Raw genomic sequence first — 72089 nt, 5'->3', positions numbered from 1 at the left:
TATTCGATAAGAAGTTCATGTTATGAAGATCTTCCACTTGATGACTTGTAAATCCATGACTACTACCCATATGAGCTAGCGAAAAGTTTGAAGAAGGATTCCATCGATGAGAATCACTTTGTGATGAATTATTTACCAAACCCGACATATGTGAATGATCCGAAGATGATCCAATGTAACCGCTCCCCGCCCTTCGATCTTGATCAAGCTCATCGCGTTTTGATGTTGTTCCTAATAATTCTCCGTCTTTATGATCATCATCCTTACATTTCCCATACCATTGAGGAAGTACTCCCACTTGATCTTCGCTCCAATCTAAACCACCGTGATCTTTGTTCAATTCATGATTAGTAGAACTTTCCATTAATTGATAAAAGTTTTGGCCCAAGCTTCCGGGTGGAAATTGAAGTGGAGGGAGTTCGTCGATTTCATGCTTGGCTTCATTGAGTAACCAATCTACTACCTTGCTAGGTTGATTAAACCCTAGTCTTTCTTGTAGATCGTATAGTTGGATCGCTGTCGGAACAGAAAGCCTTACTCTTCTGTCACGCAATCCTCTCACGGTTGTAACTTTGCTATGTCTATCTTTACCACCAAAAGCACGACAAACACGAACGATTCTCGGATCCTTTAGTTTTGGCCATGAACTCGATACAGACGAAGTTTTAACTATCTTTCCTTTGTTACTCGTACCCTTATCGCCTTCTTTGGCTTCAAAATCCGCTTCTCTTGAACTTGAAATCATCTCATCTCATGTCTTAGTGATGGAATTAACCCTGGTTGGTGATTCATGAAAACACAAGCAAAATCAAGGTAAATCCCACAAACCCTAAAATTAATGAAACTTTGCTAGCTAGCTATATATTTTCAACTAAAAAAACAAAAGCTACTAGATTACCTTAAAATGAAGCTTGAACTGAGCAGATGGAAAGATGTTTTAATGGAGAAGAAAGGGTAAGAGATCTTCAAGTGATATATTTATAACTTCAATCAATCTTTATCGAAACAAGGCAGAAGTTTCAGGTTTCATGGCAGAAAAGAATAAGCTGATGGAGGAAGAATCTCTTGTGCATATTGAGAAAGAAGGGAAAGATTGAACTCATCTAAAATTAATCCCTTCTAAGGGAAGAAATTAATAATAAAGAAGGGAACAAAAAGCAATGGCATGTACTTTGCCACGTGTCTTTCCCTCGCATCTGTCAAACGAAATGTGCCCGTCAAAATCTTATCATTTTCTTGCCACGCTTGTTGACCTAAAACTTTAATGTTATGATAAATATTGGAAGAATTTGTGACCAATATATATTATACATGAATTACATGAGCTTATAAGCCTAGCATAATTTACTTTTGGGACCATTATTTAATTTCGAATACATTTTGTTTTTATTCTTGAAAAAATTGAGCCATTTGATTAATTATTTGTGACATAAATAGAGTAAGTTATTGTTAAGTTGCTCCACTAGTCTACTTTAAAAAAATAAAAGTGTCAGAGATATTTTGGTTGATCTAAAGTGAACACGAATTTAATTATGGAAAAATTAAACTAATGTAGGGCTAAATTCAGTTTAATTTGTCACAACTTTAGACAAAGGGAAAATGACATTGGATTGAGCCTCCAATGTTGAGGACATCTGTTAATAGTCGTGCTTTTGTTGTTTGTTGGTGAGTATTTTGTTTCCGGTGGTGTGACTTTTCTCATTGATTATCTATCGTTTTGTTTCAGGTGTGAATGAAATTACTTTGAACCACTTGTTTTGTAATTCTTACAAAAAAAAAAAAAAAAAATAAAAAAAATCACATTTTCTAAATCAAAGTCATTATCAATACTAAAAAAATGCCAACCATGGCCATAATGAGATCAAAAGCCAAACCAAAAAATCTAGACGATTCTTAATTCCCATACTCCAAAATATGTTACAATATTGTCCAACCCACAAAAATGAAGACATTCTTACCAGAGATGAAATATTCTTGATATAATATTTGGTTGAAGAGTCTTCATGTAGAATGATTGTTGATATTTTCCTAACAAGATAAGAGATATCATTAGATTGACAAACTAGGGTTTCACATAAATAGAGAAAAATGAAATGTAGTTGAGATAATTGGCATGAGATAATAGAAAAAGTGATGGTGTGGGGGCAATCGGTACTAGATCTGTCTGTGAGCTAGAGTCTTCTTGTTTGTGTGTGTGTGAGAGAGAGAGAGAGGATTGCCATAATATCAATATGACGTGTTTGATAGCAACTTTGGAGTTCAAAAGGCTAGTGTTATTGGTGAGGGACCAACTCCTATCTTCTTTAAAGCAGTGCCCAACTGACCACGAGAGTAGGGAGAGGACCACCCACAAACCGCCCCTCTCTTGTAGATTTTTGCATGGACATGTCCTTTTGACGGTCTGCTAAATTCAACATCATTTCATAAATATCATCTCAAATCTAATTTACATCACTTAAACCTAGTTAGTTTGACGTTGATTTCTATTTTTCTTAATGAGATCTTATTTTTTTTAAACAATTAATCTAGTAACTCAATTCATTATTCAAAATATCTTTTATTCTATTTTATAAAATTTAAATTCCTAATTCTAGACATGTCCTTTTTTTTGTTTTGTGAGATATTCCAAATGGTATATATATCAAATGAATTGTTTTGGATAACTTCACAATCCCAAAGTTTTAAAACAACCCCACAAAGTAATTTGTTTTCTCTTTAGACAATCTTCAATGTGTTGGATCTCTTGTCTGGCTTTTTAAAAATAATACATCTTAACATATTTTGGAATTTGGACTTTCAAAATTGAAACTCTTGTACTTTATGATTAGATAATCTCATACTTACATATATATGATAAATAATGAACATTTTTAACACTTTATTTCAACATATATTGTGTGCGACAATAAACAACGAGGCCGGTAAAAGAAGGAGAAGACGCGTTACAACAAGAGAACAACAATCAATTTATTTATATGCATTCCATGTCTCGGGATTTGCGCTAATAAATTTTTTTGGTGGGTTTTATTTAGACAGCTCATTCATTCTCAATCTTAACTCCTTTAAAGGATTGGCCTATTAGGTCAAATATCTCATATATTTAATCACATTTAATTTTAAGTTCTTGTCCTGTCTTGCATAATTCATTTTCTATTTCCTTTTTGAATTCGCTCTAGTTAGTTTAGTCTAGTTTGGACCGTGAGACCAGAAGTTTTTCCCCTTTAGTCCAAACTAAATTAAATTCAATCACAGCCATTGGGATTTATTAGTGTGTTTGTCCCAAATTCAATTGTTCTTCCAATCTTTATCATTCATAGGAAATCTAATTCCAATTTTCTTTTATAGTGTTACAAATATTTCTATTCTATGTGATTCATTATAATTAAGTTACTATTTTTATGTTTTTCGTCAATAACTAATATTTAATCGTAGAAAGATCGGGAGCATCTTCTATTAATAACACATCATTATACCCGATAAGACAAAATATTATTCAATCTAACCTTGATCTTTTTGTTGAAAATGTCTTTAATTATTTAGACGGTTCATTGGATAGATACTTAGAAACCCAATCTAATTAATTTTTTTAATTTATTCCATAAGAATCGAATACTAGCTCCCTTTTCTTAGCTAGTTTAGAAAAATATTCCTTATATTTGACATTGGTATAAAGATATAATACTATTAAGGGGTTTGGAGTATATTTTAAATAAAGTTGTGAATTGTATGCTGAGTACTTCAAGTGTCTATTTGTATTTCACTTGTAAACAATCATCACCTTATAAATGGTCATCTCTAACAAGCATATATAGTGATATAGTGTGAAAACACATTATTCATCTACTTAACAACATAAACAAATTAGATGAAGATACAACAATATAGTTGCAATGCGACGAGGACGATGACATAAATTATATGTAATGTCTAAATTATTTTCATTATAGTAATCATAACTTGAACCCACGTACTTATTCATTTTTTATTTGAAACTAATCTATATATATAATGATGCTTAATTTTTAAAGTGTCCGGATTGCCGGGTCGAGAGCTGTGGTTAATTTGGATATATATATGTGAGAGTAAATGGATACTTGGGTCGGATTGTAGGTTGACCCGCTCATAAATTTAAAACTGTTAAAAATAAAATTAAAAATGCTATATATATTTTTACCGTAATATTTTTTTCACAGTTTTTTATATTATTACTCGTGCAAATGCACGGGATAAATGCTAATTTACAAGAATGGTGCCTATTTTATAGTTTTGTTGACTGAAATTTATAGATATAAAGTATAAAAATAATAAAATGTGTGACACGTGCCCTAATAATGTAATGTCATCATATAATTTTCATACTTTGTTTTATATAGTGGATTTGCTAAACAACATTTTATTTTCATAATGACATAACCAAATGATAAACATTAATTTCTTCATTTGATACATTTTTTTACCCACATGTGTAGTTGGTTGCTCGTCTTGGTTTATGTGTGGGCGTTCTTGAATCTATCAGGAAATGAATTTTAAAAGTATAAAAGTTTTTTATTTTGTCTTGCAATTGGTCCCTAAAAGTATAAAAGTGAATGAAAATTTTAAACCGTTAGGTTGTGGTGACAATGCTCTTCTAATGTCATTGTAGGGAAATGAATTTGATGCCTATGCTATAATTTTTACTTGTTTCCCAATATTAAAATTATTTTCAAATCTATAATGCATGTATTTGTTTTGAGATATATATTAGGACTTTCATAGTATCTAGTTTTTATTTTAAAGTTTTTTCTAACCTATAGGCTAATTAGGAATTAGCCACGGTTTTTAATTACCCATAGTTTGTAGACCGGAAATAAAATGGGAATTGAAGCAATAGTGGCATGTCTAAATATTGTCGCTACGGAAAATTGGCAATATCAATGATCTATGTTTTCCATTTGTATTGCCCTATTCTATTAATATTTTGTTTGTTTTTGGTTGAGACAGTTGAATGGTCGCTAATTTCCAAACACATGTTAGCCAACTATTCTAGGGGATCACTTGCTTATTTTTATTCGAGTAGGAAGATTTCGGTTTTTCTTTGGATTAGGGAACATTATGATCGGAGAAAGGGAAAGCCAATGCACTATTTTCTTCTCCTTCTTTTGGAAAGGATTTGTTCTTAAAGGATGATTAATTTGATGATATATAGAGTTTGCTCTCAAGTTCAATATCACTCATTTACTCGTGGTCCGATAGTCTTTTTCTTATGATGACAAAGCGATCGATGATTTTGGTGTTGGTCGCGCTAGAGGAAATAGGCTAGACAAACTGCAACAACCAAATAGTGAGATGAGAAATGAGTTTGAGAGCAATAGAAGATTAGATTGGACAAACCCAACCTAATAAAATCTAATTATAAATATTTTCCTAAGAAATATAATTCATCACACCCCATTAAAAATGCACCTAGTTCTTCCGATTATAACACATTCTTTTAGTCGATAATGACTGAACATTGTTTGTCACTTCAAAATGGAGCTAGCAATAATCACTCTTCGTCCCTTTTTACAAATAATACATCCGATTTGAAACCATCCATTTAGGGAATCAATCGGGTTTCAACACTATGTTGATATTGAAATCTAACAAAAATTTATTTTTTTTTTATAACTTTTGATTGTGCTCATTCATTATTGTTATGAATACTTGTAATTGAGTAACTATTTTCATTTTATTATTAGTATTTTGTTTCTATTCAATAAGTTATAAAAAAAATTAAAACTTATCCAAAAGTAGAGAGAGCAAATTCAAGACGGAATGCCTAAGCATATATCAATGAAGATCAATATTATTCAAGCATGAGAATAATAGCTTTTATTCATGAAAACGAGAGGTGTTAGTTCTGAATTTCGAAGACATCATCTTCATTTTGAAGTCTTAATAATTATCCTTGAAAATCTCAATCAAACAGGACCCCGCACTTTTTACTTCTTCTTATCCATCTATTTTAATTTACACATAGTTCAAAAATTAATATATACTTACATAATAATTTTTTTAAAAATATAAATAAGAATTGATTAAACTTAACAATAAAATGAATGGTCTAATATTTAAAGTATTCATATTTTATATGTTTGAGTTCAAATTCTAAGACAATCATAGTACATGTTAATGTGAAGGGTTATATATGTATATATATAAACTAGGATTTAAAACCCCAACTATTATGAATTTTGTAGATTTATAAAAAACTAAACAAGTTCAATGGTTGTATATATGGCTAATTTCTTTTTATAAACTGAAAAGTCAAAATAGAAATTAATATTATATGTATATCGTGTTATAATGTTAAATAATTTTATTTTTTTTATTTTTAAAAACAAGTTGACCGATATTTTTAATCTTTTATTTTAAAATTTTGTAAATGACTAATATTCGATCGCGACAATTTTCATAATGTTAACTTCTTCTCGTTATATTATTGATGTATTTTTATCTTTTAACCTTACAATAATTTATACTATTAATTTTATAATTTATGTTTGTATATAAATACGTTTAGGTTAGATGAGTACCAACTTGTTTGGAATTTAATTACAACAATTTATTTTTTTGTTATCTCTGCATTATTTTGTTATTCAAAATATTAACCTATTTTTGCAATACATCATACTATTTTTTGTATTACTCCATTTACAACGAGTTTAAATAATTTCATATTATTTGTTACAGGAAAATTCATCATAAAATCATTAATAGCCTGAATGTTGATGGTCCCATGGTTCAGATTGCTCAGTTACAAAAGCCTGGTAGGAAAGTTTTTTTTGGTCACGTGAGCATTTATTTATTATTTGTAAAATGTAATCCCTTATGTGAACATATGGGAAAAATAAATAAATAAATAAATAAATAAAAGTTGGGACAACTATAAATGAAATTCAAAGACTTTAAGGTACACTAAGTTAGGCAGAATAAAAAATCACATTTCTATCTTCATCGTGCCCAACCCTATCTAATATATTGTTTAAAAAAAAACTAAATAAAACAGGCTTTGGTCCTAGATTGCGGATGATAAATTTGTAAGTTTAAGCGACAGGTCAGGGAGTTTGTCCTACATCATTTTCGTAAGACTTGAATACAAATATTGAGAATAAGTTGATTTAAGTCAAAGAGAGTTTCAAATATGTAAATGCAAGGACTAATAGGATATTAGGGTTAGATACGATGTACTCCAGAATAAATGAATTAACGGTTAAAAAGTATATTTATATATCGACAAGTTGATAGTTGAAATGTCCCCGATTTGAAAGCATAAACCTAGGTTTAGAAGATTGTCCTTGGCCTTAATAAGGTCTTAGCTTTATGTAAATAATTACATTGAATGAAATCCATCATGTGTCACCAAGCACTAGAAAATTGTAACTCCTAAAATTTCTTTCTAGAAACAAAAAAGAATGAAATGGATTTTTTTAAAAGTATTTTATTGCACTAGATGAATTCAATCATTCTTATTTCAGATTATAAATAGAAACCAAGATATAATATATAGAAAATCATTATTTTAGGATATTGTATACCATCGATGAAAAGATATAACATTAGTATATTCATTTCATTGCATATAATTTGGATAACAAGTAATTTCTTTGGCTAACATTCATGAACCAAATGAAATTTGATTTTTCTATGAGTGGTTTTGCACGAAAGATTAGGTCAACACAATCTTATTCTGATTTAGTTATCGAAAGAAGCATCAACTTGTTGTTTGCCTTATTGTGTGGTGAAAGATTGATTTGTTAATTTGTGATTATAATGCCAAGTGACAAAAAAAAGAAGGGTCCGTGAAGATGGGCTGGCTGGGCTGACGAAAATGTCATTGTCTTGATCTGAAGTTGCAGATAAGGAAACAAGCAGTGAATTTAACACTATGCATTATGCATGGAGATGGAGGGATGCTTTTATGATCTCCACTGTAATTGCTTACTTAAATGGCATGGACCCAACACCAATAGCAGGCACCAAACACCTTTTTCTCTTCAGACTTATTAACTTCTCTAATTCACCAAACCAAAAGGCAAAAACCAATTTTCTTCCTATTCACCATCACCATTTCTTATACCTTTATTTTCACATTTTCAATTCTCTCTAATAATCCTGTATGTGTTTTTTGTGGGACTCGGGTTTATTTTCGTGTAACTAACATGACCTTCAATATATCGTCACGATTCCTTTGATTAATCAGACGTTCATTACACACATAACCAATGTAGACTTTTCTATTAGGCAAACTCAAGTGGCAAATGACAAGAAACGTGTATAAGAGGTCACATATTTGATTAATAATAAGAATGTATTGAGTTTAAATGGAGGTACATGATGGATGGTAAAGATCGTGCTTATGTATTATCATAGGGTTACTTGAGCCACTAAATTTATAAATAAGATAATTAATTAATTAAACTAAATTATTTATTTCTTTTTGTGAATTTTAATGTTTAAATATTATATATCTCTATATTATTTTTAAAATTCGTTAAAAACAAATAAAATTGCATAGTTCCTACCGTTATCCTATCCTGAGATCAACCTAAGTGTGATATTGTGTTTTTTTTTTATTAGTGGTTGTATTTTAAATTAAATTTGTGACTATTTTTTTTTTGTTACAAGTGTTATCATTTATTTTATTGTTTCATGATTCATTGGATTTTAATAAAAGAAAATTTCTTCTAAAATAAAAAATAAAAGTTAAAAAGAGAAAGGGGACAAAAGAAAATATAAATGAAGAGAGAGGTGATGGGCTTTAATATTTGTCTCCTCCATCTTGGGCCTCGTTCCATTTGCTTTTTAGTTAAAATCTTATTCAATTCTTACAATATTCTAAATTTTTAATCAATTAAATATTTAATTAGTTAGTTTTCATGAGCTTAAAATTACAATTCTACTAATTTATAAATCATTTTAATTTTATAAATTTATACTTCAAAATTAAAATTAAGTTTTAACATTTTAATAAGAAATGTATTTTATTTGATGCCATTGCATATATATATATATATATATATATATATATATATATATATATATATATATATATATATATATATATATATATATATATATATATATATATAATGATAAGGGGAGAAAAAAATTATAACAAATGGGTGAGTGGTGTGACATTATATATGTCACCTTAAAAATTGGATACATATCAATTTCTCTCTTTGATTTTAAATTTTATATGTTATTAAACCTGACATTTAATAATTTCTCTCTCTTAATATAAATTATTTAATATTTTTCATCTCTTTAACTTATTATAAAATTATTTTAAATAAAAAAAAATTTCAACACAAAATACAAATTACTCATATTCATAACAAATATATAAATATAATTCAAATTAGTAATCTTCACATTTGTATAAAAAAGAAAGTTATAATATTATGTACAAATTGAATTTTTAATATATATTTTATAAAAAAATAAAAAAATAAAATAAAATAGACTTTTAAGAAAAATAAGAATAATAAATTTAAAGAAGAAATAATAATTTAATAAATTACATATTTATATATATATATATATATATATATTTATTTATAATTTAATATATATTTTAAAAATATACTTACGCTTTATATATTTTTATTAATTTGATTTATTCATTCTCTTTATTATTATTAATACTAAAAACACATAAATAAAGTAATTAACTATTAATCGCAAAAAATTAATAGATTAAAAAAATAATAATTAAATTAAAAAAAATTAATCATATGCATATTTAACTTCTTATTATTATTCTATATATATTAATTTTATAATTAATAGAGAAAAAGAGAAAAAAAATATAAATGAAGAGAAGAGAGATAAATTAATAATGAAAAGAGGAGAGATAAATACATTTTTTGAATTAAGCTCATCAATTCTAATTCTAATCCTAATCTTTCTCCACTTTATTTGTTACACGGTAGCACATTTTCTCTATCATTGAAAATTAGTAATTTGAATTATATATATTGAAGATTAGTAATTAAATTATATTTATTATGAATATGATTAGTTTGTATTTTGGGTTGCAAATTATCTCTATTAAGCGAATATTTAAAATAATTTTATAATAAGTCAAAGAGAGGAAACCTATAAAATAATTTATTTAAATAATAAAAAAATTAAAAGAATTATTAAATGCCGGTTTAGTGACATTTACAAATTTTTCTCCCCTAAAGATATGAGGTAGTTAAATATGTGAATAAGATGGTTGGTTAACTGAAATAATGACTTATGTATAAAGTGTTCAAAATGGAGTCACAAAATTAGTGATTAGAGTTTTATTGGGAAATAAGGACATATGTGGTGGTTAAATATGATAATGAGAGAAATGGTTGGTTGACCGAAATTATTGAAATATATCAGTAATGAAGATGTTTGAATACAAAATGTTCAGATTGAGGTCACAAAATTAAATACTGAAAGATCGATTGAGAAACAAGAGATAAGATGGTTGGTTGACCGAAATGATGATAAAATGGTTGTGTACAAAATTCTTGGAGTGAGGCCACGAGACTAAATATCGAAAGATTGATTGAGGAACAAGAGATGATTGTTGGTTTTCGAAGTAAAGAAAAGTGAGTAATATGATGAGATAGTTGTGCATAAAATGCTCAAAATTAGCTCACGAGATTAATTGTGAGAGGTGAATTGAGGAGGAAGAAATTATTGATTGATCGAAGTGAGAAAATATTAATAATATGAGGATATAGTTGGATGTAAAATGCTCATTAAAAATGATATTTAAAAGACATATTATTTGATATTTTTTTATGTCAAAAATATAATGTTTGATATTTTTGTTTATATGCACATAATTAAAGGAATTCCCAGTAGATAGAAGGGTTATCGATATTAACCCAAAAAAATCTCAACAATAATTACAAGTCCTTTATTTATTTGATCAAACTTTTATATTCAAATGTAGACAATTAATAAAATTTGGATAAATATATCATTGAGGTGTTTTTATTTTAAATAACTTCTTAACTTAGTCAAAATAACACACCTGGTTATACCATTTCATTTCCACTTCAAATACACTAAAATTAAAAAGCCGGAAACCTAATCTCGAATGAATCAAAGATATGTCATTCCTTCAAATACTTCACCACATTCTGGGCTGGAAAAGATATAATAAATCCTTTGACCTGAGCAATTCCATTTATAGGTGAGCATATTATGGGTTGACTCATTTTCTAACTCTAACCCAAAATATTAATTTGGGTTGGATTAAATTTGGGTTAGGTTAAGGTTACCCAAATTACCCCAATTATATAAATTTAATTTAATTCTCTCTTATTAATTTAATATAAATTAATCATTTTCCAACTTCAATCTATTTTCTTGATTTTTACTACGTTGATCTTTATTACAATCGAACACGTTTTTCACATTATTAACACATTCAACACATTTTTCACATGTTTAACACGTTTTTGTCACGTTTAACACGTTTTTGACATGTTTTCACACTTATAACACGTTTTTTACGTTTTCGGATTTTTAACACGTTTTACACACGTTTAACACTTTTTCACACGTTTAACATATTTTTCATATTTTGGCATGTTTTTCACATTTTTGGCATGTTTAACATGTTTTGAAATGTTTAACATGTTTAACATGTTTTGACAAGTTTAACACGTTTTTGACACATTTAACACATTTTTAGCACACTCTCTTCAAGCAGACTTAGCTTCCTGAAGTTTTCAAGTGCATCCATTTTTGTTTCATTGAGTTGTTCATCACTATCATCCCTTAATAACCTTTTCTGAACTTCTTCTAGTTCTTCTCTAGCAACCAGAACTATATTGGAGATATTCCTAAACTTCTTCTTGTCAAAGCTTTGAAGATGATTCTTCAGGAGCTTAAGCTTCTTAGAAACCCTATACATGTTGGATCCCCTGACATATGTAGACCATACGCTTTCGAGAATATCTTTGAATTTGTCGTTTTCCATCTAGAAATTGAAAATTTTAAAGGGCCTTTTGAACATTTCTTCATTTTTCTAAAACAATTTAATCGGGCAGTGATCAGATGTACCCGGATTCAAAACATGAAGTTGACTTCTCGGAAATTGGTTAATCTAGTTCTCATTTATTAGTCATCTATCAATTCTATTTCTTCTAATTTGCTCAATCCCTCTCGTAGAAGACCAAGTGAAGAAATTTCCAGAATTGGTAGGCTCGATACAACCCATATATTTGATGCAGTCATTAAAGTCAATCATATCCCGGGTTATTTCAGATTCTGGGCTACGATCAGATTCGTTTCTAGTTACGTTGTAATCACCGAGGACAGCCCAAGATTTATCACTACCGATGCAGTTTTTAAGACAATTTCAGAGGAGTCTTCTGTTAGTGCTTGAGTTGCTAGCATAGAAAATAGCAAGATTAAACACGATTCCTGTGATTCTGTCTTTGATCTCCACCAGGATTGTTTGATCATTCAAAAAGAGAGCCCTGACCTCAACAACTTTGTTATCCCAGATAACCCAGATTTTGTCTGTTTTGTCATTTGAGTTGTGAATGATTTCCTAGCTGATATCAATACACAGCTTGCTAACCTTCTCAACGTTCCGACTTTTGACTTTTGTCTCAAGAATACCCATAATAGTGATCTTCTGATTCTCAATGATCCTCTTGATTTCTTTGCATTTCAGAGGGTCATTGAGTCCCCTTATGTTCCATGTCACTATATTCATGAATGTATATAAGTGTTGGGTTCCTGACTTTCCAAACTGTCCTAGACCTCTTCATCAGAGAAATCGTAAGCATCACTTGTCTCGCTATCCTCAATGGCTACAACTTAATTACATGGAATACTATTCATATTGAGTGGGGGTTGCCTCACATAGATATCATCTTCTCCCGTTATAGAGTCAGTGGCTTTTGGATTTAGGATTTTTTGGCTTTGTAGAGTCAGTGGCTTTTGGATCTAGGATCTTTTGGCTTTGTCTTCAATTTTTAGCTTGTTCTTCTTTAGTAGGTCTTTTCTAACTTTGAACCTCTTCACTATTAGATTCATGTCTGTTATCGATTTTAATTCGCCCTACTTCAGAACCAAGGCTCACTGCCTTATTCAAGACCAAATTATCTTCTTTTGCTCTTGATCTTTTGATTTCACAAAACCCAAGATTTCCTAGTTCATTCTCAAGAGATTCATTATTGCTTGTTAGTTTTTCAATGTTTTTTTGTCTAGGATTCTCCTGTTCATTATCTTTAAAGGTGGCTCTAAGCCCATGGATCAGGTCATTTCGAATTCTGATGACATTGCTTTTTCGGTTCATGCTTGCATTCTTAGAATTGTGAAAACTGGACTCACGACCTATTGGAGTGCCATCAGACCCAACTTTTCTTGTTTTATACGAGCCAAGTATTCCCTGTCCCATAAATATTTGAATTCTAGAAACTTTAGAACCTGTACCTATAGTTGCATCAAGACCAGTTCTTTGATCAGTATTGGGACCAGTGGAGTTAAGACCAACAATAGTATCATCCACAATAATAGGACTTGTGCTAGTATTAAGACCAATATAGTCGGGACCAACAATGGTTGCACATTTTTCATCAGGACCGGTAGTAGCAAGTCCGGTAGCTTGAGTAGTATCCGGAACAGCAAGTCCAGGACCAGGCTTAACATTGTCAATATAGCTAGGTACGGTAGCATTATGAGAAGCTCTAGGACCGGTGTGACTATGTCCAGCTTTATTAGGACCGATACCCTGACCAAGTCTGACGTTTTGAACATGACCTATTCTTGAGAAAACAGAATCCCTAGGACCGGTGCCCTAAACATGACCGATATGATCAACGTTCGTAGGGCCAACTTGTACCCTTACCCACTTCATTCTTTTTCCTATCTTCTTCCTTACCCTTATCTGTTCTTACTTTTGTTTGCCCATCCTATCATTATCAGTGCATTCATTGCAATTAAATTCAGACCTGTTCACATTTCTATCAACTTGGGCTTGGTTAGAGTCATTGATATCGCCTTCCTGAGTGTTGTTATTAGTTTTCGATTTTAGATTATTATTGACTAAACATTTATTCGTAGCGTGTATGAAAGTGCTACACCATGTACATCGATTTGGTTTCCATTTGTATTGTACTCCAATGTCAAATAAATTTCATAGGCTATCTTTAAGTTCAAGCTTAATTGGAAGAGAGCTACTTGGATGTATTTCAACACTAACTCTGGCCACAGATGCACGCTCGTAGCCTTTCATTGCTGGGTCAAACATAAGTGATTTGCATATAATGCTTGAATTATAGGCCATGCTCATTGGGCTATACAGGTGTGGTGGAACATTCTTGAGATTCACCCAGATTTGTTCAAATTCAGGTGGTCTATGATTAGTATTAAGTTCCTCGCTCCATGTGTACAGCTTGAATCTTTTTCCTTTGATAAAGGTATATTCGCTCTCTATGATCGGCTTTATTTTGCTTCCATTCATGGAGGATAGAAAGTAGAATCCGTGATCATTGATTGTATACACCATAAAGGCTTTATTTCTCCAGACTAGAGGATTCCCACTAACCCATCAATGTTCTTTTAACCTAAAAAAATGGTGCCTTCATGTTGCCCATAAAGTGACCAACTATGACAAACTCTCATGCCTTTTCCTTTTTTTGGATCGTTTATGGTATTTCCATTCCACACATTTCCTTCTTGCCAGGTTTTGTTTGGGTTGCTCATGATTGTATACATCTTTGTTTTATTATATTTCTAAATTTCCTTCATGGCGTCAACCGTCCACTTGATCACTTCATCATATTGATCTTTGTTGAAGAGATTCCAATTCTTTAGATAGTGACTGTTGAACTGAACATTCAACTGATAACTTCTTTCTTGGAGCATTGTAATATCTTGTTTATTAACTTAGAAAAATAGCTTCTTCATCTGGTTTCTCAGTCCTACTAAATTTGCTATTTCGTTTTTCCTTATTGACCACGTTGGACCAGCAGTAGGATCCTTATTATCAGCCTGAGTATTTTCTTTATCAGGAATTGCAGCAGTTGGAGGAGCTGAGGAGATGACTGTTTCAGGGTTGCTATCTTTCCTGACTTGTTTGTTCTTTTTGGCCCATATAACCCTTGTATTTCCCACAAAATTGTTGTCTTCAATTGTTCCAATTTTCTTTAGAATATCCCTTCAGTGCTCTTCTCTTGTGTGCCAGTTTTTCTCTTTTGAATATTATTAATTGGAATTTAGGATCCAGATTAACGAGTGGAGAAAACGCACCCATGTTCAATATCTTAGGGTTAGCCTCGGGTGTCACGGTTTCCTTGGGATTTACTTTAGCATTCTTCTTGGAACTTGAGTTATTTGCCTTTATGTTTTTCCTTTTTTTGATTTTCGATCCATTCTTCTTACCCTTCTTAGCTGTTTTAGAATTATTCGATACTGTTACTTGACCAATCCTTTCAATTTCAGCACTTGTTTTGGAAGAACTATTCCCCTTTGCTTTTGGTTTGATCTTTGCTGCTGACATCTTCTTAATGGACTTATGATATTCAAGATCACATATTATTGTCTCATCATAGTCACTACTATATTCTGATTCCAAATCAACATACATGCTTTGGTTCTTTTGATTAGACTGTTTTGTTACGTTTAACACGTTTTTCACGTTTCTGCCACGTTTACCACATTTTTGACACTTTAACACGTTTAACATATTTTTCCACATTTAACATGTTTTTGACATATTTAACACATTTTAATAAGTTTTGACACGTTTAATAATTTTTTGCAAAATAAACATGTTTTGGCACGTTTGACACATTTTGGCACGTTTAACTCGTTTTTCACGTTTAACACATTTTTCACGTTTTTGACATGTTTAACACATTTTAAAGTTTTTTACATGTTTAACACGTTTTGGCATGTTTAACACGTTTTGGCACAAGTCATATCCACTTTCTTCATCAGATTTTGACCTAGAAAGTCTCCATGGAGGAAAGTCGTCAGATGATTGAAGTAGTCAGTAAGGAAGAAATTAAACAGGATTTATTCAATATGAGTGGGGATAAGAGTCCAGGACCCGATGGATTCAATCCGAGGTTTTTAAAGGAAAATTAGGGTGTGATCGGGCATGAGGTTAGTGAAGGCGTTCTTGAATTCTTTCAGAATAGGAGGATGCTTAAGCAATGGAATGTTACAGTTCTCAATTTGATCCCGAAGTGACTTGTACCCAAGGGAATTCGTGACTTTAGACCTATTTCGTGCTGTAACGTCGTTTACAAGATTATTTAAAAAATTATTTCTAAATGAATTAAAACAGTTATGCTTAATCTCGTTAATTTAGGTCAATCTACTTTTATATCGGGTAGAAATATATCGCATACTATCCTTCTTATGTAGGCGATTTTATAGAACTGTGGTAGGAAATCCATCTCTCCTCGGGTAATTTTTAAAGTTGATATTCAGAATGCCTTTGACTCAATTAAATGGCCTATTATTCATGATTTTCTGAGTGCTTCAGGTTTTCTAGTTATTGTTATTAATTAGACTAGTATGAAACCCTACGTTGTACGGGAAAAATATAAACGAAATTTTTATAAAATATTTAATTTAATAAAAGAGAATATATTTATATGAAGAGAAAATATATAATATATATATATATATAATTAGAGAAAAAATAGAAAAAATAATTATTATTAATTGTTTCATAATATAAGTAAATTGTATAAAAATAAATAATAAACAAATAATATATAAATAATTGTGGAAAAATTATGTAAGGAAAAATATATTTATATAAAATTAATTATGAAATATATACATGATGTGAGAAAAAAGAATGATTGATTAAAACTGAAAATAATAATAATACAATACAAACCAAAAGGCTTGATTTAATTTAAACTATTGAAAGCAAAATAAAAATTTAAGTTAACACAATATTAAACAAACATTCATAAAAATAAATAAATATATAACTCTGGTATAATTTAAGATATTCTATATTATAATAATAGTTAATAATGTATACTAATAAAAAAACAACTTCCATAAAATGAAATTAAAAAATTGTAAAATAAAAAATAAAAACTAAATTTTTTGTCTTTTTTGTCCTATCTCTTCAACAACTTTGTCTGTTGTTCCTCCCTAATAAAATTTAATTAACATATAAAACATATTTCAAAAACTTAAACAAGACATTAAAATAGATAATAAAAAAACAATTTATTTGATCACAAAAAATTGAAAAAGTACCTCTTTAACAGCTTTGTTTGAAATTGATGATCATCCCTAATAAAATTTAATCAAATATATATAAACTTTTCAAATATCTAAATAAGACATTAAAATAGATTAAAAAAACAATTTATTTAATAAAAAAATTGAAAAAATACCTCTTTAATAATTTTTCTGAAATTGATGCTCCTCCCTTAACAAAATTTAATTTAATATATAAAACACGTTTCAAAGTTGAGCATAAAGTTATCCAAAATATGTTTACCTGTTGAGTAATGAGTGATTGACTTGGATCAAACACTTTTATAATTGTAAAATTGTGTGATTTTTTCTTGAGGTTGTAATCAGTAATTTTAACTTGGAACACAAGTTTTCGCGATGACATTGATGATAACGGCAATGGTAAATTTTTGTCACAACTCGGATGTAATTGTAACAAATCTGAAACAGTTAGATTAACTAACTTATTTACAACTCTATCAAAAAGCACAAATAGTGCAGCTCCTGACTCGTCATCAACCTCAATCTCTAATTTATATCTAAAATAGATACAAAATAATTAATGAAAAAACAAAATAGTTTTAATTAAATATATGAATATAGTTTGTTAATGATCAAAGAGACAAAAATAAACACCTTGGAGTATGATTTTTTGTAACTTTAACACATGAGTTGCAAAAAAAAAACATCGCCCTCGAGCGTTACTTTTCTGCGACAATCATCACAAGAGTAGTAAAACCAACCATTGTAGTTGCATACATTATTGATTGTCGCTTCAACGGTACGTATACATTCCTGTTAACCAATAAACCAGTAAGATAACTATAAAAATATTGAAATACCAATTTTACCAACCTTGCTTTCCTCATTTGACAATAGGTTGTATAATTCCTCAATTGTGTGCCGATCTTTCATCATCTCATCTTGTAAAGACATCGAACTTTCAACAGTATCATCCAACAAACATACTTGAGATGGATGGACAGCAAATCTACAATTAGTTGAGTAAAGGTGGCACAAAAATAATAGTCATTAAAACAACAAATATTTAAACAAAGAGTATTGTTTAAAGAAAGACAATATCAACCTTTCTCGCATAGTCACCACCTCTGGAATCATTAGATTTTGAAAAACTTGTGTGTCCGTTGTTGAAGAAAGGACATGATGACCTATTGAAAGCACATAAAAATGGTTAACACAAACATATTAAGACATAAACATATTTTTTTTTACAATTCATACCTTGGTATAACTTGACAAGAAAGCTGGTCACAACTATTACGATAGGATCTTGGTTGTTAGATCCTTCAACAAACTCAAATTTTTCGGCTATGTTTCCCCATAAAGTTAGATTAATATCTTCTCCACTATAAAATAACACATAGAAAAGGTAAAAATTAAAATATTTAATAAATTAAAATATTTAATAGAGTAAAAAAACAAAAGAACTCATTTAACTTATAGATTTATAAATGACCAACCTATCAAATTGAAGGTTTAAACCACGTTTTGCAACTGTGTTATATCCAGTTTTGCTAAAAGTCTTAGAACCCAAACTGATAAGACGAGCTATAATAACTATAACATAAAAAAGGAAAATGTAAGTTAAAAATTAAATGAAAGACAATAGTTAATCAAAACACTACCTGTTAGTTGTGAGCAATTGTCACTTCTAGAAATAACCTCCTTTTAATCAGAAAAATTAAATTTATATCTCGGAATATTTAGAATCTCAGAAAGTAGCTAAACAAAATTTTCAAAGAGTTTGGAACTGGTTTGTACTGAGCGTTTGACTTGACAACTCGAATATTTTGAAATATGTACATGTTACCCTCCTTTAATAAGTTTCGATGTCTTGGAACAAATTGACGATCGATGCTGACGTGAATAACCACACCCTATAAATTAGTGTTAGTTTGCACTAACATACATTAATATATAACAAAATATTAAACACACTTACCTCCTTGTCTATTAATAAGAAATCAACACTTAGCAATTCATTATTTTTTTTTTAGTATTTATTGCATCCCACATGTACATAACTCTTGCAACTAAATGTTTGTAGTTGCCATCCGTAGTCAAATCTAGAATTCCAATCCAATGGAGGCTTGTGTGTCCATTTTCTGATATTTTGATATGAATTGACATTATAATAGTTAGTATAAAATATAAACATAAAAATAAAATTTAAAATAAAAAAAGTAAAAATAAAAAAACTTTAAAAATATTTATATTAAAAATATTTATATGTAAATATAGATTGAATAATAATAAAAAATTAAATAATATAATATATTAAATATGAGAATAAAGACAAATATTATAAAATAATGAGAAATAATAAATATAATATATTTAAAAAAATTCTTTTATGATTAAAAATAAATATCGTGTATTAGCTTTTAATAGATTCACCATCTTCTGTAAAAATAGTTATTTATTTTTATGAAAATTTAATATATTATGCAAAACATTTTTTATATAAAAACATTAAGAATATTTAAGTGAATAATTGGATTGTTATAATTAACGAAAATATATGTGAAAAAATGACCAAATATTTAAAAATTAGATGTTATGGACATAACAAACACATTTATTATAAAAAAAAGTATTTATATATCATATGTTAATAATAATAATAAATTATTAATATAATATGAATATATTAAAAATGAGAATAAAGATAAATATTGAAAAATAATGGGAAATAATAAATAATTAATTGAATGTTATAATAATATTTCAAAAAAAAATTATTTATTTCTTTTGTGATTAAAAATAAATATTATTAAATACATTAAATAGTGAAATTGTTTGGAATAATAAAAAAAATCATATACTCAAAAGATAGAGATCATCTTTTTTCAACTAATAAAACTATATGTATTTAAAAAAATTAAATATATTTAACTTAAAAAATTATTTTTATTTTATTAAATCATAAAATATAGTCATTACTCCTACTTTGACTCAAAAGAAGGATGAATATTATATTGGATAACTTCAATTAAAGTAATTTTAAAAATATTTAGATTGAATAATAATAAAAAGATTATTAATAATATAAATATATTAAATATGACAAATATTATAAAATAATATGAATAATAAATTAATTAATTAAACGTTATAATAAGTAATAATAATATTTTAAAAAAAAATTGAAGAATAGAAAAAAAAATATTAGGCTAAGAATAAAGAGATTATATGTATTTAAATTTTTTATTTTATTAATTAGTCATAAAATTTAATCAAAAGATAGGACGTTGTTGCATTGTTGCAGCGGCATGAAATGATCAAATTCCTGCAAAAAAAACAATGAACAATAGATTTGTGAAACATAACATATTACCAATTTAATTATTGAATGAAATAATGATGTTGATAGAGAAATTGATGTTAATATAATTTAATTATTACTCACTTTAACCAAGATGGAATTCAAAAGATAGGACGTTGTTGTAGCGGCCTGAAATGATCAAATTCCTGGAAAAAAAACAATGAACAATAGATTGGTGAAACATAACATATTACTAATTTAATTATTGAATGAAATAATGATGTTGATAGAGAAATTAATGTTAATATAATTTAATTATTACTCACTTTAACCAAGATGGAGTTCAAAAGATATAATGTTGTTGTAGTTGCCTAAAATGATAAAATTCCTGATAAAAAAAGCCGCAAAAGGAGACCGAATAGGCAGAATATCACTCTTCTCTCTTAAATTGAACCTTGTTGATGTAAAATTATTTATAGGAAAACAAATATTTACATGGAAAAGAAGATGAAAAGTTGGGTTGATTTATTATATTTATTTAATTGCAGTTACTCTGTTTATGTTTTTCATAATTATTGTTTTTGTGTTAAATTTTATAATTATTATAATATGATAACTGAAAGTTAAGTTTTATATTATAATTAATATAATATCATAACTGAAAGTTAAATTTTATAATTAATATAATATATAATTAAAATTCTTATTGTAGGTTTTAATGTTTTATAATTAGTATTTAATGCTAAACATGATAACTACATTTTTTTTCTATTTTATAATTAATATAATGGGATAACGGAAAGTTACATTTTATAATTAATATAATATATATTTGAAATTCTTGATTGTATTGCAGGTTAAGTTTTATATTATAATTAATATAATATGATAATTGAAAGTTAAATTTTATAATTAATATAATATATAATTGAAATTATTAATTTTATTGTAGGTTTTAATATTTTGTAGTTAGTATTTAATGTTAAACATGATAACTTTTTATTATTATTTTATAATTAATATAATGGAATAACTGAAAGTTACATTTTGTAATGTAATATAATATATATTTGAAATTCTTGATTTTATTGCAGGTTTTAATGTTTTATAATTAGTATTTAATGCTAAACTCAATTAATATAGATAAATATTTGGTTTAATGTGTATATGTAAGATATTAAATTTTAATATATTTTAATAATAATTATAACATTAATATATATATATACAAATTAAAATTAATTAATATATTTACAGCGAGGAAAAGAAAAACAATTCATAAATGAAGAGAGAGAAATATGAAAAATTACCTTGTGATATGAGAATTATTTTAGAGAGAGCGTGAAGTACACCCTCAACATTTCAAATTAAGCGTTATTAGATATATATAGATTTGATAGTGTATCTCAACTCCTCATTTAATTGTAAGCGTTAACGGAGTTCATGATGGATATTTCAAGGGTAAAAACAGAGTAAGACAAGGAGATTCTCTCTCTTATTATCTTTCGTTCTCATGATGGGGATCTTTGAGAGCGATTTTATAATGCTCCGAAAGAATCTTCCGTACATCCACCATCCACAATGTAGGGAGGAAGATATTACACACATTTGCTTTGCGAATGACCTCTTTATTATGGCACACATTGATGTTGATTCTATTAAAACTATTAAGGAAGCATTAACAATCTTTTCTAGTGTTACAGGTTTGGTTATTAATGAAGGAAAAAGTTTGGCATTCTACGGTGGTGTGAAGGAGGAAACAAAAACTAGTATTTTTGATATTATGGGGATTCAAGAGGGAAATTTACCAGTTCGTTACTTGGGGATACCATTATCAGCTAAGTAGCTACATATTTCACATTATAGGCCGCTTATCGAGAAAGTCAAGAATTCAATGAATGGTTGGACAACAAAAAGACTATCATACGCAGGTCGAATTGAGTTGGTTACGAAAGTCATCATAGGAATCATAAGGTATTGGGCACAACAAATCATTCTCTTGAAGAAGGTAATGAAGAATCTTCACTGTCTTATGAGAAACTTTATTTGGGGGAATCAAGGAAGAGGCGGAAAGAGAGTGAAGTGGGTTGATGTGTGTAAGCCGAAAGAAGAAGGAGGGATAGGGATAAAAAATCGCATTGAATGGAACAAGGTTCTTACTATAAGGCATTTTTGGGCGTTAGAAAAGAATCTAGACTCATTGTGGGTTATGTAGGTGTATTCAAGGTTTATGAAGAATGAAAAGAGTGTTTGGCCTGGTCACTAAAGAAGATTCTCAAGCTTAAAGACAACGCTATATCTTTCTTTGATATCCGATTAGGAAATGGTCGGGAACCTTGTTTTGGTATGACCAATGGTTTGAAAATCCGCCTATCGTTCTTAAGGCAGAATTTGGTGGGGTGCGTATTTGAAGGGACTGTCTTAATTCATCAGTTCGTTACATTCGGAATGGAGATTATTATACTCTTCGAAGGCGTATTCCAGAAGGTGTTACAATTTTTAGTTTCATGCAAACAATACAATTTAATGACAATATTGACTCACAGGTTTGGAAGGTGGAAAGAGATGGAAAATTCAATTATAATCTAGCTTGGGAGTCTATTCATGAGAGGGGGAAGATGTGGGTTGGACTCATGTTGTATGGTCCTCCAAAATTATTCTAAGACAACAATTTGTGTTATGGTTGTTGTTTAGGAAGAGACTTTCAACTAGGGATCGACTTAAGCGGTTTATGGATATCCCGGATTCTAAATGCCTACTTTGTGATGACAATGAAGAGACGATGGATCATTTATTTGGTGGTTGCCCGTTTACACTCGAGTTACAGAGTTAGATTTTTTCCCCTCGGATTGGATTGATATCAAGGAGATGTCCATCTTGAAAGCTAAATGTAATCCTTTTCATTCAAATATGTTTAAATGTGGTTTTGCTTCTATTGTTTACCATATTTGGATGGAAAGAAATTCAAGAGTATTCACGAGGGTGAGAGGTGATGTTGATGATGTTTGGAAATTGGAATGACATGAAGTTTGATTGCAATTCCCTTGTTCGGACTTGGAGGCGAATTCCCAAAAATGAGCAAAATTAGTGTTTATGTCAAAATTGGGGCATTAACTACTATGAAGTCACTCAATCTAGCAACTTCAAAGCGAGATCATAAAACTATTATTGTTTGTTTGTTTGAAAAGTTGTAATTCATTTTGTGTTTACTCATTTGGTTTGTAATTCCGGTTTTTTAAAATTAAAGCAAAGGTTTATTTTTCTTTAATTCATGAACTCATGTAGTTTTTCCCCCCTTTTGAGGCTTTTTAATGAATGACTATGTCATTTTCTCAAAAAAAAATTATTTCCAACATTTATTCTCTAATTTATTCACATGCTATATAAATAATTAATGAATCAAAATAATCTGAAAAATGGCTCAGCTAAATTCTATAATTTGTTTCCAACAAACACAATCACCAATATATATATTATAACACGAACATGTTTTTCCGATGCAATCCTTAATGATAAGAAAAAACTACTAACATCAAAGAAAACAAAAACTTTGAATTTATTAAGCTATATGTCAAATAAATGCTTAAATATTTTTCAATTTGGACTGCAATATGTAACTTATGTTTGCATCTTTCTCTAAATTGGAAAAAACCTTTTGCAACACTAAAAATCATAGGATCAAATTCTACCTCCTTTATGAAAAATAGTCTATGTAAGAAAATAGGTGTCAACATAATTTTAATACCAAAACAGTAATAGTAAAGTCAATAAAGTAACTTCAATGCTTAAACTAACAAATGCTTTTCCCAGATTTCACGGCACGATCGGCATGAACGACACGATCGGCACGATCATCACAAACAGAGAACAACACGATCGACATGGTATCAAGGTCACGGTTTCGCTTGCTCTAGTCGCGATTGTTAGTCGCTCAAAGTTGCTTGTCAATTCAAGAACGTGCTCACAATTGGCATGATCGACACAATCGACACGATCGGCACAATTGACACTATCAGCACGATCGACACAATCGGCACGAATGACACGGCATCGACTCTAATAACTAGGTCGTTTATTCATTTGCAAAGCTTGGTTGAAAGGTTAGGGTTTCTAGTTTACCCTGTTCTGTAATAGTTAGGGTTTCTAGTGTACCATATTTTATTATTGCTCTGTTTTGTTGTTGTGTTATTCTATTAATCAAAATGGGAAGAAAGAAAAGAAATAAGAATAAGGAAGTCAGAGAATTTGTGATGGAAGGTTTAAGGGAGGTAGCTGAAAAAGAAATTGATAGGATTGTTGAAAAAATTATCCATGAAAAACAGGAATGCATCAAAGGTAAAGAACCAATCACTGATATAAATTCTGAAGAAAATGCAGCATGAAAACAGAGGGGAAAATGAAGAAATATGGAAGGTTGGGTATAATGAAAGAGCAAACCTCTTTGGACTTAAAAATTAAATCACAAAGCTACTGATGCATGCAAAGAAAGGAGAGACTGTGCTCAACAAAGAAAAAATACAGCAAACAACCGTCCAATTAAATATACATTATCTTCAAGATTGGAACCTACTGAAGAAGGAATAATACTAAAATATAGTAAACTGGTCAGTGAAAAATAATGAGGGAGTTAATGAAGTCCCCAAAATCAAAGACCTATACTATCAGGAGCAATTCTAACTGGAAGGTAAATAAAGTCTGGAAAAAGAATGCTAAAAAGAAAGCAGAAGATCATTCATACAAAGGTCAAATATACTTGGGTGAGTTTAAAACAAAAGTTGAGATTTTCAACTCTCTTTTTGAATTTAAACTGTCCACTGAAGTAGAGGAAAATGTGTCAAAGAATGAGAAAATGTAGTTGTTGGGAACTACATAGGAAAGAACCGTGTATATTTTTCCAACACTAAATAATCACTAATGAAACAATGAGAGAAGAAGGGTCTAGAGATGGTTTTTGCAAACATCCATGATCTCTATTTTCTACAATTCAAAAAGGGAACGAACTTGATGATATTCTGAAAATTGGGCATACTTATATTGGATCCAACTTTATGAAGTTGGATAGATGGTCTGAAGAATTGAGCCTTCTAAGCAAGCCAAAGGAAACAACCCAAATATGGTTCAAACTTAGGAACATCTCAACACACATGTATAATGAAGAAGCTCTAAGTCATTTTGCTAGTCTATTAGGAAAACCATTATACATAGACCCAATTACAGAGGGAGGAGAGCACCTTACTTTTGCTAGAATAAGCATTGAAGTTCATCCTCAAAGTACATTGCCAAAGAACATGATAATTGTTGATAGGAATGGAAAGCCCACAGTCATGGAAATCTCATATGAATGGACGACAAATAGGTGTGATTTCTGTAATACTTTCCAATATGTTAGTACTAAATGTGCAAAAGCAATTGAGGAAGAACATAAAATAATGAAAGCCCAAGAAACAAAAAAAGCAGGAAAATGAAACGGAATAATCAAGAATGGAAAAGCATATTGAGGAAGTTAAGGATAGTGATAAAAAAGACAAAAATGAGGAAAATGCAGAGGAAGAAAGCAAGAAGGATTTTGAGAAAAAGGAAAACGGCGAAAGAAAGAAAGTAAAGAGAATCAAGGTGAAGAGGAAAAAAAAAATTTCTGTAATGCAAAGGATTATGATGAAAATGAAAGATGAACATCAAGTTGTTGAGGAAACTCAAGAGGAAAACACCCAGAATTTCAAAGTTGAAATAGAGAATTCTAAAGTCGACAAAAAAAATTCCAAAACCGATGTGGAGGTTGAAGCTGGAGATGAAGATAATGAAGACAATAATACATAAATTCAAGTTGAAGATAATAAAGGTAAAAGCCTGAAATTCTCAAAAATAATTTTTTCTATCAAATCAGAACGGACTCGTACAAAGAGAAAATTCAAAATGAGAAGCAACAATACTCATCATCCTCTTCAATACAATCTCATTTTATCGTTAGAAGAAGAGGAAAAGTAAGAGGAAGGGGAAAGGGAAGAATGCATTTCAATGAAAATAGATGGCATGCGAAAATCCCAAGCTGGGATGGTTAAGTTTGAATATAATTTTTTTTGTTTGTAATCTCTATTTTTTAGAATGTATGAATGCTACTAATCAGTTTTTTTAGAGTCTTTTGATTATAATCCTTAATCATAGCTAGAGTTTGTCTAGACCCTCACACTTTTGGGATTTTAATGAAATAGTTTTAATCGTTTTCCCCCAAAAAAAAGTCAATATAGTTAAACTATTGTTAATACATCAGCACTAAATATAGAGCAACTCAACACAAACAAATGTAATTTAATTGAATCCAAAAATATCTATTTGTTGTAATTGAATCACGATGAAAATCAGTTTAATCCCTAATTGAATCTCGTCCAAATTAGCTTCATCCTTGATTGAATCTCGTCTCATTCAATGAAATATCTCAGATTGATTGAAGCGGGAACTACAATTCGAATCGTTAATTCATAGGCAAAAGTATAGGCCATCTCTCCCAATCACGACTCTTTCTTATTAAAAAATCCTTTACTTCTATTAACGGCGAAAAATGGAGAGAATTCAATATAACAGACGCATCTTCCGTCGAAGATTTAATTTTGTTAAAATTCAAAATTATATTAATCGATACCATCCTTGATCATTCATGTGTTTCCTTAAGAAAACGTCCTTCACCATATTATATGTATATGAGAAGTAGTAATGAATTTGATTTAATATAATTGCATTCCGCACTTGATTGGTATATTCTACAAACATGATGTTTCATTGTGGCTTAACCTGACTTTGTATAAATGATTTATATTAAAACCTAAAAATAAACCTGGTTAAAAAATTAAAAAAAAGTTTATAGCATATGATTAAAATGAATAACTTATTAACAAGAAGAAATAAACCAACCTCTAGTTTTTAGACGATTCTATTGAATTAATCCCTCTTTCTATTATCATCATATATATATATATATATATAAACCTCATCTTCTAGTTTAGCAGCAATAAGAGGTGAATACTAACCTTAAGTTCCTGAGTTCGAGCCCGTCATGCGACAAATTCTGTGTCTAATTAAATAGTTAAGTGTGTTTGCGGGCTATATATTTAATCGTTGTCTCATTTCTTTTATTATATATATTATATATATATAAAAATAATTGAGTGAAAAAATTTGAAAAAATGAATCACATTTTGCAATAGGACTAAAAAATAATAAAGTTTATGTTTATAAAAACTTGAATGAATTTAGAGTTTGGTAGATAAAATTATTATAATTTATATAAATTAAGAATTTAAAAAGATATATGTATTTTTAAATTATAAAGAGGAGTGATAAAGGAGGGAATTTGGGAGAGAGAATGAGAAGGGAATGATGTGTTACCACATCACTAGCTGAAAAGAGAGAGAGTTTGAGAATAGAAAGAATTGAGAAAAAAATTGTTAATTTTTCGACGAATCAGATTGCGCCACGTAATTCTCCTTCCCATATTCCTTTCCCAATCATTTTTCAATTCTAAATATATAAATATAATTTATTCAAATTTGAATTTCAAATCAATTATAATTTAAAAAAATATTTCATATTGTAAAACTAATCAGAAAATAAAATAACCATTTTAAATAAAAAAATATGTTTTTTGAAATATAATATTACTTGATAGACAAATTAATGGGTTCCATATCTTTCGATTTTATACCACATTTAAACTATTATTATTTTTTATATATCTACGATCTCTCCTCTTCCTTTGTTAGTCCGGACAGATTTGTAATTATTCTTCATTTTATTTACTTTCTACTTCTTCCTCTATTTTATCAAGTGCATTGAGAATGAAGTGGCAGAACTTCCACACGTGGTTGACAAGTTATCTAATAAGCCTAGGAGGATGCATTTCGACCAGACATGAATTTGGAAGAACTCAAAGTACTACCATATGGTAGTAGTGAGTAGTGGTCTCTACCGGTTAAGAAAGGGAGGCATAGGTCAAGAAGTTAGAAGGCAGTGGGGAATCGTTGACTCTATGGTTCGTGCCTGAATGATGAATACGATCGACGTGAGGATTCAAAGAAGGTTTTAATCAACTAAAACAAGCTGTGATCTCTAGATGGAAATTAAATCAGGATACGAAGGATACAACGTTCCAACAAGGTATATCTCCAAAATGATATTATCATACTGCAGCAAGAATCAAATGACCTAGAAGAATATTACTCTAAGGTTAGACTCATGTGGGATGAAATGCTTAGTTTGAAACCACTTAAAAGATGTAGGTGTAAAGGAACTAAAATAGATTGTGATGGATATTTTTTACAACTTGAAATGATTCAAGATGACGATGAGAATAAGTTATTGAAATTTCTGATGGGACTTAATGATCACAAATACTAATGCAAGAACCATGGACTGTTGTTTACAAGGCTTTTATAATGTTGCAGAATGTGGAAAAGAAAAACTATCTAAGAAATATCAATCAAGACAACTCCATGTATGCAAAAAAAAAAAGAAGCAATTCGGATAGGTCTAAGTCCAATAATATTTTGTGTTTTCATTGCTGAGGTAGGGGCCATATGAAGGAAAATTGTTTTAAGATTGTTAGTTATCCTAACTAGTGGAAACAACCTAAGGAAAATAACAACAATAAAAGAGGAAGCATACAAGTACAATCAACAATGCTTCAGAGTATGATGAGTATGGAGATACAACTCTTGAAGAATACCGAATGTCCAAAGATTTTCTAAAAAACATGAGAGATGTCAAAGGAAAAGGAGCAGCCAGAGCATCCTCAAGTGGCACAATTGCATGTAAGTGTTCTGAACTTATGTCTCATTCATATACATTTTTTGAGTTTAACATGAGCAGCAACAACTTAGTTAAAGATACAAATGAATGGTTAATAGACTCGGGTGCATCATGTCATGTATGCAATAGCAAGAATCTAATTAAAGACATTAGGAAATTAGAGACTCCTAGGCTTATGTATTTAGTTGATGGGTCATGTAAATCAATTTCAGAAGTAGGAACAATTATAATTTCAAATGAGTTAATACTTAATGAAGTTCTATTTGCTCCATACTTCAAATATAATCTGATATTAACAACTAAGCTTATTGATGATAACAAGACATTGTATTTTCTCAAAAACAATGTGCATCTTGTAGGACCATAAGTTTGCATCAAATGTTGAGATTGGAAAGAGGATAGGGAACCTATTTTCGTTTCTAGTGACACAATTCAAATAATGTTTCTGATGTTTCTGATTTTTTTCTTAGTTCTAAAGACAATATATCTGATAGTACTTATTTCAATCAAACATTTAATAATTAAGTAATTGATTATAAAGTTCTTCATAAAAGATTTGGTCATCTTTCAGATCGAGTAATTAAATCCATTTACCTGAATATCTTTAAAAAAAATAAACATTGTTCTTCATGCCTATTATCTAAGTCAATTAAATTATCTTTTAATGATAGTGTTACTAAGACTGATAAAATCTTTGAATTGATTCATGTTGATTTATGGGGCCTTATCGAGAGAAGTCAATTTTAAACTGTTCTTACATGATTACCATTATTGATGATTTTTCATGATGTACTTGGATTTATCTTATTCCTCATAAGACACTTGTATTTGAAAAACTGTAACAATTTTTCATACTTGTTAAAAATCATTATGAAACAAACGTAAAATTAATTAAGACTGATAATGGAATAAAATTTATTAATGATAGGTGTTCCAATCTTTTTAAATATCTTGGTATAATTCATCAAACAACATGCATGTTCATTCACTCCACAACAAAATGAAGTTGTAGAAAGAAAATATAGGCATCTTATTCAAGTAGCGAGGTCTATTGTGATTGATTCTCATTTGCCTTCAAAATTTTGAGCACATTCATTACTGACTGCAACTTTTTTTATTAGTCGAACACCAATGAAGAAATTTGATTGGAAAACTTCAATTAATATGCTTAATAAAACAATTTTTTATCATAGTTACTTAGAGTATTTGGATGTTTATGTTATACAACTAATGTATTTCCATATAAATCAAAGTTTACACATAAAGGTAAAAATGTGTCTTTATAGGATATCCCATGAATCATATAATGTGTATGAACTAGAGACTAGAAATATATCAGTTTCTAGAGATGTTATATTTCTTGAGGAAATATTTCCATTTATGAAAGATGAAGTTTCATTAAATTATTCTAAAATGAAATTAAAAGATGTTCCAACTTTCTTTGATGATGAAATGGAAGATATTGAATACGCTAAAAGCATTGTTGATTCTATATATTCTATTAAGGATCTTGGCAATGCTAAGTTTTTTATAGAATTGAAAATCATACATAATGTGGATGGTATATATGTGAATCAAAGAAAATACATTTTGAATCTTGTTTTTGATCTAGGTTTAATTACTTCCAAACTAGTTGCAACTCCTATGACAAAAGGAGTAAAACTTGTTAATAATCATATTCATGATGATTTATGTGATGTTAATCAATATAGAAAACTTGTTGGTCGGTTGTTATATTTAAACTTCACAAGACCTGACATTGCTTATTGTGTTCAACAATTAAGTAAATTCATTAATAAATTATTTAAATCTCATTTTGAGGCTACCATACAAGTTGTCAAATATCTCAAAGTGACTCCATCTTTGGGATTATTTTACTCATCACATACAAGTTTTAAATTATATGCATATTCAGATAGTGATTGAGGATCCTATTTAGATTCCAGAAAATCATTAACAGTGTATTGCATATTTGTGGAAAATTCCCTTGTTGTTTGGAAAAAATAAAGAAACAACAAATTATTTCTCGTTCTTCAGCCGAAGCTGAATATCGCAGCTTGATCTTCATATTAAAGTTGATTTCTCAGTTACACTTTATCGTGACAAAGGAGGCTATACACATTATAGGAAATCCGGTCTTTCATGAATGAACAAAACATATCGATATTGATTGTCACGTGGTAACAAATACAAGCATGATTTTATTTCACAAACACATGTATCATCTAATATGCAGATTGTAAATATTTTTACTAAATCATTTGAAACGAATTAATTTTTGAATCTTCGACACAAGGTACAACTACAAGATTTTCATCTTGAGGGAGAGTGTAGAAATTATGTCAATAGTTCATTAATGTTTTGTGATAATCTTTTTAGATTTAAACTGTTTTTGTTAATTTGTTATAACCATTAGTAATTAGTTAGGACTGGTTATAACCATTATTATGTTAATTACTACTAATATAAAAGTTGAGGTATAATTTGTACCTATATTTTGTTGAGAGACTTATTTAGACTAGGTGGAAGTTTTTTTTGGTACATGTAATGGATTTGTGACACTATGTATACATAATAAAATATCACAAATCCCCCTAAAGTTTTTCTCTCATTCTTGTGTTCATTGCTTTCTCTTTAATATTCTCCATAACCGTTTCTAATTATCTCATCAGCACCATTTCGCCTTATAAAAGCTTATAGGAGATTATGGCCTAAATGTAGTTATTTCAAGAGTTCCCTAAGGTGGGGGAGTATGTGATATTGATGATGGTGCGGAAGTAAATGTTGTGTTTAAATTACAAGCTAATCTTATGGTAGAAGATTCGATGGTGAGGAATGGTCGGATCAGAACCAGAGGAGGAACATTTATGCGGTGTTTGTCGGGAGTTAGGACGGCGAAGGAGGAACCATGTGGGAGATTTTTCATGTGCAACGATTTGTTGTGGCATGAAAGAGATGCATGTGTTTATAAACTGGACTTGTGAGATTGAAAGAGAAGCTTATCATGCTAGTAAACTTTCTCCTCTACAATTGTCTAACTGTAGAAGTAGGGTCGGTCCTAGATAACTTAACCTTGCATAGGCCCTCACCTTTATAACCTTTATAAGCCCCATTTTTAATATTAAATAATATTAAATTATTAATCTTATATTTTTCTTTTATTTCTCTTTTAATATTAAATATTAAATATACATAATATAATATATATATATATAATATTTTTATCTCCTTTTTAATCTATTATTTTCTGTATTATATTATATTAATTATTTAAATATTATTTTATATAATTAAAATTTTAAAAAAAATAAATTTATCCCTTTAGAGCCCAAAATTTTAAATTTGTATTGGCCAAAATCTCATTCTGAATAGAAGGCAAATGAAGAATAGGAATTTTGTGTTTGAATCCTATTAATCAGAATTTTTTATAGGAAAAAAGCTCACTTAGACGTATGTACTTGTACAACTAGCTCACTTAGACGTATGTACTTGTACAACTAGCTCACTTAGACGTATGTACTAATAAAAGGACATTTAAACATATGTACTCTCAAAAATTGGCTCATTTAGCCTCTTTTAATAACATGGTTAATTTTTATTTTTAAATTTATATATTTATTAATTAAATATTAATATATTTTCTCTCTCCTTCTTTTTCATTAATTAAACTAGGTAATTTATTTTATTCTTAAATTTTTTATTATTTTAATATTAATTCTCTTTTATATTTCATCTTTTTTTTAGTTTTTATTTCTCATATTTATTAAATTCTCATTTTTTTAAAAAATTTAACAACTTTTTTATAAATTTTATGTTTTACTGTAATATTTTTTTGAAGGATTTTTTTTATTTAATTTAATATAATAAAAATGAAAAAGTGTTTTTTCTTTTTTAGTTTAATATAAATAAAAATGAAATTAATAATTTTTTATTTAATTTTTTTTTCACGACTTATATTAGTAGTAAAAGAATTGTTTTGTCTAATATTTGATTATTACTCTTTTAGTGTTTGATGAATGAGTTTTTATTATTATTAAATTATTAATTCTTAATTAATTTATTTTTGTGTTGAAGGATTTTTATTGCTGAAAGAATTTTTATTGTTATATTCAATTATTGGGATCAAACAATTTTAAAATAATTAATAATTAATGTGAATATAAAAAAAATATATAAAAAAAAGAAGAAATATAGAGTTAAAATAATTAATGATGAATGCTCATATATATATATATAAAATAAAATTAAAATAATCAATCATAAATAATAAAAAATAATAAAAAAGATAAAAATACATGGTTCATTTATTATTAATAAATGAAATAATAAATGAAAAGGAAAGAGAGAGAAAATATGTTAATATTTAATTAAAAATATATAAATTTAAAAATAAAAGTTAACCATGGTTTCTAAAAGAGGCTAAATGAGTCAATTTTTGATAGTACGTACGTTTAAATGACCTTTTATTAGTACATACGTTTAAGTGAGCTAGTTGTACAAGTACATACGTCTAAGTGAGCTTTTTTCCTTTTTTATATATTAAAATTGAAAGACGGAAGGAACATCGTATATATACAAAAAAAAAAAAAAAAAAAAAAAAAAAAAAAAAAAAATATATATATATATATATATATATATATATATATATATATTAAAAACAATAAAAGTGTGTAGGTGGACAACGACATGACATGCTAAAATTAACGGAAGTTAATTTTTTTTTTCAGAACATAATATACAAGATGATAAATAAAACATCAGGTTTTTAGATCACGGTTAAATTTAAGAAATAACATACCCAAAGATAAATTTAGTATTCTTTTCATAATAAAATTAATCAGAAAATAAAATTAACTATTTTTAAATAGAAAAAAAAGTATGTTTTTTTTTTTTTTGAATTGTAATATTACTTGATAGACAATTTAATGGGTTTTTTTTATTGATAATGAATTGAATATAAATATATATTTTTTTTAGTTTATTTTGAGAAAAAGTTAAAAGGTTTAGAATTAATTAGATCATATATAATAAAATATAACCATGAAAGAAAAATTGCTATTCTAATTTTAAAAAATGAGACTTTAATTTTGAATAAAGAAAAAAAAAGAAAATAACAAAAATGATAAAAAAAAAAACAATATTTGTTAAATAAACCTGATAATAACACCTACTATATCCTTGTACCAATTAAATTTACAACATTCATGAAAATCTATCAATCAATCCCATGACAATATGAAAAATAGAAAAAGTCAACATCAGTCTAAAAAACATAAAATGTTTATTGATTAAACAAGATTAAAGAGGTGAAATTTGAACAATGACTCCAATGGACGAGGCAATCAAGTAGTCAATCCTTGTAGATGATGAAATAGTAATTCATAATGCAATATCTAAAAACATATTCTCTGCGGAAGGAGGCTATGATGTTGGTCCGCTTGAAGGTAGAAGAAAAACACCCATTTTTGGCTTCCTACCACCGCCTTTTTTGTAAGGTGATATTTCTTGACCATGGAAGACCTTCTGAATAGGGGCGTTCAATATTTGGTCTGAACCGAATATCCGTCCGAATTCGAATTCACCGAATTCGAATAAACCGAATTCGAAATACATTTTCGGTTTTCGAATCGAATTTTAAACCGATTCGAATTCAAATATGGTTTTCGGTTTGGTTTTCGAGTTTAGGTTTCAACTCGAAAACCAAACCGAAAACCGAATTCATTTTTATTATTTATTTTTATTATATATTATATAACTTATTACATATTTATATTAAATTATCATGCACCTCCTACTAGATCCCTACATTAAATCCATAATCCCTAATTCATTTTCTATTTCTCTAGTTGTCAACACGTCTCAACCGTCACACTATTTTACTTTCGTCGTTTAATTGTCGAATATATATTAGCGTTAAACTAAGTTTGCGTGATTTATATTTTTTATAATTTAAGTAGATAAGATCTCTTTAACAACTTATTTATTTTGTTAACTCTTTTTAAAAAAATTATCTTATGGGTAGGTGATGTTCTATATTTAGTCTAAACCGAATATCCGACCGAATTCGAACCGAATTCGAATTTACCGAATTCGAATAAACCGAATTCGAATTTATTCAAATCGGTTCGGTTTTCGAATTTGCTTAAAATAAATAAAAATTCGAAGAACCCGAACCGAAAACTCGAAGAACCCGAAAACCGAACCGATGAACACCCCTACTTCTGAAAACACTGGAATTTGCAATATGTGATTTTGTGCAAGAAAAATTAATCCTATTCCTCTTCTTATCAGATTTCACCATGCTGCAAGTATTAGAAATCTAACCGGATGGTATAATCTCCATGGAGAAACCCTGTCTTATAACCATACTTGAAATGCATCTTTTAGCCTAAATATTTGTATTTTGCAAGAGTCTAAAGGAAGACAGACATATATTGACATTTGGATAATTGATAAATAACAAGTCGTCTGAACAAGACATAGAAAGATAGCACAAGAGACACTTGGGGGTCATACATCTAATATATGTATGAACAGATTAATCATCTCTCTACTATTTTAGTTCAATTTCTTAAAATAATTCATTTTAGGGAATGCCATTTTTATAATAAACAGACTAAGCTTAGAGTTGCTAAATTTGCTCAAAGAAGATGATAGATTCGGAATTTTGTCACGGGATTTTGTTTCACCTAACACTAATAAAAAGGACAATGGTATTGTCTGAAAGATTAATGATAAACATGGACCTGAACTATTTGACAAAAGATATCTTATCAATTTGGAACAGTGGTAGTTTAGGCATTGTTTTACCATTGCTGCAAACTGCATCATTAAAAAGATGTTGGGTTAAACTTTTCCATCCTCTAGCACAAATTCAATATACAGCTTGGTATATCTATCTGAAAATCTTGTTTTATTCTGACGAGGTTTTCACTAGTCACTGAGTGCAAAAAAAAGTATGATATAATTATCTTATAGAAGCAAGAATAGATAGATGAGAAAAATAATAAAGATTCAACATAATCAATATCTGGATTCTTAACAAATCATTGAAAAAGGTAATTAAAGCAATGACTTAACAGCTTGTCTACAAGTTATTGTCACTTTTAAGATAAAACGTAACAGCCTTCACAAAGTGTATCTTGTATTCCAATCTAAGACAGCCCAAACAAAATAAGAAGGTTAATAGTAACCGAAGAAAGGAGGGGCTGAGCTAATTCCATTAGGAAGAAATCAGAATCGACTAGCCATCAGTTACTAACTATTAATCTAATCATACTGCTGGTATTACATATTGGTTATCTAACTACTTCTAACACTACTATCGCTCCAACCAGGGGCGGAGCCACACATGGGTTAGGGTGGTTCCAGCCCCACCTAAATTAAAATCTTAAAATAAAATATTTTATATAAGTATTTGACAAATGATGCTTAGCCTAGTTGGCTATAGGACTAAACCCTGAACATGAGGTCCAGGGATTAACCCTGGCCTCACCTTTAATTTTAAAATATTATTTTTATCTAAAAATTAATTCATAATTATTTTATTTTATACCAACAATATTTTCTAATATATAAATATTTATAATAATACATAAAATTTAATTAATATATAAATAAGATTTATTTATATAAATAACTTTAATTTATTATATTTTAAAATATAATTTTTATCTATAAATTAATTCATAATTATTTTATTTTATACTAACAATATTTTCTAATATACAAATATTTATAATAATCTATAAATTTTAATTAATATATAAATAAGATTTATTTATATAAATAAAATATAAAAAATTATATATAAAATAATGTAAATCATATAATAATATTATTTATTTTAAAATTATATTTATATAATAATTATACATTATTTTTTATTTATTTTAATATAATTAATAATACAAATTATTTATAAGGGTAAAATATAAAAATTAAAATAATAATAGTGTTTTATATTTCTTAATTTTAAACTATTTAAAAAATTTATAAGAAAATATAAATTAATATTAATAAACAAGTTAAAATAATTACATTGGTTTGATTCGGTATTTAAATAAAGAATTTGATATTGTTAGATAAATTCAGACCGGTTCAAATAAACCTAACTTAAACAAACTTCTCATGCAGGAACAAGGAACCGGACCGGATGAACAAGAGAACTGACTGAAGAAACCTAACCGGTCTAGCTACCAAACCGATCAAGAGTTTTCGGAACGTGACCGCACAAAGGAAGGATCGGTCAAAGATCAAAACCGGAATCATCAAACAGCCGATCATCCACAAGACAAGAATAACCGGAAGAAGTCCGGTTACATCAATACCAAAAGACATTCGGCCAAGTCAAATGACCGACCAGTACAAAAAGACAATTTGGGTATCTGCTGAGAATGATACCAAAGGAACAGACTGAATACTTCCATATCCATGCAAGTCTGAGGAAAGACTGTAGGCTGCAGAAAACAGTACTACCGGATCCTTCTACTTCGGGATAAGCCAGAAAGGAAATCTTCAAAGTACAGACAACTGTCCAAACAGACAGTGCCTATATCAAGTAAAAGACAAACCCGGCAGGCTTGTCCTACACACCGAATGAACAGACCGCCAGGTCTGAGACATAATGCCAGGTCTGAGGTTGACCGTCAGGTCTGAGGAAACGACCGTAGGTCTGAACCTCTGAGACACTGAATCACTGCACCGCTGATCAGCCAATCAGACTCAAGGCAGTGAAATATGACCGTTGGCATATTTCACCTATAAAAGGAGGCAGTTGCAGAAGAGTAAATGCGGGACATACATTGAGATAACGAGCGCTAAGAGCATTTACTACAAGTAAAAAGAGTGTGCTGTTTTAGAAAGCCTAAGTGTTAAAAGTTAAAGTGTGTTTTACAATTTCGGTGTAAATTGTAAGAGTGTTATCGAGCAGAAAATAAGTCTCGATCGACTTGTACTTGTATTCCTTAGTGAATATCCTTCTCGCGGTTTCGAGAAGAAGGGGTGACGTAGGAGTTTTATCTCCGAACATCCATAAAATCTGTTGTGTTATTTACTTTCTGCCGGCTTCATTATATAACCGACTTTACACTAACCATACTGAATATCCAGATTACCGAAACCGACCCACCATCTCCAAACCTTCATCATCCGAAACCGACCGTGCCTATCATACAAGCGTGCCGCTTCAACCTGAAAGCAAACCTCTTCCGCGCTTGAACCTAGTTCAAGGGTTTGTGACAGGTTGTGTAGTATTGAAACCCCGGTGTTAATCTCTAATCGGATTAACCACCACCCTACGAGTGAGAACCGCTAACCGGTCCAACCCCCGGTCCACCAGCGGCGACCTAGATCCTAACAATTGGTATCAGAGCAGTTAGTTTCAATACTCAAGCAAACATGTATCAGGATAGGCCTCCAATGCTAGAAGGTGATGACTTTGCCGACTGGAAGGCACGCATGCACCTGCACCTAGTCACCTTGGATGATGAAATGGAATCCATTCTAACCGAAGGACCGATATTCATTGATAAAGATAGAAAAGAATGGACAGCTGAAGATAGGAGAAGGAACAATCTGGACAACCATGCAAGAAACCGGATCTCCAACAGCGTAGACAGAAACACATACTGCAAGATCAGAGATTGCAAAACCGCGAAGGAGACATGGAACACGGTCATCCAGATCTTTGAAGGAAATGAAAGAACAAGGGAGAACAAAATAATGATGGCCACACAGAAGTTTGAAAGCATCAAAATGAAACCAGGAGAAACTATGAAGGAATACAGTGACCGGTTCACTGGTGTGTTAGATGAACTAGCAACTCTGGGCAAGAAGTATGACAATAAAGAGGTCATTATGAAGGCTTTGAGATCTCTTCCTAGTGCCTGGGATATAAAGACAATGGTAATGAGGGAATCAAAGAGCCTACGTAAGATGAAACTATACGATGTATTCGAAGATCTAAAGGCATACGAATTCGAAATGAAATCTAGAACCAAAGAGGAAGTCTCGGCCTCAACATCAACCAGAGCACTAATCACATCTACAGAACCGGCTGTACCTGCTCCTGTACCCACACCGGCACCGATACCGGCTCCTGCACCCGTACCTATCAGAACAGCCGAACAGTTTACTGAGGACGCCATGGCTATGCTCGTACAGAAGTTTGGGAGGTTCATGAAAAGGAGTCAACCGAAAAACAACTACTATGGTGATAAATCCAATATAAGATGCTATAACTGTAACTGTTTGGGACACTTTAAGTGGGAATGCAGGAAACCAAGAAGGGACACCCAGAAACCGGAATATCAAAATGACAGAAACAATTACCAACAAGCCGGTGAAGGAAGTGAAGTACCGAAAGCACTAATAGCCGACGATGGAGGAAGTCTATGGGCTCGCAGTGACAGTGACGATGAACTCACATGTCTCATGGCCAATGAGGAACATGTATTTGACTCTCCTTGTGAAGAATTTACTAAAGATGAGTTATACAATGCATTGAATGACATGGTAGAAGAATATAAGAACCTATTGACCATGTTACCTAAACACCTCAACATCAAGCCCGATTCCATAGTACCTATTCCAATAGAACCGGAGGTACCCATCATAATCGAACCGGAAGTCATACAACCTGATGATACCCACACCCTAGAAACCGAGTTAGATCCTAAGATCGAACAACCTAGTGAACCGACTAGAGAACTAACCGAGGAAGAGAATGCCCGATTTCAATATACGATGGCCGCCTATAAGAGATCTAGCGATATAGTAAAGAATATGAATAAACACTATAGGCATCCTCGTTGTAAGCGTGGTCTTGGATACACAGGGAATAGCTCTAAAGACCGAAAACCCATAGAGAAAGCAAGGCTTACAAAAGGAAACCTCCCCTTTATAAAATTTCTTAAGAGAACCTGTACAGCTGAAGAAGAGGAAACCGCATATTATAGGGAAGAGAAGCTAAAATACGACTACGTTGGCCCAACCGATTCATGGCTTGACCTTGAGAAAAGAAAAGCCGAAATCCTTAAATATAAGAAAGACTTTCCTGAACCACGTAGGTCAAACTACAGATCACTGAACCAAAGAACATCATCGTTTAGGACATTTGAAGGAAAACCGAAATACACCAGACCAAGTGTAAAAAGGGCAGTTAAAACCCTAGCAAAGAAGACCGTCCGGCTTATCAAAGTTTGGGTACCTAAGGGACTAATCGCATGTGGACCCAAGTAAATGTGGGTACCAAACAGTTGTGAATATGTACATTTTGCAGGATCCAAAGAAACGGCTAGGAAACTCCGAATGGTTCTTGGACAGCGGTTGCTCCAGGCACATGACCGGAAATAGCAATTTGCTAATCGACATCAGATCAGTAACCGGTGCTCTAATTACCTTTGGTGACAACTCAAAAGGTAAAACTGTGGGCAAGGGTAAGATTGTCCATGGTAATCTAACTATTGATAATGTACTTTTAGTTGAAAACCTAAGTTTTAACCTACTTAGTATTAGTCAGATGTGTGATGCTGGATACACGATAGAATTCCTTAAACATGCATGTTTAGTTAAGAACTCTCAAGGCATCGTACTACTAACCGGAAATAGGATAGGTAACATCTATAAGGTAGACTGGAAAACAAGAATAGAATATCCTATATGTATGATAGCTAAGACTGATCAAACCTGGCTATGGCACAAGAGACTAAATCATCTAAACATGAAAACCTTAAACTACATTCGCGGTAAAAAGCTAATTGAAGGTATCCCTGATATAGTATTTAACCAGGATAAGGTATGTTCAGCATGCCAAATGGGTAAACAAACTAGGTCATCTTTTAAGAGTAATGGAAATATTCAATCTAGCCGATGTCTAGATCTTCTTCACATGGATTTATTTGGACCCATTCAGGTCATTAGCCTAGGAGGTATGATTTACACCATGGTAGTTATTGATGATTATTCTAGATATACATGGGTAATATTTCTACCATCTAAACGTGAAACTGTATCAAACCTGATCACACTTCTTAAGCGGTTGCAAAATGAAAAATCAACTCGTATCAATAGCATTCGAAGTGATCGAGGTACCGAATTTACTAATAGTACATTAACTGCATATCTTGATGAATCCGGCATTAGACACGAGTTGTCTAGTGCTAGGACTCCTCAACAAAATGGCCTGACCGAGAGAAGAAACCGGACTCTCAAGGAAGCCGCACAGTCTATGATAGCCGATTCCGGCATTGCTCAGAAATTTTGGGCTGAGGCTATCAACACTGCATGCCATACACAAAACCGGTCTTTGATAAATAGATTTCACAACAAAACACCGTATGAGGTTTATTTTAACAGAGTTCCCAAACTCAAGTACCTCAGGATTTTCGGTTGCAAATGTTACATTCATATAAATGGTAAAACCCAACTCACCGCTTTTGATGCAAAGACCGATACCAGCATTATGCTAGGATACTCGGTAGTAAGTAAAGCATATAGAGTATATAATAATAGAACTGCAACCATGGAGGAAACAATTCACGTTGTTTTCGATGAATCGGTTGAAAGCAATACTGCTTCATGCTTTGATTTACACAACAGACTGGAAAATAACAATATTCATTCTGATAGTGAAGATGAGACTCCGGTCTTCAGGCGGTTTGTCCATGACCTAATGGGTAACATTGATACCCAGCCGGATCAAGCTGTTCCACAACAGGAAGCTGACACTTCGGTCCAATCCGAGGGAGTCGGTCGGTCTGACAATCTCGTTCAGCCTACCGACAAGTCTAGCCTTGATCAAACAAACGGTAACTTGGTAGACACTCCTGAACTGAATCTCAGAAGAAACAGTAAACATCCTCCTGAGCAAATTATAGGTGACCCTTCAGAACCTGTTCGAACTAGGAGTCAACTTCTGGAAGGATACTTTAACTCTGCTTTCATATCCCAGATTGAACTGAAAAGAATAGATGAAGCATTGTTAGATCCGGATTGGATCTTGGGAATGCAAGAAGAGCTAAACCAGTTCGAGAGTAGTAAAGTCTGGTCCTTAGTTCCCAGACCAAAAGATCAATCGGTCATAGGAACAAGATGGGTATTCAGAAACAAACTCAATGAGGACGGTTTGGTCACGAGGAACAAAGCCAGATTAGTGGCTCAAGGTTACAAACAGGAAGAGGGCATTGACTTTGAAGAGTCATTTGCTCCTGTAGCCAGGATTGAAGCCATTAGGATTTTTCTTGCATTTGCTACTTTCAAAAACTTCAAAGTCTTTCAAATGGATGTTAAAAGTGCATTTCTGAACGGTGATCTACGTGAAGAAGTGTACGTTGAACAGCCACCCGGTTTCAAAAATGCTGCATTTCCAAACCATGTATACCGGCTGAACAAAGCTTTATACGGTCTAAAGCAAGCACCTAGAGCCTGGTATGATACACTAACCGCATTTCTATTAGAGCGTGATTTCACCATCGGTTCGGTGGATAAGACACTGTTAAAATTTAAAAAGAAGGAACATATCCTACTTGTTCAAATCTATGTAGATGATATCATCTTTGGCTCAACCGATCCTAAATTATGTGATAAATTTTTTAAAAATGATGACTGATAAGTTTGAAATGAGTATGATGGGAGAATTAAGTTTCTTCCTAGGTCTTCAGGTTAAACAACTTAAAGAAGGAACATTCATCAGTCAACCTAAATATACCAAGGAGCTGCTAAAGAAATTCGGTATGGACACCTGCTCCTCGGCGGCTACTCCAATGAGCTCATCAGTTAAGCTGGACAGGGATGACGAGGGCCAATCGGTAGACCAGATTGCATAGCGGGGCATGATCGGTTCCCTACTGTACCTGACAGCGAGTAGACCGGACATCCTGTTTGCTGTTGGTGTTTGTGGGAGATTTCAAGCAAATCCAAAGCAATCCCATTACACAGCCGCAAAGAGGATACTGAAGTATCTGAAAGGCACTCCTGATGTCGGTCTGTGGTACCCAAAGGACTCATCCTTTAATCTAACAAGCTACTCAGACGCAGATTATGCAGGATGCAAGATCGACAGGAAAAGCACCAGTGGAACATGTCAGTTCCTAGGTGACCGACTGGTGTCATGGCACAGCAAGAAACAGACATCGGTGGCTACATCAACCGCGGAGGCTGAATACTTGGCGGCCGGAAGTTGCTGTTCCCAACTCCTCTGGATCCAACAGCAGCTGAAGGACTTCGGTATCATAGCCGAAGAGTCCCCGATTTTCTGTGACAACACGAGTGCCATAGCGATCACCTACAATCCGGTTCTCCACTCCAGAACCAAGCACATCGACATAAGGCATCATTTCATTCGGGAGCATGTCACGCTGAAGCATATCCGGTTGGAATATGTACCGACCGATCAACAAGTAGCCGATATCTTCACGAAGCCGCTGCAGGAAGCTAAGTTTTCTCAATTCAGGCTTACTCTCGGCTTAACCGACATTAGCCAAATCCTTCCAAAGGATGCTTAAAGGGAAATCGGTTCAAGTAGACAAACCGGTAACTCTTCCTAAGCTGTTGAACTTTGAATCTTCGGGGTGTCTGTGGAAGAACCGCCCAGTCTATCAGATAGAGTAAACCGACCGGCTACTTGGTGCATGCACCAAATAACCGCATCGGGATGAACAACTGATACCTGACCGGTTCGGAAGCAGGTTACCCTAGATTATTTGAATTCCAAACAGAAGAGGAATAGTTATCAGAGGTTAAGGATATCTGCTCTGCATCATTACCCTTTCAAAGTAACATGGTCGCGCCTAAAAAGACGTAAAGATCTTTTGATATCTTTCACGGTTCAGGCCTATGACCGATACCTAGACTGCAAACATGCCTATTCTTATGCAATATCCTCTATCCTGCAGTTAATAGATGTCATCCCATTTAATGCCTGGACAATAGGATAGCCCCTAAACTAGTATTTAAGTGAAGCAAACGCTCACCTCAACACTCACAAGTCACAAGAACATCCTCTCACTAAGGCAACCTAACCATGTCTCAATTCCCAAACATTCTTCAAGTCGATTTTGAATCCTGCTCTAGTACCGAACACTATGAGGTGTATCGGATGATCAAGAAACTGGAAGATACTGGCCTCCAGTATTTTCTGGATGACAAGCAAACTATCTACCCTGAATCCGTCTTGGAATTTTACTATAATGCCAGGGTATTCCGGGGCACACCCCACTTTGATACCCACATCCAATCAAAGGTTGGGGGTATAATCTTCGATTTCACCGAGCAGGACTTTGCTCGGTGCTTCGGTCTGCCTAAGCAAGGGATCACAGACCTCAATCCTCCGGCCGACATTAAGGCTGAGGTCTCCCTCTCCCTTGCCCGGTCGGATGAGCCTGTTGATGATCATGGCTCTAAGTCTCTCCTGAGGGATGAGTATCAGCTCCTCAACGATGTAATAGGAAGGGGCATCTTTGGAAGAGATGTCACCAACACCTATTGCGCGGCGAATTTCAACATGATGGCGGCCATCATCACCAGCACGCCGGTCAACTGGTCCCGGGTGTTATTCGACACCCTAATCTGGATGGTTAACATCCGGTCGGTCGGTCTTATTCCCCAATTAAGCACCCTTCTGGTGGAACTTGGTGTTCCAACCTGTCCTGACGAGGGTTTGATCCAGGCCCAGGTGTTAACCAAAGAGACAACCGATTCATTTTATGATCGGTTTGAGAGAGCCTGGAGGAGGAGAAACTTCAATCCCCCTCGTGAAGTCAATCCCCGCGCCCGCTAAGTTACTCCTTCCTGCATTCGGTCGTTTTGCAGCATGTACCGGATGTATTCTTAACCAACTCAAGTTTGATCAAATCGGCTTCATCCATGTCACTTTCGGTTTTATTTGTGTTTTTCTTGACTTCATCGTTCCCGTATGCCATTTTCGGCATTGTCTCTACCATTTTCGGTTTCTATCTAATTAATATCGGTTATGTGTTAAATGCATTTAATGAGATAATCCCAATTAATGAGATAACTCCCAACCACCCGCATATTTAATATCCAACCGAACTGGTTACTTCCCAACTAACATTTACCTAGGGTCTTGCAATTTGCCACTTCCCCATGCGCCTTGAAAAGGTAAAGATTCCTTTCCTTAATAAAACAAAACTGACCATCAATGCTCAGATTTTTCCCTCCAAAACCGATCCTATATAAGGAGCCGTTCTCTACTCATTTTATCACATCCGAAAGTACAAAATCACTCTTACTCTTCTTGAATCCTTTCTCTCTCTTTCAATACCGAAATCATGCCGAGCAGAACTCTGGGAAACTTCCTATGCATCGATTTCGAATCTTGCACGGACATAAGGGATTGCACCACTAAGCAGAAATTCATGTATGACTCCCTTGCTGAAACCGGTCTTCAACCGTTTCTTGAAGAGGCCGGTCCCATTCTTATAGATGATGTCAAGGCCTTCTTTCGAAGCGCCTGCATCAGAGGAAAATACATCGTCTCGACTGTCAGAGACCACACATTCTGGATCGACGAGGATGAATTTTCCTCACTCTTCGGTCTACCCGCTGAAGGTTTCTCTGACTTCCCGGCGATTCAGGACCTTGCGGGATCTGAAACCGCACAATACCTGTCGGCCACCTCCTCTCCGGTGGAACACTTTGGTCCAAAAACCCAACTTGACAGTCACGGTCAGCTACTACTCGAAATCGTGACCTGGTCCATTCTGTGTCAATCACCTAATGAACGGTATTCCAAGAACTAGCATTTAGCCCGTGCATTTGCACGAGTAATAATATAAAAACCGTGAAAAAAAATTATGGATAACATTTTTTATTTTATTTTTAACCGTTTTAAGTTTATGGGTGAGTCAACCCACAATCCGACACAAGTATTCATTTACTCAACATCATTATATATTAGTTAGTTAAAAAGTTGAACTTATATTAATATTAAAACGTCCCGCGTTTATCAAATTTGGTGTTGAATTTAAAATATAAAGTCTTTGTAGCCTAGTTGGTTAAAGAGTTGTACTTGTTTTGTTAGGTTGCAAGTTCGAAACATACCTCTAGCATTTTTAATTTTATTTTTAACCGTTTTAAATTTAAAGACGGGTCAACCCACAATCCGACCCAAGTATCCAAATTAACCACAACTCTCGACCCCGGCAATCCGGACACTTTAAAAATTAAGCATCATTATATATATATAGATTAGTTTGTTAAAAAGTTGAACTTATATTAATATTAAAACGTCCCACGTTTATCAAATTTGGTGTTGAATTTAAAATATAAAGTTTTTGTAGCCTAGTTGGTTAAAGAGTTGTACTTGTTTTGTTAAGTTGCAAGTTCGAAATATACCTCTAGCATTTTTAATTTTATTTTTAACCGTTTTAAATTTAAAAACGGGTCAACCCACAATCCGACCCAAGTATCCAAATTAACCACAGCTCTCGACCTGGCAATCCGGACACTTTAAAAATTAAGCATCATTATATATAGATTAGTTAGTTAAAAAGTTGAACTTATATTAATATTAAAACGTCCCGCGTTTATCAAATTTGGTGTTGAATTTAAAATATAAAGTCTTTGTAGCCTAGTTGGTTAAAGAGTTGTACTTATTTTGTTAGGTTGCAAGTTCGAAACATACCTCTAGCATTTTTAATTTTATTTTTAACCGTTTTAAATTTAAAAACGGGTCAACCCACAATCCGACCCAAGTATCCAAATTAACCACAGCTCTCGACCCGGCAATCCGGACACTTTAAAAATTAAGCATCATTATATATATATATAGATTAGTTAGTTAAAAAGTTGAACTTATATTAATATTAAAACGTCCCACTTTATCAAATTTGGTGTTGAATTTAAAATATAAAGTCTTTGTTTAAAGAGTTGTACTTGTTTTGTTAGGTTGTAAGTTCGAAACATACCTCTAGCATTTTTAATTTTATTTTTAACCGTTATAAATTTAAAAACGGGTCAACCCACAATCCGACCCAAGTATCCAAATTAACCACAGCTCTCGACCCGACAATCCGGACACTTTAAAAATTAAGCATCATTATATATAGATTAGTTAGTTAAAAAGTTGAACTTATATTAATATTAAAACGTCCCGCGTTTATCAAATTTGGTGTTAAATTTAAAATATAAAGTCTTTGTAGCCTAGTTGGTTAAAGAGTTGTACTTGTTTTGTTAGGTTGCAAGTTCGAAACATACCTCTAGCATTTTTAATTTTATTTTTAACCGTTTTAAATTTAAAAACGGGTCAACCCACAATCCGACCCAAGTATCCAAATTAACCACAGCTCTCGACCCGGCAATCCGGACACTTTAAAAATTAAGCATCATTATATATATATAGATTAGTTAGTTAAAAAGTTGAACTTATATTAATATTAAAACGTCCCGCGTTTATCAAATTTGGTGTTGAATTTAAAATATAAAGTCTTTGTAGCCTAGTTGGTTAAAGAGTTGTACTTGTTTTGTTAGGTTGCAAGTTCGAAACATACCTCTAGCATTTTTAATTTTATTTTTAACCGTTTTAAATTTAAAAACGGGTCAACCCACAATCCGACCCAAGTATCCAAATTAACCACAGCTCTCGACCCGGCAATCCGGACACTTTAAAAATTAAGCATCATTATATATATATAGATACCTACAATCTCATGACCAACATTCTTTGCAAATCGGCCATCAACTGGTCATCGGTCATATGGGAAAACTTAAAGAATATGGTGCTGACCAAGAAAGGTCTCGGGTATGCACCGCATATCAGCAAGCTGATCCTTGGATACCGACCAGAGTTCGGACCGGGTACACCGGCCTCCTCTTCAAACATCCTCAATAGTGATTCGACAAGAGAACGACTCTGGAGAATGTCTTTTGAATAGGCTATACTTTCCATTGCTTATGTATGCCTATCTCTGTACCGAATCTTATAATCGGTTTTTTTCATCTGCTATTTCTTGAATTCCATTATTACTTTAGTTTAAATGACAGTGTCTTCTCAATTCTTTGAAAATTTATTTAAGTAACCGATCTTCAAACTATGACCGCGTTCCTATCCGGTCTTATAAAATCTGCTTAAAACTATTAACACTCTGATCAATCAAAATGTCTGGTTAGACTTAGAAACCGCTCAATCATTCGGCCTCAAAGAAAAGAATGCGTCATCCATGACATAGGCAAAAGGATTTTGAAGGGAAATCTCCCGCCCAAAATTGCCGCCCCCAGTTTTCGCCTTACCGCCCACAGTTTGGCGACTTTTCACTTTGGAGGGAAAATTCCCGCCCATTAATGATGGGACGGTTGGGCTTCCAAACCGCGTCTATAAAAGGGACCCTCGGTCATTTTCTTTCATTCTCACGCGAATTCACTTTCTCTCTCTAAGCTGTCTAACCCTTTTTGAAGCGGCCATCTGAAGCGGCTATCTCTCTCACTTTCTCAAACTCTTTAACATGGGTCGTGATTCGGCATTGTTCAAACTCTACTCTCAAGTGGATTTCGAGGAAATCCGGCTGAATGGGACGACCGAGGCGAAGAAAGTTATTGACCGGCTGATTAAAACCGGTCTGGGATATTTCCTAGGCGGTCCTCACGTAATTTATAAAGATACGGTCGAAGAATTCTTCAACACCGCAATCATCGCCTACGACAGGATCATCGCGACGGTTTGCGGTTCCCAAATCGAGATCACCGAAGCATTGGTGGCCGAGAGCTTGCATCTCCCAACAACCGGCCAGGATGCAACAGCAGAAATAGACCATGACACCTTTGAGGCGGCTTGCCACATTTTATCGGCAACCACTGAGCCGATCACAACATCCGGGAGTAAACAAATGCTGAGGCCGGAGTATATCCCGGCATGTGACATTTTCGCCAGGGCGATACTGGCGAGGGGAGGAAACTTCAGCAACCTTACCAAAGACAAAATCAAGATGTTGATCGGTCTGATGGAAGGAAAAGAGGTCAACTGGGCAAGATCAGTGTTCGGCAACCTCATGGACATGGTGAAACCGGACTCAACCCGGTCGTGGGGATACGCCGTGCCCCTCGGTAAGATCTTCCTCCACTTGAATCTCAACATCGGTCCAGGTGTTGCGGTAGCAAAACGTTGCCTCATTAGATCGAGGCAATTCCTTCAAAGAACGCAGCCGGCCTCCAGTACCACAGGTGGCCGAAAGAAGAAAGCCGCAAAGAAAGATGCCCCGGCAAAAGCAAAGACCGGAGGAAAGGGGAAAGAAAAGATAACCTTCGTAGACCCACCACAACAAACAGAAGATGAGGAGTGGGCCTCTGGGGAAACCGACACGGATAGGACCGATGATAGAACGGTCAACGACGACGATCAGTCGGCTCGAAGTCCAAACGATGCCGAACCATACACCAATCCTGAGACCACCGAGGGTGAAGACGGGGTTGATAAAGTAGCCAATGATGAAGGCTACAACACGGAGAGGGAGGAGGCCGAAGAAGCAGAGGCCGATAGATTAGCCTAGAAAATTTTTCAGGGCATTAACAAGCGAGACGAGGACGTTATAGACCTATATTTGGAGTGGCATGAGCACCGGTTCAGTACAAGATATAAAGAAATCCTACCGAGCTTCACGCAAAAGGAATGCATCGACAGATTGGAGGAAGTAGAGGACCTGATGTTGCGCCTCACAAAATCCAACACAATTCAAGAGGTACAAAGCCGAACCTGTCTCCTGATACCGAGAAGCCAACTTCGGAAACTAAGAAAGCGCATCCGGAAAATTAAGGAAGAGTATAACAAGGGGGGATCGGTGGACACCGTAGCACCGCGGGTGTTAACAAAGCTTGCAAAAGGCAAATTGGAAATACTTCAAGAAATAGAGCGGCTGGAAGCAATATGCAACCAAAAGCGAGTGCCGGTCTATACTGCTCCGGTAATCGAAAATTTTCCAGTTAACTGTCCAACACCTCCAAGGGAGGTCGAGGTACCGATATTGGAGGTTGAGGTACCGACCTTAGAGGTTGAGGTACCGACCTTAGAGGATGCGGCACAATTAGAACCTCCAAATGAAGATGCTGCATCGTTAAATCCCGGTGAAAGAGCCGATCCAGATCCCACAGAGCACTCACCTCCCCCACCACCGGAAGTCACCGCTTCGGACCCTCCTAAAGAATGGGCTGCTGAAGAATGGGTTGAGGATCGACTTCAAAAGCTTGAAGCATCCATATCAGAGCGGATCGATGACCGCGTACAAGAACACGACGTGTCCAAGCTTCAACCATTCAAGGATAGATGCAACAACATTATTGATTCGGTCCTGAAGTTCACCGACGTGACAAAGCAGCTTTTGGATCAACATCAAGCACGACTCTCAGAACTCGGCGCCGGACTGTGGGAAGAGGCTGGTGAGCGCGAAAAATGTGTTCAGCGAACCGCAACTCTGGAGGATGTGACCTCCAACTTAAAGAAGGATTTCGAACGGGTTGACACGACAATTAACCGGGTCTCAGTACTCGAAAAGACAAACGAGAATCTCGTGGCCGAAGTAAAGGCACTTACCGAACAGATGGCCGAAATTCTAAAGGCTAAGGAGAACGCGGACGCCGCGGCTATAGAGGCTGATGCTCAAGTGGCTAAAAGGGTCCAGGATGCGCTGGACGCCGAAGCTAGCAAAGATAAAGAGGCGCCGCTATCGTCTCAACTGACCGAAGCGGAGGTGGAAGCCGCACGAATTAAAAAGGCTGGGGCCATATTCCCAGGGTTTGCTGAGAAGATGGCCAATCGAGCTGCGGAGGATGCCGCACGGTTTGAAAGGGAGGAACGGAGGCTGAAAGCTTTTGCAAAGGAAAATGAGAAGAAGAAGAAGGCGGCCGCCTCCGTTTCAGCACCGAAAAAGAGACAGAGGGAGGCTCCTAAGAAAGTTCAGATAGCCGAGATGTTCAATGAAATCTCTGAACCGGTCACTACGGGTACTTCGCAGCAAGCCGACCTAGTCGAGGACGAAGTCGAAGAACAGCTGCGGTCCCGGTCTAAAAGGCAACGATCCTCCCAGCAGACCAGGCAACCGCAACCGAAGAAAAAGAAGAGTGCCTATGACTTCACAGACTCTGAATAGGGACTATCCTTCTTTTTCTTATTAATCTTAGTGTCTCTATATGTCTTGTCTTTTCCGGTCATCTATAAATACATATAAAGTTATTTTTGAATCCGGCCTTATTTTGCATTTCTACTTAGTTTTGATAATTTTAAATAAAATAATCAAAAAGGGAGAAATTGTTAGATAAAAGATAAAGACTCTTCCAAAACTTCTCTCTCAAAATTTTTCGAAAATTCTCTAAGTCTTTTTCAAAAACCGGCCAAACAAAACAACCGGTGTACGGTTGCAAACTTACATGATTTTGATAATTTTAAATAAAATAATCAAAAAGGGAGAAATTGTTAGATAAATTCAGACCGGTTCAAATAAACCTAACTTAAACAAACTTCCCATGCAGGAACAAGGAACCGGACCGGATGAACAAGAGAACTGACTGAAGAAACCTAACCGGTCTAGCTACCAAACCGATCAAGAGTTTTCGGAACGTGACCGCACAAAGGAAGGATCGGTCAAAGCTCAAAACCGGAATCATCAAACAGCCGATCATCCACAAGACAAGAATAACCGGAAGAAGTCCGGTTACATCAATACCAAAAGACATTCGGCCAAGTCAAATGACCGACCAGTACAAAAAGACAATTTGGGTATCTGTTGAGAATGATACCAAAGGAACAGACTGAATACTTCCATATCCATGCAAGTCTGAGGAAAGACTGTAGGCTGCAGAAAACAGTACTACCGGATCCTTCTACTTCGGGATAAGCCAGAAAGGAAATCTTCAAAGTACAGACAACTGTCCAAACAGACAGTGCCTATATCAAGTAAAAGACAAACCCGGCAGGCTTGTCCTACACACCGAATGAACAGACCGCCAGGTCTGAGACATAATGCCAGGTCTGAGGTTGACCGTCAGGTCTGAGGAAACGACCGTAGGTCTGAACCTCTGAGACACTGAATCATTGCACCGCTGATCAGCCAATCAGACTCAAGGCAGTGAAATATGACCGTTGGCATATTTCACCTATAAAAGGAGGCAGTTGCAGAAGAGTAAATGCGGGACATACATTGAGATAACGAGCGCTAAGAGCATTTACTACAAGTAAAAAGAGTGTGCTGTTTTAGAAATCCTAAGTGTTAAAAGTTAAAGTGTGTTTTACAATTTCGGTGTAAAATGTAAGAGTGTTATCGAGCAGGAAATAAGTCTCGATCGACTTGTACTTGTATTCCTTAGTGAATATCCTTCTCGCGGTTTCGAGAAGAAGGGGTGACGTAGGAGTTTTATCTCCGAACATCCATAAAATCTGTTGTGTTATTTACTTTCTGTCGGCTTCATTATATAACCGACTTTACACTAACCATACCGAATATCCAGATTACCGAAACCGACCCACCATCTCCAAACCTTCATCATCCGAAACCGACTGTGCCTATCATACAAGCGTGCCGCTTCAACCTGAAAGCAAACCTCTTCCGCGCTTGAACCTAGTTCAAGGGTTTGTGACAGGTTGTGTAGTATTGAAACCCCGGTGTTAATCTCTAATCGGATTAACCACCACCCTACGAGTGAGAACCGCTAACCGGTCCAACCCCCGGTCCACCAGCGGCGACCTAGATCCTAACAGATATCCCTACTCAAAAACTTAACAAATCTCTTAAACTTGATCCAGCATTACGTATTCCGATATGGAAATATTCTTTTAATAAAATGGATGAAATTAGACGAGCTTATATAAGATGGGGTCATATCAACCTATTAAGGATGAGTACCCGTCGACCAAATTTGAAAATCAAAATCGACGGTTCCAAAGTCATTGGTTTAAGAAATTTACTTGGTTAGAATACTCTCCTTTGAAAGATGTTTCTTTTTGTTTTCCATGTTTCTTGTTTGAACATAAGCAACCCCAAAAACCTACATTTACAATAGATGAATTCAAATATTGAAAGCGAGTTAATGATGGGGATAGATGCTCTTTTGTTATGCATATAGGACGTAATATTTCACCACATAATAGGGCAGTTTAATATCTTGATAATCTAATGAATATCCTTGTCATATTTACAAAGTACTGAATGCATAGTATTCAGATGAAAAACAAAATAACAGATTACGGCTTACACCAACTATTGAAAACATTCGGTGGCTCACTTTGCAAACGTGTGCATTAAGAGGGCATGACGAGTCTCCATCTTTGAATAATCGTGGAAATTTTATTAAAAAAAACGGAATATAGAAAGTTAAATCTAAGATGCAAGTTGGAGTCAGCCCAAGGTAATTTTTTATCCTAGATCCGCCCTGGCTCCAACTACTAATACAATCTTCCATAAGGCTGAACTCCAATGTATGTGTATTGTTTACTTAATGTACTTTTCCCAGGTAATTACAGAGCACTATGTAGCTGTTAAGTTGTCTATTAATTTAAACATGATAAAGTTGAAATTCGGAACCCACTTTCAAAATGATCAACAAAAGGAACAAGTATGAAGTTTGTTTTAATCAGATGGCAAACAAACATAATTTTAAGAAAATAATTGAGACTTGCATCATCTTTTGTCCTCAACATTTGTACTTTGCACAAGTTTGAGTGCAAACATACCTGTGCATTTGGATAATAGATACATAACATGTCTTTTTTCTGAAGAAACAGGATGAAAGGGTGATATAAATCTAATATATGTACTTGAACTTACTAGACCAACTTCATAGATGAGAACATCATCTCAGCAGGTCTGAAGAGTTAAAAGATTCAATGTATGAACAGATTAACACCTCCCTCTCTACTTTTTATATCATGAAAGGGGGTTGCCTGAATTTCCATTCAATTTCTTAAAATAATCAATCTTGACTTGAGGAGTGCAACTATTTATTTAGAATAAACAGACTAAGCTCAGAAAGTTGCTTAATTTGTTCAAAGAAGAGACTCCATTAGAGCCAATTCTCATACAAGAGGTGTCAGAAATAAGCATCAATCATCTTTGCATACTCTTACATACTCTTCAGTTCAGGTCTCCATAATTATCAGCATGGTTTGTCTCAGGAGAAAGAAAGTTTTTAAATTAACATCATCAGAGATCCAACCCAAGAAGATCTTTAAAGAAAAAACTAAAAAATAAAATAAAAAAGATGTTTAAAGAGAAAAGTAAACAAAAAAAAAATAAAAATAAAAACAATTCAAATCAGTTAGATTGACAAATTGAAAACTAAGCAGTGTTCTTTCTAAAATATTCTAATGGATAGAGATGGATATATTGGGCCTATGTATTTATTAAGAATATATTGGGCATTTATTTATTATTTATTGATAATACAGTTAATCAATATTTAATAAATATTATTTATAAATAATATATATATATATATAAACAGTTTTTCAAGAAAATAAATTAAATAATAATAAAACATTCATAAATAGTCAATAGTCAGAAGTTTGGGATAACCTATTTAAAAATAAATAAAAATAAAAATTGTTTGTGATTTTTATTTAGGTTATTAATTAAAAATATATAATTATTTTAAATAAAAATATTATGATTAAATAACATAATAGTAACTGGGATCACCTAGTCAGGTTTTAGGAGAACGATTGAAACTATTTTGTGATGTATTGTTTTTTCGCTTTATAAACCAAACCATTTAATGAATAATTAACGAATCAATAAACTCAATCAAAATAATTTGATTAATATAATTCTCCAGGTTAAATTATTCTTAAAATAATTGAATATTTTAAATTAACATCATTAGAAATCGAAGAAGAAGGTGTTTAAAGAGAAAACTAAACAAATAATAAAATTGAAAACAATTCAAGTGAGTTAAATTGTCAAATTGAAAACTAAGCACGGTTCTTTCTAGAATATTCTAATGGACATAGATGAATCAGAAGATTTTGTTGTGACTCTAATATTCACAACAATGAGAATTCTACTGCCGATATTGTTGAGTTGGACTAGGGCTGAAATAGAAGTGGTTATATCTTTTAGGGCTATTTTATAATTTTAAGTCTATAAAAAAGGTTAGAATTTTCAAGGAGAGGGTATTGTATATTTGATATTCTAATTTCTATATTTTCTCTTTCTAATTACTAGAGTCTCGCTCCTGGTAACCCTACTCCCAATTTATAACCCTAACCCTAGACTCCCAATTTCTATTAAATCTGTTTTTTATCAATCTATTCTTCTATTCAATTTGTTCTTCTACCTATTATGTTCTTATTATGTTCTTCTACTCATTCTGTTCTTCTCTATCTATTCTACGAAACTATTATTGTGGGATTTATATCGTGATTGACAGGGAGATCACGGCAAGTGGTATCAGAGCTTACGATTCTCGGACTTCCGCTGAGAATGGTGAATTCACGTAACAAAAGTAATAAAGAGATGATCCAAAATCTTACTGAACGCATCGAGACGATGGAATCACAAATTAATGATAAGTTCCAGTTACTACAGCTAGAGAATCTCAAAATTAATCAGAATATTGATGCGAATCAGATTGAAACTTCTCGTCACTTGAAGATTATGCAGAAAGATAGCGCTGAGAAGTATGAATCTATAATAAGAATTCTAGAATCCAAGAATTCGAACACAAATAATAAATTAACCGAATACAAAGGAGGATGTTCAAATACACCTCCACTACAACCGAGATCTGGACATGGAACAACTCCTTATGAGAGAGATAGTATTTACAGAAGGCTAGACAAACAGACGGTCAAACAAAATTTTGGAACAACTGAGACTCCTATTAGTAATCGGAATCAAACTACAGGTCCTAATTCGATACGGACTTCGGGAGGTATGTCAATTAAGCAACCACAGATGGATCTGGACAAATTTGATGGTTCAAACCCTAGGGATGGATCAGAAGAGTCAATAAATTTTTCGATCACTTCACCATGCCTGAAGAAGAAAAGGTAAGCTATGTGTCTTATTTTCTTTCTGGTGAGGTTGATGTGTGGTTCTATGATTATCTGATAGATCATCCATTACAAAATTGGGAAGAATTCTCTGAAGAAATGTTATTGGCATTTCAAGAAGAGAGACATCAAAATGTGATAATATAATTTAATCAGTCGAGACAACCGGGAACTTGACTATATTTATCAATGGCGAGAGATAAGAGCATTGGTTGCAACTAAATGCCTTCCACAAAACGACGAATATTATGTGAAGAGTTTCATGGGAGGCTTACGACTTGAATTGAAAGAGGTTTTAAATATGGCAGGACCAATGACATTAGATCGGACAATAAAGCTGGTTAAGGCGAAGGACGAGTTCCTCGAACCTCTTGGTAAGGAAAAGAAATTGTTCACCAAATTGTCAACTCAGACCCCAAATGTAATACAACCAAAACCTTCATGGAGTAATAACCAACAAGGTACGTTTAGACCAACTATTAACGAAAATACTACTAAAATACCAGTTAGAGATCTCACGTTTACAGAAATGAGAGAAAAACGTGCTAAAGATATTTGTTTCAAGTGTGACGGAAAATATTTCAAAGATCACGTTTGCCCAAATCGTCATCAGCTATTCAATATTGAAACAATGGATGACGAGATAGACGACTAAACTTGCTCAAAAGAAAACTAAACATATAAAAAAAAACTCATAATAAGCAAAAAATTGAAAAAAATAATATCTACAATCTCTCTTCCTCCTCTATTAATCCGGACATATTTGTAATTATTCTTCATTTTATTTACATTCTAATTCTTCCTCTAATTCATCAAATGCATTGAGAATGAAGCTGACATATCTCTGAAATTAAATTTCCCCGGAGGATGCATTTCGATCGGACACGGATTTGGAAGATCTCAAACTATTGGTGGTAGTAGTGAGTAGTGGTCTCTACCTGTTAAGAAAGGGAGACACATGTCAACCCAAATCTAATTTCCCGAAGACCAACTTGTTATACGCAGGGAGGATGATGATAGAACAAACATTTATAGACAGAGAATTCGAGGAAGACGGTGACGAGGAGAGAAGACAGAAGAAGAGAAAAACAAGTTATCTTCTTTTTCTTTTTTCTTTTGTAGATTTCTGAGTTCACCAAAGATTAAGTGGAGATTAGAGATCCTATGAAAAAGAAAAGGGTTTGGCTTGGTACCTTCAATTTAGCTAAAGATGTTGCTCGAGTATACAACGATGTTGTTCGATCCTTGTGCGAAGCCAAAACCAAGACTAATTTCTCAAACAACGTTGTAAAAGTTATGTCAAAATGATTCATTAATGCTTAGTTATAATCTTTTTAGATAGTTAAAATGTTTTAATAATTTGTTATAACCATTATTAATTAATTAGGAGTGGTTATAACTATTATTATATTATTATGTTAATTAATACTAATATAAAAGTTGAGGTATAATTTGTGTCTATATTTTGTTGAGAGACTTATTTAGACTAGGTGGGAGTTTTTTAACCTATAATGGATTTATGACACTATTCATACATAATAAAATATCACAAGTCCCCCATCATATTTTTCTCTCAATCTTGTGTTCATTGATTTCTATTTAATTTTCTTCATAATCGTTTCTGATTATCTCATCAGCATCATTTCTTAACCTTGATTTTGTTAAGTTCTACATGGTATCATAGCCAGATTGATCTACTATGATTGTTAAATAAAATCAAGATGGTGAATATTGGCGAAATATCAAGCAACTCTAACCCTAACTCTGCTTAAAATGTTAATACATCGATCAACACTTCTCATCCTCAACTGACACATCCAGCAAAGAGGAAATAAAACAACGATCCATTGGTCATTCATCCAACATATCATACAGGGATAACTTTAACTATTGTTTTTCTCACTAGAGAGACCTATTACAGATGGTGTCTTAGCGTCCAACTTGTCTTATCAGGTAAGATAAAAATCAGATTCATAGATGGATCATTCATAAGGCCTACAGATCTAGAAGATGTAAGGCAGTGTGGAATCGTTGACTCTATGGTTCGTTCCTGGATGATGAATATGATCGACATGAGGCTTTAAAGAAGGTTTTAATAAACTAAAATAAGTTGTGATCTCTGACTAGAAATTAAATCAAGATACGAAGGAAACAACGGTCTAAGAAAGTATTATCTCCAAAAGAATATTATCATACTACAACAAGGATCAAATGGCCTAGAAGAATACTACTCTAAGGTTAGACACATGTAGGATGAAATGCTTAGTTTGAAACCACATAGAAGATGTAGGTGTAAAGGAACTAAGATATACTGCGATGAATATTTTCCGGAACTTGAAATGATTCAAGATGACAATGAGAATAAGTTACTACAATATCTGATGGGACTTAATGATCAGTATGAATATGTGAAAGATCAAATACTAATGCGAGAATTATGACCTATTGTTACAAGGTTTTTACAATGTTGCAGAATGTGGAAAAAGAAAAGTTATCTAAGAAATGTCAATTAAGACAACTCCATGTATGCAAGAGAAACAAGAAGTAATTCAGACAGGTCTAAGTCCAAGAATCTTTTGTGTTTTCATTACGGAGGTAGGGACCATTTGAAGGAAAATTGTTTTAAGATTATTGGTTATCCGTACGGTTAGAAACAACCTAAGGAAATAACAACAAGAAAAAAGAGGAAACATAAATACAATCAACAATGCTTCGTAGTATGTGTATTGAGATGCAACTCTTGAAAAATACAAAATGTATAATGATTTTTTGAAAAACATGAGATATGTCAAAGGAAAAGGAGCAGCCAAAGCATCCTCAAGTGGTTGCAGGTAAGTGTTCTAAACTTATATCTCATTCATATACATTTTTTGAGTTTAACATGAGTAGCATCAACTTAGTTAAAGATAAAAAAAGAATGGTTAATAGACTCAGATGCATCATGTCATTTATGCAATAGCAAGAATCTAATGATAAACATTAGGAAATTAGAGACTCCTAGACTTATATTTAGTTATGTCAAAATGATTCATTAATGTTTAGTTAGAAATGGTTATAACCATTATTATGTTAATTACTACTAATATAAAAGCTAAGGTATAATTTGTACTTATATTTTGTTGAGAGACTTATTTAGAGTAGGTGGAAGTTTTTTTACATGTAATAAATTTTTGACACTATTTATACATAATAAAATATCACAAATCCCCATCGGGATTTTCTCTCATTCTTGTGTTCATTGCTTTCTCTTTAATTTTTTTCATAACAGTTTTTAATTATCTCATAGCACCATTTCTTGACCTTGATTTTTGTTAAGTTCTACAACGTCGCTAAACTTTATAGGTTATAAAAGTCTTATAGGATATTAATGCATAGGTGTAGTTATTGTCAAAGTTCCTTATGGTGAGGGAGGAGGTGATATTGATGATAGTGCAGAAGTAAATGATGTATTTAAACTGCAAGGTAAACTTATGTAGCAAATTTGATGGTGAAGAATGGATGGCTGGATCAGAACCAGAGGAAGGACGTTTATGCGGGAAGGACGTTTATGCGGGAAGGACGTTTATGCGGTGATTGCGGGAATTGCGATGAAGGAGATCATGGATATATTTAAAAAATAACCATAACCAATAACCTATTCAACTTATACTAACCTATATAATTTGTATCACATATCAAACACTATATTTCCATATTAAAATTAATCCAAAAATAATAATAACCATTTTGAATAGAAGAAAATATTTTTTTGAATTGTAATATTATATAGACAATTTATTGGGTTTTTTTATTGATAATGAATTAAATATAAATATATATATTTTTATTTTGAAAAAAAGTTAAAAAGATTTAAAATTAATTAGATCATAATAAAATATCAATAACCATGACAATGACAAAAAAAAATTTCACTATTCCAATTAAAAAAAAATGAGACTTTAACTTTGAATAAAAAAAGGAAATAACAAAAATAATTATAAAATACCAATTAAATTTAAACATTCATGAAAATCTATCTATCAATCCCACAACAATATGAATCTAAGATACATGAAAATAGAAAAAGTCTCCAATCCGTCTAAAAAAATATAAAATGCTTACCGATTAAAAAAGATTAAGGGGTGAAATTTGAACAATGACCACCCCTAGACAAGGCAATTAGGTTGATAATGAAATAGAATTTCATAATGTAATATCTAAAAGCATATCCCCAACTTAAGGAGTCCATGATGTTGGAAGATAATATGAAGACAACTGTTCAATCATCGGCTTGGAAGTAGAAGAAAAACACCATTTTTTGGCTTCCCACCACCGCCCTTTTGTAGGGTGATGTTTCTTGACCATGCAAGATCTTCTGGAAACTCTGTTATTGACAATATGTGATTTTGTGTAAGAAGAACATTCATATTTCTCTTCTTATCAGATTTCACCATATTGCAATGAAGAAACCTAAAAACCTATTTTGTAACTATACTTAAAATGCATCTTTTAGCCTAAACTTTGTATTTAGAGTCTAAGGGAAGACAGACATTGGCATTTGGATAATTGATAGATAACAAATTTCTGAAAAAGACATAGAAAGATATCTCAAGAGACACTTGGGGTATATACTTTTCATTATTGCGAAAGGGAGTTTAAATTTCCGTTCAATTTCTTAAAATAATCAATCTTAAGGAGTATAATTATTTAAAATAAACAGACTAAGCTCAGAAAGTTGCTAAATTTGCTTATAGAAGATGATAGATTCATAATTTTGTGACACAATTTTTTTTCACCTAACACTAAACAAAATGAAAAATTAATAACAAACATGGACCTGAACTATTTTACAAATGTTAGAATACTGGTAGTTTAGGCATTGTGTTGCCATTGCTACAAACTGCATCCTTAAAAAGAAATTGAGTTAAACTTTTCCATCATTTAGCATATATTCAGGTGATACTTGGTATGTAGTTTTTAACTCAGGAATGGGAAAGAGAATAAAATGAAGTGTTTGGATGATGGGTTTCATTCTAAAATGTTGATTTGATTCCAGGATAATCAGGAATCATTCCTTCATCATTCCTCTCTGAATTTGGAGGAATGAATCTCATTCCAATGCATTTTTTCTCCAAGCATCAGCAGCGTACAAGACCTCTGCCTTCTTATTTGGTCAAATCTATATTCCACCTCAGCAGAAAGCAGGCACACATTGTACTTGGGCAAAACACTCCAATGCTTACGCCCGTCCTCTTGTCTAAATAATTTAAAAGTGAATTTTATATTATAGGAAATTTTGAAAATTTAAACCCGTGTTAATATAATTAATAAAAAAATATATTAATTTATTTAAAATATATATTTATTAATTAAATATATAAGTAATATTCCTATATTATATATAGTAGAGGAAAATGTGAGAATTTCACCTTAAAACAATGTGTTAATATAATTAATAGAAAAATATATTAATTTATTTGAAATATATATTTATTAATTATATATATATATATATATATATATATATATATACCTGATATTAAATAAATTGAAATATAAAATATTTTTATTATTTAAAATATATTATAATATTAAAAACATTACAAGAATAAATTTGAGAATATATAAATAATATTCATGCGCCGGAAATGCTCTAATGTTCAAAATCTCTGACATTCTCTCTCATAATTATAATTATAATATTATCTACATTTTTTTCTTTTATAATTATATTAGAACGTTCTTTTATAATTAAAATAATAATAATGTTTTTTTAATTTAATTATTAAAATAAATTATTTAAAATAAAATATAATAAATTAAATAAATTAAAATTTTTATAATAATTATAATAACTAATAATAATAAAATTATATTTATATAATTAATTAACATTTTATATATTAGTAAAAAATTATAATAAATTAATTAAATTATACAAACTTAAAAATAAAATAATAATTTTATATAAAATAATTATTTAAAAAATTAAATATAAAATATTTTAATAAAAAATGTTATTAAAAATATTATGCAATGTTATTGTATATATTATTAAGTAAAATATTATATTATATTTAATTTGATTAATTATTAATATTTAATATTTTAAATACTTTATCTTATTTGATAAATAATTTTTATTTATAAATAAAAAAATTAAATCATTAAATTATAATTAATATAATAAAATATTAAATATTTATATTTTATTAAATTAAGATACATTTCAATATTTTATATATTTTAAACATTTATAATATAAAAATAACAATATTTTGTATTTTTAATTAAATAAAATATAATAATAAAAAAATTAAAAAAATTAATATAATTCAATTACAAAATAATATTAATAATTTTTCTCTAATAAATCTAAACATTATCAATAGAAATAGAATGGAAATATCCAAAGGCTATCAATGAGATTGAGAATGATTAATACTCATAAACAAATAATACACTTCTATCAGTCATACACATTCTCATTCCACACATTTATCAATCTTATTCTTATTCCGATACATAAAAAAAGAAAAAGTCAACCATCCGTCTAAAAAAAACATAAAATCTTTACCGATTAAAATAGATTAAGGGTGAAATTTAAACAATAATCACCCCTAAAACGAGGCAATTAGGTTGATGATGAAATAGAATTTCATAATGTAATATAAAAAGCATATCCCCAATTGAAGGAGACCATGATGTTGGAAGATAAGATGAAGACAACTATTCAATTTTCGCAGAAGAACATTCATATTTCTCTTCTTATCATTCATAATTCTCTTCTTATTAGATTTCACCATATTGCAATGGAGAAACCTAGAAACCTGTTTTTGTAACAATACTTAAAATGCATCTTTTAGCTTAAACTTTATATTTTGCAAGATTCTAAGGGAAGACAGACATACATTGACATTTATAGATAACAAATTTCTGAAAAAGACTAACACTTGGGGGTCATACATCTAATACATGATGTATGAATAGACTAACACATCTCAATCTACTTTTTATTATCGCGAATGAGAGTTGTTAAATTTCTGTTAAATTTCTTAAAATAATCAATCTTGAGGAATATAATAATTTAAATAAACAGATTGAGCTCAGAAAGTTGCTAAATTTGCTCATAGAAGATGATAGATTCGTAATTTTGTGACACAATTTTATTTCACATAACACTAAACAAAAGGACAATGGTATTGCCTGAAAAAAACCATTGTCTGAAAAATTAATAACAAACATGGATCTGAACTAGTGGTAGTTTGGGCATTGTGTTGCCATTGCTACAAACTACCTCCTTAAAAAGAAATTGAGTTAAACTTTTCCATCTTTTAGCACATATTCAATATACAGATAAATCTTGTTTTATTCTGACGAGGTTTTTATTTGTCACTGAGTGACAAAAAAAGTATGATATAATTATCTTATAGAAACAAGATCAGATAGATGAAAAAATTAATAAAAATATAACTTAATCAATATTTGAATTCTCAACTAATTAAAAAAAAAGGTAATTGAAACAACGACTTAACAACTTATTTGCACAGTTATTGTCACTTTTAAGATAAAAACTACGTTCCAATTTAAGATAGCACAAACTAAACAAGAAGGTTAATAGTAACAGAAGAAAGAAGGGTTGAGTTCATTCCATTAGGAAGAAATAAGAATCGACTAGCCATCAGCTACTAACTATTAATCTATTCTTACTGCTAACACTATAATACTACTAATACAATCTTCCATGAGGCTGAACTCTAGTGTATGTGTATTGTTTACTTCATGTACTTTTCCCAGGTAATTACAGAACACTTTGTAGCTGTTAAGTTATCTAAGATACATAAAAATAGAAAAAAATCACCATCAGTCTAAAAAACATAAAATGTTTATCAATTAAACAAGATTAAAGGGGTGAAATTTGAAATATGACCTCCATTGGACGAGGCAATCAAGCAGTCAATCCTTGTTGATGATGAAATAGAAATTCATAATGCAATATATAAAAGCATATCCTCGGCAGAAGGGGGCTATGATGTTGGTCGGCTTGGAGGTAAAAGAAAAACACCATTTTTTGGCTTCCCACTACCGCCCTTTAGTAGGGTGATATTTCTTGACCATGAAAGACCTTCTGAAAACTCACGAAATGACAATATGTGATTTGTGAAAAAAAAAGCAATCATATTCCTCCTCTTATCAGATTTCACCATACTGCAAGTATTAGAAAACTAACCGGATGGTATATAATCTCTATGGAGAAACCCTGTTTTATAACCATACTTGAAATGCATCTTTTAGCCTAAACATTTGTATTTTGCAAGAGTCTAATGGTAGACAGACAGACATTGACATTTGGATGATTGATAGATAACAAGTCATTTGAAAAAGACATAGAAAGTTAGCACAAGAGACACTTGGGGGTCATACATCTAATATATGTATGAACAGATTAACCTTCTATCTCTACTATTTTAGTTCAATTTCTTAAAATAATTCATCTCGAGGGAGTGTAATTATTTATAATAAACAGACTAAGCTCAGAGTTCATAAAGTCTATCTTGTATTCCAATCTAAGACAGCCCAAACAAAACAAGAAGGTTAAAGTAACAGAAGAAAGGAGAGGCTGAGCTAATTCCATTAGGAAGAAATCAGAATCGACTAGACACCAGCTACTAACTATTAATCTAATCATACTGCTGGTATTACATATTGATTATCTAACTACTTCTAACACTACAATCGCTCCAACTACTAATACAATCTTCCAAGAGGCTGAACTCCAATGTATGTGTATTGTTTACTTCATGTACTTTTCCCAGGTAATTACAGAACACTATGTAGCTGTTAAGTTGTCTATTAATTTAAACATGATAAAGTTGAAATTCGGAACACACTTTCAAAATGATCAACAAAAGGAACAAGTATGAAGTTTGTTTTAATCAGATGGCAAACAAACATAATTTTAAGAAAATAATTGAGACCTGCATCATCTTTTGTCCTCAACATTTGTACTTTGCACAAGTTTGAGTGCAAACATACCTGTGCATTTGGATAATAGATACATAACATGTCTTTTTCTGAAGAAACGGGATGAGAGGGTCATACATCTAATATATGTACTTGATCTTACTAGACCAACTTCATAGATGAGAACATCATCTCAGCAGGTCTGAAGAGTTAAAAGATTCAATGTATGAACAGATTAACACCTCCCTCTCTACTTTTTATTATCATGAAAGGGGGTTGCCTGAATTTCCATTCAATTTCTTAAAATAATCAATCTTGACTTGAGGAGTGCAACTATTTATTTAGAATAAACAGACTAAGCTCAGAAAGTTGCTTAATTTGCTCAAAGAAGAGACTCCATTAGAGCCAATTCTCATACAAGAGGTGTCAGAAATAAGCATCAATCATCTTTGCATCTTCTCTACATACTCTTCAGTTCAGGTCTCCATGATAATCAGCATAGTTTGTCTCAGGAGAACGAAAGTTTTTAAATTAACATCATCAGAGATCCAACCCAAGAAGATCTTTAAAGAAAAAACTAAAAAAAACCTAAAAATGAAAACAATTCAAATCAGTTAGATTGACAAATTGAAAACTAAGCATGGTTCTTTCTAGAATATTCTAATGGATAGAGATGGATCAGAAGATTCCTGGCTTGGATTTCTCAAATAAATGAGAATAGCGCTCGATAATTTCAGTTTCGATCATCTGGGGAAAAATTCATCACATCCATCATCTCAAATCAATCTCTATATCAAGCCAGATACATTAAATGAGAAAAACTTCATACATGAATTGGATGATTCCTGGCTTGGATTTCTCAAATAAATGAGAACTTTCAGCTTCGATCATAGGGGGAAAACATCAAAGAAATCGAAACAGATATATAACTTCAATTAGGCGGATCAAAATGAAGAATACATTCGCAAATCGATAAATAAAAATTGCGATGTATAATGGAATTCGAAGAGCGTGTTGTATATAATGTGAGAGTGGAGACTAACCTAATTATGTGAAGATAGAAAAAGAGGCTAATGTTTTTAAATTATTGGGCCTCCTGTGTATTTATTGAGAATATATTGAGCCTTTATTTATTGATAATACAGTAACCACTAACCTAATCAAAATTTTATAAATTAATAAACAAAATAATATATATATATATATATAAACAGATTTTCAAGAAAATAAATTAAATAATAATAAAACATTCATAAATAGTCAGAAGTTTGGGATAACCTATTTCAAAATAAATAAAAATATAAATTGTTCTTGATTTTTATTTAGGTTACTAATTAAATATATATAATAATTTTAAATACAGTAACCGGGATCACCAAATCAGGTTTTAGGGGACGATCAAAGCTATTTTGTGATGTATTGCTTTTTCACTTTATAAACCAAACCATTTAACGAATAATTAACGAATCAATAAACTCAATCAAAATAATCCGATTAAAATAATTCCAGGCTAAATTATTTCTTAAAATATTTGAATATTTTAAATTAACATCATCAGAAATCAAAGAAGGAAGTTTTAAAGAAAAAACTAAACAAATAATAAAAATGAAAATAATTCAAGTAAGTTAAATTATCAAATTGAAAACTAAGCACAGTTCTTTCTAGAATATTCTAATGGACAGAGATGGATCAAAAGATTCCTGACTTGGATTTCTCAAATAAATAAGAACTGTGCTCGATAATTCCAGCTTCGGTCATTTGGGGAAAGCATCATCACATTCATCAAAGAAATCGGAACAGTTTAATAATCTTTAGGCCGATCGAAATGAAGAAACATTACAAAATATGAATAATCATCACATAAATAGAAGATCGATGTATAATAAAAACCGAAGAGCATGTCATATATACTGTGTGAGTGGAGAACTAACCTATTTCGAAAAAGAGCTAATAACTTTTAAATTATTGGGCTCTATTTAAGGGGAATATATTGGCCTTTTATTTATTTAAAATATAATAGGCCTTTACTTGAGCCTTTCTCATCCTTCAACAATGGACTATATAAACTTCCATAATAAAGATAAAATAAAGATTGATTGCATTTATAATCTGGTTTTTACTTGGAGAAGTTTTTTAAGAATGATATTTGGGTACTTTTTTTAAATAAAAATATAATTATATATAAATCAATGATATTTTTATTTATAATTTTTTTATAATTATTTTTTATAATAATATGAAATTTCAATATGTTATTTTATACCAACATCATTTTATATAATTTATGTCATCTCAATTATACGTTATATAAACAATTTTATCAATTAACTGTGTCAATAACCAATAACCAGATAATCTATCATTGTATTTAAGCACAATTAAATCTCAAAAGTGATCACATAAATCAATATAATTAATTGACAAATAATTTCATGAATATGACAAATAAAAATTTCACGCACCATAATATTTCCCGTGTCATTTTTCATAAGTCCTACTTAACTATACTTTAATGGGACTTTACTATTGTTTTTCTCATACTTCTAACAATACACTAGATCAACTTCCATAATAAGGATTGATTGCAATTATATTTCTGTTCATTGTAATGGTTATATATTTAAACAATGAGTATATTTGATAAAAAAATACATTTTTTAAATAATTAATAAATTATTAATATATTAAACTTAATATAATTATTATAATTTATTGACAAAAATGTATATAAAATATGATGTATCACATTTAAAAAATTCTCTCCTATTAAATTTTTAATCCACAAAATACATCATTTTCTATACTTTTTAGTCATTATTTTTCTTGTCAAATTATATATAAAAATACGAAAAATAATTTAAATAACTCTGTATTTTTTTTCCAAATGTTAGTTATAAAATATTTATCTTGTCAACATTATAAATATATATATTTATTTGATTATTCTTTGACTCAAAAATTATTTTTTTTAATAAGAAAATATAAAAAACAAAACCAAGCGTACACACGTGAGTAAAGAAATACTACGTATTTGAATAACTCTAAAAACACTAACACATTTCCCGACGCAAACTAAGAATATATTCTAATAATCCTTATTAATTGTCCTATGATATATGACAAAAAAACAATTTATACATTATAGTATGATATATACACAAACATGTTATAGACTGTCAAATGTATCTAGACTTTCAAATGTAATCTAGATACATGTTTTTTATCCCAAATTATTGTTTTTTTCAAATATTTTATTATAATTTCAAATATTCAATAAATGTGCTAGATAGGTTAGAATATCAATAATATTACTAATATCTTTAATTTTTAAAATAAAAACACAAAATATTATACAACTTTGGTACATTTCCTTTATAAATTTCAATTTTAGTTATGTCTTATTTATGTCATAGCACATGATTTTGAAGCAATGTCTAACTTAAATGAAAATTAATAAGTAACATTGATGATGATGAGATCCCTACATTATCAACGTAGTTTCACAATTCATTTTCTAATAAAGTAAAAGTCATTATTGTCAATTTAATACATTAGAATGAACAACTTTTCCACAAAATTCAACAACTTTATCAACAAGTTACCTTGATCAAGAGATTCCAAATTCTCGTGACAAAGAAATAATATAATTTAATAAAGTTGTTAAAACAAATAAGTGTACCATTATAAATTAATAAACAACAATAAACAAGTTTTTTCTACTTCCCAATTAAAATAATTAATTGAACTCTAGTCTAGAGATGTTACTTACTTGAATGTTTGTCATTTTTTCCACAGAAATGAGATTTGAAGATTTGTCTGTAATAATAACTGGATAACGACAATGAGGAGGTGGAAAGAGATGCCTGAAGCAGCCATAAAAGTAACTACTTAGAGAAATCAACAAAGTTCGTCATCTTTGTAGGTATGTTCTCAAGTAATTCATCAACACCTAAATAAGATGTTTCTTAAATAGTGGCTCCACGCATCTCATCCCACCGCCTCGTTCTTCCATGTCCAAGCCTATTCTTCCATGTATTGACTTCTTAATTTGTCTATTTATAAATATTTTATATAACTAATTTAGCCTAATTAATAGGAAATAATACTATATAACAACTAGCCTAATTAATAGTACATTATTTTACTTCTTCTAATCCTTTAATTCTAAAAAAAATAAAAAATCCTAATTAATAGAAGATAATACTAATTTTCCTGGTTTATTTGAACTATAACTAATATACTATTTTTTTTTATTTTTTTTATTATTTATTTGAATTATGATTAACTTTTTTAAATTACTAACTATATATATTATATCTTGGCGCACAATTTTTCTTTTTATTATAAATTCTCTTTCACAAAATGTTACGGCTTCTATATTTATATATAAATAAATAAAGATACAAAACAATCAAGATCATTTATTTCTGTTCTATATTTCTTAATAATTAATTAAACTGAAAAACATTATTTCATCCATATAAATCACTTATTATATTTCAATGGGTATTAATCACTTATGATAAGTGACACTAATTAATGTTGCAAAATAAAAGTTAGTTAGATTAGTTAGGAGTTAGTTACTTAAATTTATAATTAATTGATTTTATTCCTTTTTTTAGGAAAAATTAAAATATTAAAAATCATTAATTTCATGAGCCAAGATTCATCAAGAACAAGTCAAGATCCGTAAAGAATCCTCAAGAATGTCAATATCCATAGAAAGGATCCAAGAAATGCTAAAGAATGCCAAGATCCACTAAGGAGAATACCTAATTTCGAAATTTAAACCATGGTCAATGTCAAGGGTAAGTCAAGACATTGATCCAACTGGTGACTCAACCCAAGATCCAACAAAAATAAATATAGCATGTTTTGTCTTTTATATTTCCATTATTATTGTGTTTGTATGGTTCATTTATTGTGCTGATTTAATTTTCTGCTATTGAAATGTAACATATATAATAGTATATTAATAACATGAATATAACTTAAAGGAAACAGAAAAAAAAAAATCTAAACCAAAGAACAGAAAAATTTAAGAACGTGACTAAAATGACTCATTTTCTATCATCATAGATTAAGTTTTGTAAGTTTTGTTTTTATGTTGAAAATTTTAGGCTCAATATGTGTAATAAGGGTTTTGAATAAAGCCCAATTTTTTTCAAAATTAATGATATATTGAGATCACTTGACCTATGATATTCGAAAAAAGGGCCAGCAATTATAAATATCTATCATTTGAATTCTAATTAATTTAAAATTAATTTTTTTTGCACTCTTATGAATTATATTGTAAATAAAGAATTTGCTCAAAAGAAAACTAAACATATAAAAAAACTCATAATAAGCTAAAAATTGAAAAAAATAATATCTACAATCTCTTCTTCCTCTACTAATCGGACATATTTGTAATTATTCTTCATTTTATTTACATTATACTTCTTCCTCAATTACATCACATGCATTGAGAATGAAGCAAACTACTGGTGGTGGTAGTAGTGAGTAATGGTATCTACCTGTTAAGAGAGGGAGACACATGTCAACCCAAATCTAATTTTCCGAAGACAAACTTGTTATACGCGGGGAGGATGATGATAGAACAAACATTTATAGACAGAGAACTCGAAGAACACGGTGACGAAGAGAGAAAACAGAAGAAGAGAAAAATAAGTTATCTTCTTTTTCTTCTTTCTTTTGTAGATTTCTGAGTTCACCATGTTGGAATTAAACTAATTCCATTAATTAAATGGAAATGATATTTGGGCTAATGAAATTCACACCAAATTCAAATTTGAATTAAGTGTGAAATTAATCCAAATGAAATTCACATGAAATTTAAATATGAATTAAAGTGAAATTAATCCAAATGAAATTCACATGAAATTCAAATGTGAATTAAAGTGAAATTAATCCAAATGAAATTCACATGAAATTCAAATGTGAATTAAGGTGAAATTTCATCCAAATGAAATTCACATCAAATTCATTGTGAATTAAATTTGTTAATTGTTACAATTAACATAAATGTCTTGAATGAGGCAATTAACAAATGATGTTAATTGCCATTGTAACTACAAAATATTTATTGTAGGATGTAACTTGCAAAGATGATGAAAAGGCAAGCAACGATAACCGTTGGATGAATGGATGATGGATTAGTGACCGTTGGATTAAAGAATTGATTATGAGTTTAATTTTCAACTATAAATATCCCTTCACATTGTATTCCTCTCCACACATTATCTTATCACTTCTCTCTCTAGAATTCTAAAGTCTTTCCTTGTTCTTGTGAGTTTTCTTGTGAGTGTTCTTGTGAGCGTTCTTCGAGTTTCTTGACTCGATCATTTCTGTGCGAAACCCGGTGATTGTGATTCAGGTACTTTTGTCTAGTTCGCTGTTGTAGTGGTTTTTCTGTGCTAAATCATTGCAGGTTCCGTTGTACCCTGGGAAGCAGCCACCGACGAAACTCTCCAGCACAAACGGGAGACGGTGAAACTGTTTTAAGGGAACTGTGTTTCACAGGCCTCGGAGCAAACGAGAAGTCATTTTTACATAATCTATTGTATCTTTTGTATTATCCTTTTATTGTATTCATATATTATTTACGAGTAATTTTTTACGAGATAATATTACCAACAATCTTAAAACAATCGGCAAATATTATTATCTCAGATTCTTACACGTTTCTGGTTTTGTGATTCAGAATGACTACCGAAACACCTGCTTCTAACATGAGGATGCCAGTTCCAGCTAACCATCTGGATAAGACAGAAAAGTTTGATGGATCAAACTTTAAGAGATGGCAACAAAAGATGTTCTTCTACCTCA

At 31.5% G+C, this 72089-nt stretch overlaps 1 protein-coding gene and 8 non-coding genes across 9 annotated transcripts in view; all 9 read right to left on the bottom strand.

Moving 5' to 3' along the window:
• LOC124918767 (transcription factor TCP17) overlaps positions 1 to 1116 on the bottom strand; it is a 1680-nt gene extending 564 nt beyond the window's left edge. Inside the window, exons 1-2 of the mRNA XM_047458811.1 lie at positions 899 to 1116; positions 1 to 776 (exon numbers count right to left, since the gene is read on the bottom strand). The exon at positions 1 to 776 is cut by the window's left edge and continues 564 nt beyond it. Coding sequence (XP_047314767.1) covers positions 1 to 745 — 745 coding nt within the window. The 5' untranslated portion in view covers positions 746 to 776; positions 899 to 1116. The remainder of the gene's footprint in view (positions 777 to 898) is intronic.
• A 52957-nt stretch (positions 1117 to 54073) lies between these two features.
• On the bottom strand, positions 54074 to 54208 carry LOC124923168. The gene has a single exon (XR_007098178.1). It is a non-coding gene; the product is annotated as a small nucleolar RNA snoR77 (small nucleolar RNA).
• Positions 54209 to 54284: 76 nt separating this feature from the next.
• LOC124923151 lies at positions 54285 to 54380 on the bottom strand. The gene has a single exon (XR_007098162.1). It is a non-coding gene; the product is annotated as a small nucleolar RNA snoR1 (small nucleolar RNA).
• A 10-nt stretch (positions 54381 to 54390) lies between these two features.
• Positions 54391 to 54473, bottom strand: LOC124923105. The gene has a single exon (XR_007098124.1). It is a non-coding gene; the product is annotated as a small nucleolar RNA Z159/U59 (small nucleolar RNA).
• A 10931-nt stretch (positions 54474 to 65404) lies between these two features.
• On the bottom strand, positions 65405 to 65540 carry LOC124923173. Its single transcript, XR_007098182.1, has one exon. It is a non-coding gene; the product is annotated as a small nucleolar RNA snoR77 (small nucleolar RNA).
• A 76-nt stretch (positions 65541 to 65616) lies between these two features.
• Positions 65617 to 65712, bottom strand: LOC124923145. Its single transcript, XR_007098158.1, has one exon. It is a non-coding gene; the product is annotated as a small nucleolar RNA snoR1 (small nucleolar RNA).
• Positions 65713 to 65723: 11 nt separating this feature from the next.
• On the bottom strand, positions 65724 to 65806 carry LOC124923104. The gene has a single exon (XR_007098123.1). It is a non-coding gene; the product is annotated as a small nucleolar RNA Z159/U59 (small nucleolar RNA).
• A 125-nt stretch (positions 65807 to 65931) lies between these two features.
• LOC124923074 lies at positions 65932 to 66030 on the bottom strand. Its single transcript, XR_007098095.1, has one exon. It is a non-coding gene; the product is annotated as a small nucleolar RNA Z103 (small nucleolar RNA).
• Positions 66031 to 66942: 912 nt separating this feature from the next.
• Positions 66943 to 67041, bottom strand: LOC124923099. The gene has a single exon (XR_007098118.1). It is a non-coding gene; the product is annotated as a small nucleolar RNA Z103 (small nucleolar RNA).
• Between the last annotated feature and the right edge of the window lie 5048 nt (positions 67042 to 72089).

Source organism: Impatiens glandulifera, chromosome 1, assembly GCF_907164915.1.
Source record: "Impatiens glandulifera chromosome 1, dImpGla2.1, whole genome shotgun sequence".
Classification (NCBI taxonomy): domain Eukaryota; kingdom Viridiplantae; phylum Streptophyta; class Magnoliopsida; order Ericales; family Balsaminaceae; genus Impatiens; species Impatiens glandulifera.
This window is presented reverse-complemented; position numbering and strand designations above follow the sequence as displayed.